The sequence below is a fragment of the Esox lucius genome, chromosome 19 (genome assembly GCF_011004845.1).
Source record: "Esox lucius isolate fEsoLuc1 chromosome 19, fEsoLuc1.pri, whole genome shotgun sequence".
Classification (NCBI taxonomy): domain Eukaryota; kingdom Metazoa; phylum Chordata; class Actinopteri; order Esociformes; family Esocidae; genus Esox; species Esox lucius.
In genome coordinates, this window is record NC_047587.1 from 45436457 (window position 1) to 45508545 (window position 72089).

Sequence of the window (72089 nt, forward strand, 5' to 3'; positions counted from 1 at the left end):
CTGAGGAGGCAGGGAAGGACAGGACCAGGTCAACCAATGCCAGCAAATCAGCAGGAATGCTGATGGCTCCTGTTGACATGGAACCAGGACATCTGCAGTGACTGGACATCAGCACCTTAAGGACAGTCCACTGGTCAGGGATCCTTTCAACATGGATGACGGAGGTCTCCAGGACAGGCTTGAAATTGTCCTCCAGGGTTTCCATTTCAGGGTCACCAAAATCTAGAATAACTGTTTACATTACAACAAGCATCATGCACTTCTCATTTTCAAACTACAAACATATGATCATTAAACTGGATCTAACCTGACTGCACTGTAACACAAAACAAAGTAGCCTGCTGCTGCATCTCTTGACTCTGGCCAGTTGGTGAAGCTGCCCAGCTTGGTGGCACACAGGACCCCTACATGGGAGCCTTGGAACCTGTCAGTCAAACTCTCAACTAGTCTGTCAAGCATTTTGTCCTGTGAGGTGACGAGGGTCTTGCTGTCACCTCTAGTCAGTGAAATTCCTTCATAGCTATTGTGGTCATCACGGTCCCTTCTCGGATGAATGCCTCATATTTTACCATCCTTTCCTTTCCTTCTAAATCCTTTCCTGGACAACGCACTCTCTCCCTATCTTATTGACGTAATCCTCTCTCTTATTGTAGCTTAAATAAATCGATTTTTGTACTTATGTTTGTACCTCTGTTGAGCACAAGGAGCTGTGGGCTTCTGTTGTAGTGATGGTGGACCTCTACAGACAGGTTGCTCAGGTGTGTTAGTGTGTCATGCAGGAAGCCACAGACACCTTGGACATTTTGGGCATCAGCAGATTGAATCTGAAATACATAAAGAACAAAGACATACAAATAGACAATTAATTGCTTTCCAAAAAAAAATATATATATATATGACACATTTCCATTTTTAACATGTTGTTACCAATTGTAACCCTGTTGGTTCTTATTTACAGGACATTACATACTGTTGACTTTTGGAGTACTTAGCATAGCAATCTAGAGCCACAATTTTTTTCAGGTGCTGGACAAGCCATTGGTAACCTCGCAGGAAATGGTCCAGTGCACACAACAGGTGTCCTACCCATTGGGTCGTGCCAATTTTGGTGGGAACCAGTGGTGTGCCCAAAAGCCGTTTGCCCTGTTCAGTGGACTGGTGTGGTATAAGGTGTAGAGACCATACTGTAGATGCCGATGATGTAGGCCCTGTACCCCAGCCAGCTGACCACAACATTCCTGGCTCTGGTCATCACAGCGGCTCCATCTGTTCCCTGAGCGACAAACTTGCTCTCCCACTCATCACACTCCATACATGTCACTGATGGCGTTGCATGTGTGAACGCAAGTTCACGGTGCTGTGTAAGTGGGAAAACCTGCAAAATCGGCAGTGTATCAAATACTTGTTCTCCCCACTGTATAGCCGCAACAGGTATAAACTGCACCAATGCGCAATTTAGAGAGCTGTGAAAACACCTTACAAACTATTTTGACACATATTTCAGCATCATGGACAGAGTCCAGTCATTTTGTTTAAACTTCACTGAAAATAAATGCATTTAATTACATGCCAATTTGTAGTAGGTAATCAAGGAATGCTCAAAAGTGCAAAACAAAATTTATATTTGCGACAAAATAGGCAAAGTTGTTTAAAAGTACTAAGGCCCGACCACGTAGGCCTTATGTTCAATAACATTTTTGAATTCATTCATTACGGTAAAAAACACCTACAATCACAGACATCATTTGTACAGCCTGTTGGACACTTACCTAAAGCAGCTGGGCAATTACACACGGTCAAAAATCATGGAGGAAAGAACAAGTTCACTCATCGACACTCAATTTCACTGATGGGTTTATGAATGAGCTGCCTATTTTATTCATATTGACAAATAAGCCTGAATGAGTAAATGTTGTGCATTCAGTAGAATGCAATGTAAAAATATGCATAAAATGACCATACAGTGCAAAACTGGTTACAAAAGAAAGCCATTTCTTCCAATAACGTTTTTATGAACAGTTTACCAGTTTCCTGCATAGTTGCTGTTTTCACCAGGACTTCAGGAAAGATCTCACTTCGTAGCACTCGAACCAAGGCCTGACGTAAGACTAAGGGTAAGTGCCCGATTGGCTGGAGGACAGGCTTGTTGTCAAGAAAGCTAGCGAAGAGATAACCCTATTTGCCTCTTTGGATAGCAAGTACAAATCAATTTTGCAAATCTAATGCGGAATGTTTGCGTCATAAATCTGTAAACAAACATGAATCAATCCAGTTTGCTATCCACAAATACGATACGTTCGACAAACTCATGTCACACACAAATACCTCTTCACCTGATGAAAATAGTTTGAATATTGTGAATTCCAATTGCGGATCGTGTTATATATTTTCAGATCGTGAAGTATTTGTTTGTGAATTTTAAACGTGTTTGTTTGAAGATTGTGAATTACATTTGTGTACTGCAATTGTAGATTTTTATGTAGTACGAAACAACGCAAAACTAATAGGGACCAATACACAAATATTAATTTGTAAATTGTATTTTATGTTTACACATGAGTAAACTGTGGTCTGCACATTTGAAATACCTTAAAAGCAATTCTATCTCCATATATCTGTATTGGGTGTTCAGACTGTAGCTAGGAGCAAGTCTTGAGTCTAAAAGATAGAAAGTGTTTATACCTAGTCCCGAATCATTGTGATGTCACTAAACCTTTTCAAGTTTTCACTCAGGTTAATTTGTTGAGTCAAATTCAGTAAATCGCATCTGGAACTTTCTTCCAATCCGGTCCATTTTGCTGTGCAAAATGTTTGCCAGTTACAGATAAGACAGGAATTTCATTAATCATCAACTCGCTTACATGTGTAAACTTATAGGTAATGTAACAATATAAAATTCTAATGATTACCATTAATTAATCAGATAATACCCACCCACAGCAAAATAATGAATGACCTGGAACACAAACCAAACCAGAAATCAAACAGTCTTGTCACACAACTTTTAATAGAATATCTTAACTAACTTTGTACAAATTGAAAATAATATTGCGCAGGTAACAAATTGTGAGGAACCCGATAAGGCCATTGCTAGCACACAGTCCAATTAGGTGGGGAGGGCTGACGACATCACCGTGGCTTCAAGAGATCTGTCCTTTCAAAATCAACAATCTGTATTTGAAAAAAGAAAAAAAGAGGGGGGTGTGCAGTAACACACAATTGATGACTAGCGTTACCAAGATGAGCACAGTACCAGCCAGCATCAAGGTGCTGATAAAAGCCTAACAACGTGGGCAAGCTGCAGTCACGTGTTTTGGGGAGACATTCTATAGACACCAGCAGGCATTCTTCAGAGTAATACAGGTTTAGATTCTGTTTGTATGTTACTGGGAAAGATTTACAGAACATATAGGCAGGATATATTTTTTAGCTTTACGTGACAATGGGCATAGTGTATGATTGCTGCATAAACAGCCACAACATTTTCTGGCCCAATTACAAACCTACACCTCCTTTCAAGACTCCCCATTGCCTTCCAACAGGTCTCAGGATTGGGTAAGTGCAATAAGATGTTATACTCATGTTACGCTCTGACCATTTTGTATATCTAACCCTGTTTCTTTGCGAATTGTATTACAAAAAACAAAACCAAGAAACCATGACAAAGTATCAGCAATGTATAAATTATGTAATATCCGTTACAATGTTAAATTTACATGGTCCTGAGAGATGCCAGAAGGGACAAATGGTCATGCAACTCTTACCAAATATAGTAGATTGGCTTACTATCAGAAGTGAGGTGGGTGGGGGGGGGACAGAGCCAGAAAGCACAGCTAAACCGCTGGGTACTTATGCCTTAAACTCTTTTTAGTCCATAAAATAAGTCATTATCTCAACGCAGTTATGTTTATATTAACCAGGCACAGTCAAAGCAGTAGCTAGAAACAAGTTCTCAAAATGCTTCAGACCATGTCACATTAAAAATAAAATTTGGCAGTATACACATTTTGTTAGTCTTGCAAAACCTGTAAAAGCAGTGATAAAAGTTTGTTGGGAATTTGCTCAGTCGATTAGAATGAGCCTTCACCATTGTGGCAGAGGACTGAATTATTTCTGACAACGCACCACTTTGTACAGCTGCATGAGACCAGAATAAATAGTCCAATAACTTGAACATTAAAGAAAAGAAAGTCACACTGATATAACGTGTCTATTAAAAACACAAAAAAAATTACTTGACAGCAACCCCAGTGATTAAGTCAGACGAGTTCAGCAGTTTCCTGGGAAACTAACATCTCCTATTGGCATTATAAAACCCTGAGTAACTGATTTCTGGTTGAAAACTAAAGTTTGGATCCATCCATTCAAGCCATTTTATTCAGATAATTCGGATGTTCTCGGCAGTAGCTCTTAATCCACGCTGCCATGAGTAAATCGTTAAGACCAGATAATTTTTGCATTAGTTATGAATGATGGCAGGAGACAGAAAAAAAAAAAAAGGCATGCATGTATTAAAAACATTGTTGGGTTGCGTTCTATTGCATTTGTGTGAGAGTTCTTAACAGGCAGTCAACAGAAGTGAGAAAACCTGCTGACTGGATGAGAACGGATTTGATGGACAGCAGAATTTTGATGGACAAGCTCCCTTGGTCCGCAGCTACTGCTGTTTACACTCTGCGGGCTGGGGTTCTTCTTTCTGAGTGGTGGAAGAGGAAAAGAGAAAGAAATAAAGATCAATAACAGCTGATGGAAGAATGCAGGGAGAAAGACCGCAGAAGTGGTCAAAGCAGACAGAGCTCAGATAGCTAATCAAATTACTGGGAGCCAACAGTACAGACCAAGCACAGGGAAAGAAAGTTCACAATTAAGTAAAAGATGAGAAGTGTTATCTCAATTGGACTGGTCTTAAATTGGGTCAGTGAGACCTTGGACTACTTGGGAGAGTACAGGAGACAAAGTAGAACTACAAACCTAAGGCGCTAGAAAGATTAAGTCGGATGGAGACACTGACTGGGTTTCATCAGTTTTTCATCGCTTATTCTTCAACTCAATCCCAAATGGCCAACTTAAAAGCAGAATTAAACTTTTCTTCAAAATTAAGACAGTCAAGACAGTCTAACCAGCCAGGAAAATTGTTTCACTTTAAATGTTGATTACAAATGAAGCTAACTTTAATGAGGTTGTGAGAGCATGAGTATAATTATTACTAATAATCTTAAAGCACACATCCTCTATTTTAGATAGCAGTGGACAAAGTTCACTTAAGTTTGTAAGGGCTGTTTAAAAAAAGAAAAATATTGATTACAGTTCACAACATTCTTCTAGGATGGCCATATGGAATTTGGCTAGGAGAATAAACAATGACATAGAAGGCATACAGCAATAGTATGTGTGTGTTGAGAGAATGTGAGAAAGGTGTCTATGGAGGAGCTAGAAGTAAATATGAAATACAAAACTACAGAGGCCATCCCAATATCTCCCTTACCTAGAAATGAATGGGGTGAGAATGATTATGCCTGTAAAAAGGAGGTACAGGGGGAGAGACAACAACAGCGGTCAGGAAACAAAACCTCATATTGAAACAACATACAGACACGACACCATTGACTATTTACATGTTAGGGGACCAGGTTTGTCCTGCATTAGGGCTGCTCCAACAGTGTTCCTAGAGAGCAATGAAACCCTAACCTGACCTGATTCTAAGCATTTGCTAGATGACAAGCTTAAATTCAACTTAGTTACAACTGGGCTTAAGAGAACCTTCAGGATGATAGCTCTCCAAGAACAGGGTTGGGCAGCTCTGTAGTACATGCTGCATTTTATGCTAAATGCTGACATTTCTAGGCAACAGACACTGGCAAAAGATCTACAAAAAAAATTGTGCCCAAAGAGCAGCAGGCCAGTTTCAAACCCATAATGCAGCAGATGTTTGTTGCATTTCAGAAAAGTTTGCTCCGCATTAAAGATGGTCTATGGTCTGTGCACACCTAATAGAAATTCCTTATATCAGAGTTCCTCTTAAGATTAGTGACAAAATCTATTCACTTGTGAAGACCTCTAGGAGTGTTCCTGTAATTTTTGTTATCCTTTCATCCATCATCATGCTTGAGAAACCATTGATGTTCACCTTTTCCTTTTGTTTCATGTAAATAGATATGTATTTTGATGTCCACATAAAGGGTCCGAAATTAACATCCGCCAAGAGCCAAATGCGGGTAGGTGTGTAATGTTACACGTATCCGTACCGTTCGGTACAGGACGTTCGGTTCGGTATGCGTTGTGTTCCCAATGAATATAGTCTAACATTCTAAACTCAAGAATTTCCCCAGGAGACGGAACTTAGCTGAAGTAGCCTAGCACATGAGCGAAGTTTGTTAACTGTAAGAAATGATGTCAGCTAGAGGATGACAGGATGACAAACAGACTATTCCTCCCACGTCTACTACAACAGACTTAGACTAGCTTTCAATAGCTTTCAACCAGGAATCCTAAGCTAACATTAGCAAGGCTAACTATAACATTGAACTCTGAGTTAGCACTTATTTAAGAAAAGGTAATTCTATTTTTCATATTATTATTCAGAAATTCATTCTATGTTGTGGAACCGCTTTCTCACCGATGAGTATTTGCAAAATGCTCTAATTGTTTTTTTACTGAAAAAATCCTACCAAATGCAGCTTTAACTACAGTGGCAATGGGCAAAATGTATAACTTCATAATAAATTGAAATACATTTTATGTTTTGCATATCTTTTTCCACTGTACCGAAACGTGACTTAACATTTCCGGTAAATACCGAACCGTGACTTAAGCGTACCGTTACCCTACTCATAAGTAAATCTTAGAAGGCTATTCACCACACTCGGGTCAATGTTTGTACCCAATGTTTCCCTCTTATTGTAATTAGAGCAGCAGAGAGCGGTGCTGTTAAGTTGTGATGCACCGCAACAAAAAAACGGAACATTTTAATGACATATCTTTTTTTTTTTACAAAGCTTAGTGCATTTTACATTGCGCACAGCATCACAGCATCTATCGCACCAGCATCAGAGCAGAGCAACCACGTCCTGCACCGTCAGAGTATCAAACAGCTAGTGAGGTCAGAGAAAAGTCACTGGTTGTGTCTGTGCATGTGCACGTTTGTGTTGAACAGTCAGTAAGTGGCATTTACATCGATATAAAGGTAGCCATCGTATGAGCGACAACTCAAGGTAAGAAGCTAGCTAGCTGCATTTTCAAAGGAAAAACTATGTGGGGTAAAATATGAATTAAATTACTATTTAAATAATACATTACATATGGTAAAGAATATTATAAGGTGGAGCACATTGAGAAATGGTTAGAGCTTAGGTTAATGCACAGAACCTCTCTCATATAAAGAAAATCATATTTTTTATATTGCATGCATAGGTGAGAACAGTTGGTCGGTTTGGTTGGGAACACAAAAGCAGCACTCCTTCAATACTGACCTTAGGGTCAAAGTCTCCCTCATCATCCTCATCGCCATCCTCCTCCTGAAACAGATTAAAGACTAGCTAAGTATATTACATTTAAAAAAATGTTTTACTAAATATGAATACCCAATCCTAATTACCTCTTCATCTCCCTCTTCTAGTTCTTCCTCCTCAAACTGCAGACAAGAAGACATTTGAGTTTAAATTTAAAGCTACACACAAAATTCCAATGTAACCTATCAATACAGACTTGTAACAAACATAATACAGTAGTTACAACATATTCTAAAAGTTACTTTCTCAATGTGTCTGTGTCACGTACACTTTCGTCATCCTCCAGTGCCTCTCCAGTGAAGTAGAGCACAGCTCGGGGAACTATCCGCTCACGAAAGAAATGGCCAATCTCAAAGTCTGTGGCTAGGTTGAACTCAGAGTCCTCATCCTGGGGAGAAAAATATTTGGTTGGAACTGAACTGTACTTACACCTAGAATAGTGGTGGTCTAGAGTCAGTATCCATTTTCAACAATGAATATATGCTCTGGCAGAATCTGTTCCCTAGATCAGCACTACAACTATGATGCTTTCTGTAAAAAAAACATTTGGAATGGTTAGTCTTGGACTTATGTCCAGGCAACTGGCCTCATAGCAATGTCCATAATGTAGAAATCTATTCAACACTGTAATAAATTTTGTTTGCATTTGGACCAAATATTCAAATGTTATCACTCACCATCTCTCCATCTGGTGAAACTGAAAGAGAATATACAAAATGATTACAAATAATAAACTTCTATTGAAAGGCAAAATGCAGATACCACAATTTTAGATCATCTTTATTGTAGCTCCCTTCACTCTGTGTGATATTGTCTTTGAGATTGAATGAAAACCCCATACACAGATTTGTCTATGCCTTGCTTTTACTTAAGTTGTTCTAGCAAAAAATCCACTAGATTTGAGTTAGAAAATTGTTAGTGGTATGACCCACATACAGAGAGGGAAAAAGTTATTGACAAACATATAAGGATTTTGTACGTTTACCCACTGACAAAGAAATGACCAGTCTATAATTTTAATGGTAGATTCATTTGAACAGTGAGAGACAGTATAAGAAAAAAAAAATCCAGAAAAAAACATGTCAAAAATGTTATAAATTGATTTGCATTTAACTATTTGACCCCTCTGCAAAACATGACTTAGTCCTTGGTGGCAAAACCCTTGTTGGCAATAACAGGTTAGACGTTTCTTGTTGTTGGCCACCAGGTTTGCACACATCTCAGGAGGGATTTTGTCCCACTCCTCTTTGCAGATCTTCTCCAAGTCATTAAGGTTTTGAGGCTGACGTTTGGCAACTCGAAACTTTGGCTCCCTCCACAGATTTTCTATGGGATTAAGGTCTGGAGACTGGCTAGGCCACTCCAGGACCTTAATGTGCTTCTTCTTGAGCCACTCCTTTGTTGCCTTGGCCATGTGTTTTGGGTCATTGTCATGCTGGAATACCCATCCACAACCCATTTTCAATGTCCTGGCTGAGGGAACTAGGTTCCCACCCAAGATTTGACGGTACACGGCCCCATCCATCATCCCTTTGATGCAGTGAAGTTGTCCTGTCCCTTTGGCAGAAAAAAACCCCCAAAGCATAATGTTTCCACCTCCATGTTTGACGGTGGGGATGGTGTTCTTGGGGTGAGTTGAGTTGATGCCAAAGAGCTCGATTTTGGTCTCATCTGACCACAACACTTTCACACAGTTTTTTCAGATTTTCACTGGCAAACTTCAGACAGGCATGTGCTTTCTTGGGCAGGGGGACCTGGGGGTGCTGCAGGATTTCAGTCCTTCACAGCGTAGTGTGTTACCAATTGTTTTCTTGATAACTACGGTCCCAGCAGCCTTGAGATCATTGACAAGATCCTCCCGTGTAGTTCTGGGCTGATTCCTCACCATTCTCATGATCATTGCAACTCCACGAGGTGAGACCTTGCAAGGAGCCCCAGACTGAGGGAGACTGACAGTTCTTTTGGGTTTCTTCCATTTGCGAATAATTGCACCAACTGTTGTCACCTTCTCACCAAGCTGCTTGGCGATGGTCTTGTAGCCCATTCCAGCCTTGTGTAGGTCTACAATCTTGTCCCTGACATCCTTGGACAGCTCTTTGGTCTTGGCCATGGTGAAGAGTTTGGAATCTGATTGATTGATTACTTCTGTGGACAGGTGTCTTTTATACATGTAACAAACTGAGATTAGGAGTGCTCCCTTTAAGAGTGCGCTCCTAATCTCAGCCCATTACCTGTATAAAAGACACCTGGGAGCCAGAAATCTCTCTGATTAAGAGGGATCGAATACTTATTTCACTCATTAAAATGGAAATACATAACATTTTTGACGTGTTTTTCTGGATTACTTTTGTTGTTATTCTGTCTCTCTCTGTTTAAATAAACCTACCATTAAAATTATAGTGATAATTTTATTAGTCAGTAGGGAAAACGAACCAAAGAAAACCAGTAACTGTGGATTGTGTCCAAAGCATACATTGCTCTGTAATGTTTGCTTGCCAGGACAGGATAAGCTTACGAGCTAGTATCAAACATTACTCCACATGCCTCAACCCCGTTTTATTGGCATTGGTGCAATGCTTATTTTGAATCAGCCACAGGCTACAAAAATGGCTACATATTACTAGTCAAAACTTCTCAGTAGCAGCTTGAGTTGTTGCCCTTGCAACAATGAGTTGAAAAAGCTGGTTATTGGTTTAAGGTTTTAACAGGTAGTAGTGTACTTGCCACACAAAAAAACATCCACATTAAACCTAACCTCCAAGACAAATCTCGTTTGAGCATGTCATGGCTCCTGCATTTCTTACATGAAGATTTATAACAAGGCCACATCAGTTGGGTGCAGTCACTTTTTAATCCGTCTTAGGTGCATGTCCTTTCTAGTCTATTCTCTTGCCTTAACATTTCCAAAAGATAAAAGGTGGACATGATACTGCTTCTGTTCACCGTGGAATGTGTTAGGAAATCACTCTGTAGTCGACAGACAACATTACTAAAAATCTATATAATCTGTTTTAATATAAACTGTCAGTTAGATATATAAAAATCCTAGGCCTAATTTAAAGTTCATGTGGGCATTGACCTTATTCTAAGTAACCCTGGATAACTGGGTCTGCTAAATCACAAAACATTAACCTAATACAGAGACCAAACCCATGAAAAAATGTGTTCTAACCACTATGTCTGCAGTACAGTGTACAGATTAGAGGTAAACCAACTGATCGAGACTGGCTGATTCATTAGGGTCAGTTTGCGAATTACAAAATAATCAGCATTTTTTTTGGCATAAGTTCGGGTGTATGGCAACACAGCCTTCTCTTAAAAAAAAACACTAGTGTATTATTCAATTAACTTTATTTGTAAATTTGATTAGCAGGGAAAATGGTTGATCAAAGGATGATTTACAGTAGTCTACATGATTAACGAAATTGACTATTTGATAAAATATAGAAAAGTCTTTTGTTGCTTGTTTTGGAAGATGTGGGCTATAAAAACATGCATTTTATGCATCTTGTTCGATGTTTGTACTTCTGCCAGCAGGTATTGAAGTTCTTATCATACAAAAATCTGCTAAAGAAAATAATACATACTGTAGAATTATTATTTCTAAGAACACTGGCTATAGTATTTTCATTTAATAGGCCCTACAAATGTACTAAATGAAAATTACACAACCCTTAAATTATACAAAGCTGAATCCATTAGAATTGTGTATTCATTTTGATCTCATTTAGTTGATGTACAAGGTAAAATTATCAACCAGTTTGCGACGATCAATGGATATACGCAAGCATTGCCGTACATGGGCCTAAAGCATGGTTGCTTGATAAACGAGTGATTGTAGTGTCTCACTGTCTCAGTTTTTTCTTGGATCCGCTGCTGATGGCGACAGTTGGATGCATGGTGCTGAGGCGGCAAACTCTTGTTTTGCACACATTGTGGCAGCTTTGTCTCTTTTGTTCATGTTTTTTCGCCCTTGGTTTCTCTGCCAGATAAAGTGATGTTAAGAAGTTGTCTGTGGCCATGTCTGCCTTTGATGGTCAAAAGCCCTGTGAGTCTCAAAACCAGTCTCCTAAAGTCGCTCACCCACTGGCCTGGTTTCATCCTTCCCCAGGTATGGGTAGCCATTGAGCATGCACTTTGTGTCAGCAGCTAACCAAAATTCTATCCCAAACTTGTCAGGTTGGTTGGCCATGTACTGGCTGAAATAGCAATGTGTAATACATTTGTTGAATTGTCGAGGATACTGTTTATATTCTGTTTAAATAAAAAGGTGTTGTTTGGTAAAGAATATCTTTGGCTTTTTGTTTCGTGAATAATTATTTAGCGTAATACATTTGTAAAATCTGAATATTCAGTAAAATAATCAGAGAAAACTAGGATGTCTGACAAATTGTTTGTCTTTCTCCCCTAATACAAACATCTATGTGTAATTTGTTGAATTGTCAAGGATTGTTTCAATAACAATATGTTGTATACTCAAGAAAATCGTAGGTAATTATTTAGGGTAGTACATTGGATGATACATGTAACATTAGCCTACACAAGAAGCTGAATGTCCTATTGAAAAACTGTCGAGTAGCCTATATCGTTTGTATTATGTTTCAATAATAGCATAATGAATTTGTTGAATGGTCATGGAAATCTTGTATTTCATTTGTAAGTTCATTCAAATTCGACCAAGGCTCATCCATCTGGGAGTATCACGCATTCATCCATTGACGTCATGCATTCAGTGAGGGGTGATTAGTGCCTGGGTACAATTTGGGTATAAACAATCTGTCTACAGCCCACGCCACAGGACTAAGTCGGAAAACAGGGTCGAATTTTTTATAAACAGATAGTCTAAATAGTTTTCTGTTAGTCAGGTTGGAATTCTAACAGAATAATGTTGTATACGCCCATTTATGAAAAGTCATGGAAGGAGGAGGGTGTAGCTTTCAAAATGGCAGTTTTATTTTAATTACAAACTCAAACGGCCGCTTCGACAATGGCGGTGGAGAACATGGTCCACTCGGACTCAATAATCTCCAGCCTCCCTCGGGATCCAGTCGAAGCTCTGCCGGAGGTGGGAGTTAAAAACTCGGCCAGACGTTCCCAGCAGACCCTTACAGTGTCCAAGACATACAGCCGCAGGTCAGATGAAACAACAAAAAAGTAAATCATCGACCTACGGTGTCCTGGTGCCACGTGCACTGATGGACACCCTTATGCTTGAACATGGTGTTCGTTATGGACAATCTGTGACTAGGCACAGAAGTCCAATAACTGAACACCGCTCAGGTTCAGATCAGGGGGGCCGTTCCTCCCAATCAAGCCCCACCAGGTGTCACTGTCGTTGCCCACATGGGCGTTGAAGTCCCCTAGTAGAACGATAGAGTCCCCAGTCGGAGTACTTTCCAGCACCCCTCCCAGAGACTACAAGAAGGTCAGGTACTCTGCACTGCCGTTCGGCCTGTAGGCACAAACAACAGTGAGAGACCTATCCCCGACCCATAGGCACAGGGAAACGACCCTCTCATTCACCGGGGTAAACTCCAACACATGGCGGCAGAGCTGGGGAGCTATAAGCAAACCCACACCAGCCCGCCGCCTCTCACCATGGGCAACTCCAGAGTGGTGAAGAGTCCATCCTCTCTCAAGGAGTGTGGTTCCAGAGCCCAAGCCTAGACGGAACCTCTCAACCTCACACACAATCTCAGGCTCCTTCCCCGCCAGCGAGGTGACGTTCCACGTCCCTAGAGCTAGTTTCCGTGTCCAGGGATCGGGTTGTCGAGGCCCCCGCCTTCGACTGCTGCCTGATCCTCTCCGCACCGAGCCCTTATGGTCCCTCCTGTAGGTGGTGAGCCCACAGGAAGGCGGCCCCACGTTGCTTGTTCGGGCTGAGCCCGGCCGGGCCCCATGGGGAAAGGCCCGGACACCAGGCGCTCGCATACGAGCCCCAACCCCGGGCCTGGCTCCAGGGTGGGGCCCCGGCTGCGCCATACCGGGCGACGTCACAGTGCTCGAAATGTAACTCATCATTAAAGGTGATGTAATAATAAATTGCTTCATATGATCACTATCCTTAAATAAAATAGTATTTTGCATGATCAGTCATATTTTCAAAATCAATGCCAAACTTTCACAATTTATGTGAGGGTCTCATTCTCATCTTCATCCGCTTATCGGGTCACGGGGGCAGCAGCTCAAACAGGGGACCCCAAACTTCCCTTTCCTAAGCCACATTTGCCAGCTCTGACTGGGGGATCCCGAGGCATTCCCAGGCCAGTGTCGAAATATAATCTCTCCACCTAGTCCTGGGCCTACCCCGAGGTCTCCTCCCAGCTGGACGTGCCTGGAACACCTCCCTAGGGAGATGTCCTGGGGGCATCCTTACCAGATGCCTGAACCACCTCAACTGGCTCCTTTCGCCGCAAACGAACAGCGGCTCTACTCAGAGTTGCTCACGGATGGCTGAGCTTCTCACCCTATCCCTAAGGGAGAAGCCAGCCACCCTTCTGAGAAAACCCATTTCAGCTGCTTATACTCGCGATCTTGTTCTTTCGGTCATGACCCAGCCTTCATGACCATAGGTGAGGGTAGGAACGAAAACTGACCGATACATCGAGAGCTTTTCCTTCTGGCTCAGCTCTCTTTTCGTCACAACGGTGCGGTAAAGCGAATGCAATACCGCCCCCGCTGCTACGATTCTCCGGCCAATCTCCCGCTCCATTGTCCCCTCACTCGCGAACAAGACCCTGAGATACTTGAACTCCTTTACTTGGGATAACGCCTCATTCCCTAACCGGAGTAGGCACTCCATCGGTTTCCTGCTGAGAACCATGGCCTCAGATATAGAGGTGCTAATCCACATCCCAACTGATTCGCACTCGGCTGCGAACCGGTCCAGTGAGTGCTGAAGGTCACAGACCGTTGATGCCATCAGGACCACATCATCCGCAAAAAGCAGCGATGAGATCCCCAGCCCACCAAACTGCAACCCCTCCCCACCCCGACTACGCCTCGATATCCTGTCCATAAAAGTTACAAACAGGATTGGTGACAAAGCGCAGCCCTGGCGGAGGCCAACCCCCACCTGGAACGAGTCCGACTTACTACCGAGAACCCTAACACAGCTCTCACTTTGGACGTACAGGGATTGGATAGCCCTTAGAAGGGACCTCCTCACCCCAGGGAGGTGCTGCGGGAGTATTTTCCGGGGGACCCGGTCATACGCCTTCTCCAAATCCACAAAACACATGTAGACTGGATGGGCATATTCCCAGGCCCCCTCCAGGATCCTTGCAAGAATAAAGAGCTGGTCGGCCAGGACAGAATCTGCATTGTTCCTCTTCAATCTGAGGTTCGACTATCTGCTGAACCCGCCTTTCCAGTACCTTTGAATAAACTTTCCCAGGGAGGCTGAGAAGTGTGATACCCCTGTAATTGGAACACACCCTCTGGTCCCCCTTTATGAACAGGGGAACCAACACCCCGGTCTGCCACTCCTTAGGCACTTGCCCCGACTCCCACACAATGTTGAAGAGGCGTGTCATCCAAGACACCCCCTCCACACCCAAAGCTTTCAACATTTCTGGACGGATCTCGGAGCTTTGCCACTGTGGAGTTGTTTGACTACCTCAGTGATTTCTGCCATGGAGATTGACGATGCTTCCTCATCAGCCTCCAGCTCTGCCTCCACTATAGAGGGCATGTTAGTAGAATTTAGGAGTTCCTCGAAGTGTTCCTTCCATCGCCCAATTACCTCCTCAGTTGAGGTCAACAGTGTTCCATCCTTACCGTACACAGCTTGGATAGTTCCCCGTTTTCCCCTCCTGAGGTAGCGGACGGTTTTCCAGAAGCGCCTTGGTGCCGACCGAAAGTCTTTCTCCATGGCTTCCCCAAACTCTTCCCACACCCGCTGTTTTGCCTCTTTCACAGCAGAGGTCGCAGCCCTTCGGGTCTGTCGGTACACCGCAACCGTCTCCGGAGTCCTCCGGGATAACATATCCCGAAAGGCCTCCTTCAGTCGGACGGCTTCCCTGACCACCGGTGTCCACCAGGGTGTTCGAGGGTTACCGCCCCTTGATGCACTTAAGACCTTGAGACCACAGCTCCACGCAACAGCTTCGGCAATGGAGGCTTTGAACATCGACCACTCCGGTTCAATGCCCTCAACCTCCACAGGGATGCCAGAAAAGCTCCGCTGGAGTAGTGAGTTGAAGATCTTTCGGACAGGGGCCTCCTCCAGACGTTCCCAGTTCACCCGCACTACCCATTTTGGTTTTCCCGGTCTGTCCAGAGTCTTCCCTCACCCCCTGACCCAACTCACCACCAGATGACAATCGGTTCACAGCTCCGCCCCTCTCTTTACCAGAGTGTCCAAAACATGCAGTCTCAGATACGATGACACGATCACAAAATCGATCATCGACTTTCGACCTAGGGTGCTCTGGTACCACGAACACTTATGAGCACATCCTTATGTTCAAGACATGGTGTTCATTATAGACAATCCATGGCTAGCCAGAACTCTAACAACAAACGACCACTCGAGTTCAGATCAGGGAGGCCGTTCCTCCCTATCACACCTCTCCAGGTGTCTCCATCATTGTCCACGTGTGCGTTAAAGTCTCCCAGCAGAATTATGGAGTCCCCTACTGGAGCCCCATACAGGACTCCATTCAGGGTCTCCAAGAAGGCCAAGTACTCCGAACTGCTGTTCAGGGCATATGCACAATCAGAGACCCCCCACCCCCCCATCATGCTTTGGGGATGAAAAGTGGCCTCTTCACCTTGCTCTTTGCCATTTTCTCTCCCTTTCTCCATTTTGCAGTCCCCGCCATCAAATCACATTTACCTCATGTACGCGTGTTGCAACAGCAATAATCATATGTGCGAAACAGTGTCCATTGGGCAGTACGGATTAACCGAAACTTTGATGCAAATAATTGAGTTATTCAAGTTTCACTAGGAATTATTTCAGCCCTATTTCTAACAGATTCCTTTCTCCAATACAAGTCAGATTACCAATGATTACTATTGATAACCCAAAAACTAAGGACTGTTTGTGTAAAATGGCTTCCACTGTGCACTACCAAAACAGGCTGTGAGATAAATTATTTAAATATGCTGCTTTGGTCAAATGCATATTTGTTTATGTACGTATTTGTAAAACATGGATATCTCCATCCTTTCAGCTGTTTGACAGTGCACAAGTCGGATCATGTGTCCTGCAAAAACTATATAGAATCACAACATTGACATGGAATTACAAGCAATACTGATTCACATTTTCTAAAATGCCATGAGATGCATTATTTATTTGCATGTTCTGTTAATATAAAAGGACAAAAAAAAACTATTGTACAGTTGACCTGTCAGACCATTTTGTAAACTATATACAACATGGGAGTAAGGGAACATTAGAATTTCTATCAAAATGCTAATAAAGCTTATATCAATGAAAAAAAGAAAATATATATCATTTGAAATTCAAAAAATCATTTGTAGCCCATATCTAGCCCATCTTCTTCAGAAGCCGTTCAAATGCAGTCAGCAGACTGTTTCAAACAAGGACGTCATTTGACTGCCAGTTGCAGGGTAAAGGACAAGGGTGACAGTCTGCTGTCCTCTGCTGGTTGTGTTAAACAACTGCAAAGGAACAACAGAATGCTAAAGCCTCAGATCAATATAATACATATCAATACACTTTTTTCAGCTGATGAAGGAACCAAAAAATTTTCACAGTTCAGTTACCAGTTAAATGATTCTCTTACTATATACTTTTTTTCTGGGTTCTTGTATTCTGTCCTAATAGGTTGTCAATGGAATGTTTATGGTTAACAGATGTTTCTATAAGGTGGGAATGCAGGGTCAAAAGGGTTGCTTTTAACTAGTTAGGTTGCTTGATCCTTTAGATAACACCTGTGTGCCATAGGAAGAGCCCAGATCAGAAGATGTCACTGATTGATAAGGGGTCTATTCTACAGGACTGGTTTTGTTTTCCTTAGGTCAGTTAACCAACCCCCACTACTTGAGTTTAGGAAATAACCAGAGTGATGGTGGAAAAGGTCTTGCATTTTCTTCCTGAACTCTGCATGCTTCTCTGCTCTTGCAATCACCTCAAGTCTGCAGAGTACTTTTGATATTTGATATTTGTACTGTAATTGTAATACTCTTTATACATTAAATTCATGTGTTACATTAATTCATTGACTATTTGGAAAATATAAAACCCAGATCCACCAATGACATAAGTTAACATTTTCAAGGAAAATGTAATCGCTTCTCTCCATTAACCTATATACAGTGGGGAGAACAAGTATTTGACACACTGCCGATATTGCATTTTTTCCTACTTACAACGCATGTAGGTCTGTAATTTTTATCATAGGTACACTTGAACTGTGAGAGACGGAATCTAAAACAAAAATCCAGAAAATCACATTCTTAAATAATTAATTTGCATTTTATTGCATGACACAAGTATTTGACCACCTACCAACCAGTAAGAATTCCGTCTCTCACAGATCTGTTAGTTTCTTTAAGAAGCCCTCCTGTTCTCCCCTCATTACATGTATTAACTGCACCTGTTTGAACTCCTTACCTGTATAAAAGACACCTGTCCACACATTCAATCAAACAAACCCCAACCTCTCCACAATGGCCAAGACCAATAGCGCTCTGTAAGGACATCAGGGATAAAATTGTAGACCTGCACAAGGCTGGGATGGGCTACAGGACAATAGGCAAGCGGCGTGGTGAGAAGGCAACAACTGTTGGCGCAATTATTCGAAAATGGAAGAATTTCAGGATGACGGTCAATATCCCTCAGTCTACGGCTCCATGCAAGATCCCGCTTCGTGGGGCATCAATGATCATGAGGAAGGTGAGGGATCAGCCAAGAACTACATGGCAGAACCTGGTCAATGACCTGAAGAGAGCTGGGATAACAGTCTCAAAAAAACCATTAGTAACACACTACGCCGTCATGGATTAAAATCCTGCAGCGCACGCAAGGTCCCCTTGCTCAAGCCAGCACATGTCCAGGCCCGTCTGAAGTTCGCCAATGACCATCTGGATGATCCAGAGGAGGAATGGTAGAAGGTCATGTGGTCTGATGAAACAAAAGAGCGCTTTTTGGTCTAAACTCCACTCGCCGTGTTTGGAGGAAGAAGGATGAGTACAACCCCAAGAACACCATCCCAACCGTGAAGCATGGAGGTGGAAACATCATTCTTTGGGGATGATTTTCTGAAAAGGGGACGACTGCACCGTATTTGAAGGGAAGATGGATGGGGCCATGTATCGCGAGATCATGACCAACAACCTCCTTCCCTCAGTAAGAGCACTGAAGATGGGTCGTGGCTGGGTCTCCCAGCATGACAACGACCCGAAACACACAGCCAGGGCAACTAAGGAGTGGCTCCGTAAGAAGCATCTCAAGGTCCTGGAGTGGCCTAGCCAGTCTCCAGACCTGAACCCCATAGAAAATCTTTGGAGGGAGCTAAAAGTCCATATTGCCCAGCTACAGCCACAAAAGCTGACAGATCTTGAGAAGGTCTGTATGGAGGAGTGGGCCAAAATCCCTGCTGCAGTGTGTGCAAACCTGGTCAAGAACTAAAGAAAACGTATGATCTCTGTAATTGCAAACAAAGGTTTCTGTACCAAATATTAAGTTCTGCTTTTCTGATGTATCAAATACTTATGTCATGCAATAAAATGCAAATTCATTACTTAAAAATCATACAATGTGATTGTCTGGATTTTTGTTTTAGATTCCATCACTCACAGTTGAAGAGTACCTATGATAAGAATTACAGACTTCTACATGCTTTGTAAGTGGGGAAAACCTGCAAAATTGGCAGTGTATCAAATACTTGTTCTCCCCACTGTATGTCCATTAATATGGTATTAACATAACATGAGCAATTGGCAATAACATTTTGTAACTGTCCCAGCACAAAACAACTATCCACAAATAATTCTGTAGGGAGATTGAAAAACACTCAGAATTATGTTTTATGCTGGATTGTCCTTTTAAGGTAAATTGCATGATACACCTTACATAGCAAATATATTTTTTTACCAAGGCTTAACATTCCAGACATACAATATAAATACAACAAAAAAAACTGGTGCAGTCATACTTTTACCAAATTCATAAAATTTGCCAAAATATGATTGGTTTTATCTTTTGAGGAGATTATACATGCTTTCATTTAATCTCACCTAGACCACTGTAATGCTTTGTTTACATGCATCAATAATATGTCCCTAGGTAAATTCCAAGTTGTACAGAATTCAGCTGCCAGACTTTTTATAAGGACTAAATCAAGGTCTCATAACCCCAGTATTGGCAGCTCCACATTGGTTACCGGTTAATTTCAGAGTAGATTTAAAAATTCTACTTATCACTTTCAAGGTACTACATGGTCTGACACCTGATTACATTAGTGACATGCTCAACCCATACTGCTTTGTTAGAAGAAATCAGAAGAAAAAGGACTTCTAGCTGTCCTGGAGTCTAAACTGAAAACTAAAAGGAACCGGGCCTTTGCTACACGGGCCCTACCACAGAATGTCAGATGTAACGTCAGTGCATTCTTTTAAATCTTACCCAAATAACACATTTTTAGAACATTGCTTTTATGAATATTTCATCATTGTGATTTTATAATATTTACAAAATTTAGTATTTTTATTAATATTTTTTTTTTTATGTACTTCGATTTTTGTGTGTAAAGCACTAATTGTATTAAAAGCTTGTTCAAGTAGCTAGTTTTTGTGTCTCACCGCTCTCACACTCTGCACGTAACCCCACCCCCACTCACTCACGTTTTCTGGCACAAGATGGATGACACAGCCACAAGTCAAGATTGCAACAAGGAGCTGGTTTGTAAGAAGAGGAAAGATGGCTCAATTATTTGGAGATGGTTTGGATTTAAAAGTCGGATGAGCAACATAGCAATGTGATATATAGAGTTAAATAAACATGTTGCAACAAGGGTTGGAAGCACTACACACCTATTTCACCATTTACAACAGCAACAAAAACTACAGAGCGAAGAATGTATTAAACTTTGTGGAGGTCGTGCTGGTGCAAGCCTGACTGGAAAAGTTCTGCTCCAAAACAAACCTCTTCACAAGCTTTGTTTACTCAGGCTCTGCAAATTGTGATATATAACAGAGGCAGTAGCCTACCACATTGCTAAAGATATGGTCCCCGCTGCAACAGTTGAACAAGCTGGCTTTAAAAAGCTGCTGAAAACAATGGATCAAAGATACCATTTGCCCAGCCATCACTGCTTTGCAAGAGAAGCATTACCAAAAATATACAGTGAAGTCAGACAATTATCAGATCGGCTCGCAAAAGTGACACACTACACACTGACAACAGATGTGGTCTAGCAGAACATGCGAGCCATATATGAGCTTGACTGTACATTTTATTGAAGATTGGGAGATGGAAAGAGCTTGTCTCCAAACAAGCTACTTTCCCCAAGACTAAACCGGAGAGCATATGGCTGAAGCTCTGCAGGATGCCATTACAAGCTGGAAACTCGAAAGGGGACTGGTTGCAATAACAACCGACAACAGGCCCAACGTTATCAAAGAGGCGCAATTGATTAAGTGGCTGATGATGCAGTGCTTTGGTCACAGGCTTCATCTTGCAATTGGTGAGTATGCGGAAAGATCAGCATTTTGATAATATAAAATATAAATATTAGATATATATTAGGGGTGTAACGGTACGCAAAAGTCACGGTTTGGTACGATTTCGGTACAGCGTTAATTTATTATTAAACTTGAATACAGTGGCTAATTGGCCCTAATTCTCTGAACAAAGGAACACAAAGGTTTGGCATGTTGTTTGCGTTCGCTGTATATACAGCTCCGGGAAAAAATTAAGAGACCATTGCACCTTTTTCTTTCCTTTCCAAAAAAGTTGAAAAGGATAGTTTTGAGTGAGGAGCAGAAGCGTTCAATTTGCAGTGGTCTCTTAAATTTTAACCCTTCTGTTTCTCACTCAAAACCTTCCTTTTCAAATTTTTTGGTAATGTCAAAGTGTATGCTTGTTTAGATAGCAAAAGAACATCTTTTTATCAGTACATAGGAAGTCATGTTCATTCAAAGTGTGACAGGAAGTAGCCAATGGGTTTACAGTAATTCTGTTTGTAAGATCAAGTATCGAGCCTGTAACATCATGAACAAAATACTTTCTAATGCTGCAATATATAATTGAATTACTCTCTCCCTTCACAAACGGGTACGCAAACATTATTTCAACCACTATACGAAACAGCTGATTTCTAACAGAAAGGAAAGAAAAAGGTGCAGTGGTCTCTTATTTTTTCCGGAGGTGTATATTTATGAGGATGCATCCCATATGCAAGGCTACTTCACTTGCTTAGTTACGGCGCCAAGATCAGTCTCCGGCGGGGAAGTCAGTCTAGAATTTTTGTTCCGCACAGAAAAAAGAAACATGAGTGTTTAAAAATAGATAATATTAATTTGGATCACAATGCATACCGAACCAAACATCCGGTAACAAACGGTACTGTACATGTACCGTTACACCCCTAATACAAACATAACGTTTGAAGAGGATCTGTTTTAAGTGATGTCAGCATGTATTCAAGTTTTTAATCATCTGTTAAATAAATACACTCACCTAAAGGATTATTAGGAATACCATACTAATACTGCGTTTGACCCCCTTTCGACCTTCAGAACTGCCTTAATTCTATGTGGCATTGATTCAACAAGGTGAAAGCATTTTTCAGAAATGTTGGCCCATATTGATAGGATAGCATCTTGCAGTTGATGGAGATTTGTGGGATGCACATCCAGGGCACGAAGCTCCCGTTCCACCACATCCCAAAGATGCTCTATTGGGTTGAGATCTGGTGACTGTGGGGGCCATTCCAGTACAGTGAACTCATTGTCATGTTCAAGAAACCAATTTCAAATGATTCAAGCTTTGTGACATGGTGCATTATCCTGCTGGAAGTAGCCATCAGAGGATGGGTACATGGTGGTCATAAAGGGATGGACATGGTCAGAAACAATGCTCAATTCTGACTCTACCATCTGAATGTCTCAACAGAAATCGAGACTCATCAGACCAGGCAACATTCTTCCAGTCTTCAACTGTCCAATTTTGGTGAGCTCGTGCAAATTGTAGCCTCTTTTTCCTATAGTGGAGATGAGTGGTACCCGGTGGGGACTTCTGTCGGCCCATTCTCCTCTGACCTCTAGCATCAACAAGGCATTTTCGCCCACACCATTCTTTGTAAACCCTAGAAATGGTTGTGTGTGAAAATCCCAGTAACTGAGCAGATTGTGAAATACTCAGACCGGCCCGTCTGTCACCAACAACCATGCCACGCTCAAAATTGCTTAAATCACCTTTCTTTCCAATTCTGACATTCAGTTTGGAGTTCAGGAGATTGTCTTGACCAGGACCACACCCCTAAATGCATTGAAGCAACTGCCATGTGATTGGTTGATTAGATAATTTAAACGATGCAATATGACATTTTCTTAACATCACTGAGTTAACCACCACTCAGCTACACAAAGTACATTTGTGTCCCAGCCACCAGCACACCTTCTGAGAGGGTTTTCAGTTGCAGTGGTAACATTGTTACCTGCCACGGCATCTCTCAAGCCAGATTCTGTTAATTGTTCCTTGCACAAAACCTGTGAGAGAACTACAGGGCTACACACAAGGAAAGGTTATGTTGTTTGTCGAAGTGTTCAGATCAGTTGAAAACTAAACTAAACTTTCTCAGCACTAGTAGTCAAGTTGATGTAATATTTACATATTGTTATTTGCACAAAAATATAGTTTGTAAAACAGGAAAGGAAAACCTGTATTTTGCACTCAGTTTGTAATTGTTAAATAATGGAAGAGGTATTCTCAGAGATTTATTTAATATATATAAGGATTTTCTTATTAGCAGGAAAGCATAACCTGTATGTTTACTTTTTCCAATTAATCTGTTATTGTGTTAATAACTGAAGGAGTTGTCAGAAATGTGACTGTTTTATATATTTACGTAATTTTTATTTACATTTTGATAATTTGGACAGCTGTGTGTATTCTCAAGCAGGAAGAGGAACTGTGTATTTGCACTTTATTTTGATCAATATCTAATAAAAAAAAGATGTTTGTGATATCTTACAAGTAGTTTGCTTACTAGCATGTAACCCACATAAAGAATATCGAGATATGTCATGCGCCACCATTCAGCCAAAAATATTGAGATATGACTTTTGGTCCATATCGCACAGCCCTAGCAAAGGGTACTACATTTTTTGGTGTAGCCTGACTCCTTAAACTCTTCTGCTGCATACTTTACAGTCACAATTAAAGACGTGTGGACAAGGGGAATGAGAGGCTGAGAAAAAAAGCTACTTTAGTAACAGTGGTGTAGCATCTGACCAGAACAAGGAGTCTGGGTAGTTGACCAGAACAAGGAGTCTAAATGTAAAATTAGGGCGCTCACCTTTGACAGGGTTGAAGAAGTTGAAGAAGGAGTCATTGGGCACCTGCTTGGTGACAGTGCGGACGGTGCCACGTCCTTTGTGCTTCTGTTTCTTCTTAATGGTCTTCACAGTCACATCCTTCCCCTTGTGCCAATCAACCTGACATCTAGGAGAGAGCAGGGAGAGAACAAGACAAAATCATTGCATTTCACTTACTCACGACTGGTAATACATGGCCCGATTTTTTATTCCAGATTTTGGGGTGAAAAAGATCAAATGTTGAATCTCTACTGAAAAAGCTTTTAAGTTCATTATAAAGCTAAATCTGCATCCAATAAAATGGCAGTGTGTATTGATAATTTTCACAGTACTATGACCCTACGCAGGGAGGGTTGGGAAGTATAAAGTCGATTGGGTAGAAAGCTGTCTATGGTGGAAGAGAATGGCTGGCTGTGGGTCTTCTGTTCAGGTTATTTACTTTTGAAGTGTTTGTTTCTGATTTTTTATTTTTATTCTACTGCATTAGTGTTTTCTTTCGAAAATGTCTTTTGTGAACTCCAATTTCAATCCCCCCCTGCGGGTCACCAGGACTCGAAAGGTCAATACTCTAAATTGTTCCGGAAATAAAACTATTATTATGATTTACTTCAGGTGGCATGGTGACTAAACTTCAGAACCTATTTCAAATAATACATTGTGTTCCATCTTCTTGAAATAAATGTTTCCCTTAGACAAAGATGTGTGCTTCAAGCTTTGTTTAGTCTTACCATGCATCTTGAAGTACGGAGTACCATTTCTGTTGCTGACACTTACCCTTCACAGTCGATAATCTCCGGACCCTCGAAGGAGAAGGGATCATCTGCGTCTGGCTCCGACTTCATCTTGTAGACTTTAGTGAGCACGGCATTGTTGAAGAACCCATTGGGCTCAAAGTGGAACTCTAATGTGAAACTCTCGTGTGCCAGGGGACAGACAGAGGAATGACCACATTACCCAGTAAATCACAAACCAGCACAGTGTTCGGCCATTTAATAGCAAGTCATTTTATATCAGATACTGAATCAGCTGATTGTACAAAAAAAACAAATCTAATGAATAATGCAATTTACATTGAAAAAGACCAGGAACTCAATAGACTATGTCCAGAAGTCAAAGGATTTAATAATTAAGGCTTATCTGGAGAAAAATGTCTAGATCAATTGTCTAATTGATTTAATTGTAATATTTACCATAGGTTGTCCTGGTTCAGAGAACTTGACTTGAATATCCAGCAGGTGCTTCAGAATGGGCTCATCATGTTCCTAATGCGACAAACAGAACAAGGTTATCACTAGGGGTGAGAACAAACAGTCCAACGGTCGACACTTCAACAAGGATGGAATTTATCTAATTTTCAAAATACACAAAAAAAATCTGTACTACTCATTGACTCACTTGGCGGCAGTAAGGACGGGTTATTCCTTATAGATTAAAGTACAGGTACAGGAAATGATCACAGCTAGCGAAAGCATATCAGTGTATCCCAGCAACATCTGTACCGGTTAAAAGTTTTTTTGCAGCTGCAGGCCTGCTCAACAGACCACGTAAGCCTATCCATCGACTCCTAGAGCATGTGGACATGCACATTTTTCTTAACAAGAATAAAATGATAATAACATGGACAGTGCCTAATTATGCTTTACATTTTTAAGGTCTTGCATCTATGGATGCACCAGCCAGCCAGGTTTAGCTTGGTTATTTTCAAAATTCTATATAATTTATTCCTATTAAGCTTTCTTCCAAGGATTTTTCTTTTCCCCACTGGAACTTGAACACATCGGTAGGTTTGTATGATTTAATTTAACGCAAACTAATGTAACTCTGTTAGTCTATATATTAAGTGTGGTTTCGTTTGCAAAGTACGGTTTTAAGGGATTGTATATGAAAAAAGTGCGGGCTAGATGGTCTAATACATTTTGTATTTTGTTGTTATGGCCAGAAAACACTGGCAAAGACATTAGCTTAATGCTAGGCAATTCATAAATCTCTGTGCAAATTCATGGGAGACAGTGCACATTGTTTTGACAAGGTTTATAGATCATTTGTAATTGTAATGAATGGAAAAGCTTGTAACAATAATTTAAACTAATGCATAGGCCTGTCATGTCGTGATTTATATCATTTGCTGCTATTATAGCATTTCAGAATAGAAATGTCCCCTAAATAAACATATCTAGCCTAATTGTTGATAAAAAACGTTATTGAGGTTAACTAGATTTATTTTTTTACTTTGAATTTAATGCATAGCATACAACAATTTACATTCCTTTTTTTTAATTTAGTACCTCACTTTTTGGCACAAATGGGTGGGGTTGACTATTCAAGGACAAAAGCTGAGGAATTATCGATGGTGAAAATATTTGTCATGCACATCCCTAGTTGTCACCATTATGACATTTTAGCTGATTAATTGTTGCACAAATAATTGAAATTAACAATGTAATTGTTTATATTGTAAATTGCATGCAACTATTATGAAGTAAGACAAATTATATTGTAAGCCTAAAAATTCACAATGAATATAAAACGGACCCGGAAATGGTTCTTCAGATTTGAGGTGTTTGCGCTTTTGACCAACACCTTCGTGGTGCATATCCAGCAATTTGCCCAAAATGTTTTGGTCACACCTCTTTCATTTAGCTTAAAACCAAAATGCGTCCAGTGCGGTGCAGCTGTGTTTGGCTTTGGAACTACCACTAAATCTATGTTGTTAATGATTGCTCTTCAAAAAACACAAACAAAGAAATGACAGTTATATTTTCCTGCGCATTGCGATGTTTCACCTCTTACTCTGATGCAAATATTATAGCCTAGTTATAATATATAGGTAATCGCCTTCCTTGGAGCAAAACATGTTTCAACACTCAGTTAATTCAGTTAAAAATGTACAAGGAAGAATCATTTTATTTCCAAACGTTAATACAGATGTCGCTTATCTAATTACAGCATTTTCTTACTGCGGTAGGAACAAGTAGATTGCGTCAGAATGCAGTAGATTACGTCAAGCTGTGATTGCACCATAAAACATCGAATCCTGAAAGGCTTTCCGGAGGCATCCGAAACAGATGTCCAAGCAACCTCAGCTGACCCCTCTCGATGTGGAGGAGCAGCAGCTCTACTCTGAGCTCCTCCCGGGTGACCGAGCTTCTCACCCTATCTCTAAGGGATCGCCCAGCCACCCTGCGGAGAAAGCTCATTTCGGCCGCCTGTATCCGGAATCTTGTCCTTTCGGTCATGACCCAAAGCTCATGACCATAGGTGAGAGTAGGAACGTAGATTGACCGGTAAATCGAGAGCTTTGCCTTGCGGCTCAGCTCTGTCTTCACCACGACAGACCGATACATCGACTGCATTACTGCAGAAGCTGCACCAATCCGTCTATCAATCTCCCGTTCCATCCTTCCCTCACTCGTGAACAAGACCCCTAGATACTTAAACTCCTCCACTTGAGGCAGGCACTCTCCACCAACCTGAAGTGGGCAAGCCACCCTTTTCCAACTGAGGACCATGGCCTCGGATTTGGAGGTACTGATTTTCATCCCCACCGCTTCACACTCGGCTGCAAACCGTCCCAGTGCATGCTGAAGATCCTGGTTTGAATGGGCCAACACGACAACATCATCCGCAAAGAGCAGAGACGAAATTGTGTAGTCACCAAACCTGACACCCTCCAGCCCCTGGCTGCGCCTAGAAATTCGGTCCATAAAAATTACAAACAGAACCGGCGACAAAGGGCAGCCCTGTCGGAGTCCAACATGCACTGAGAACAAGTCTGACTTACTGCCGGCAAAGCGGACCAAGCTCCCGCGTCGGTCATTCGACCACCACGCAATTTTGCACAGGCGTGTCAACCAAGACAGCCCCACAACATCCAGAGAGGTACTCCGGGTGGATCTCATCCACCCCCGGTGCCTTGCCACAGAGGAGTTTCTTGACTACCTCTGTGACTTCAGCCCGGGTGATGGACGAGTCTACCTCTGAGCCCTCAGCCTCTGCTTCCTCAATGGAAGACGTGACGGCAGGATTGAGGAGATCCTTGAAGTACTCCTTCTACCGCCCGACGACATCCCCAGTTGAGGTCAGCAGCTGCCCACCTCTACTGTAAACAGCGTTGGTAGGGCACCGATTCCCTCTCCTGAGGCGCCGGACGGTTTGCCAGAATCTGAGGACAGCCGATAGTCCTTCTCCATGGCCTCACCGAACTCCTCCAAGGCCCGAGTTTTTGCCTCCACAACCACCCGGGCTGCAGTCCGCTTGGCCTGCCGGTAACCGTCAGTTGCCTCAGGAGTCCCACAAGCCAACCAGGCCTGATAGGACTCCTTCAGCTTGACGGCATCCCTTACTTCCGGTGTCCACCACCGGGTTCGGGGATTGCCCCCTCGACAGGCACCGGAGACCTTACGGCCACAGCTCCGAGCGGCCGCTTCGACAATGGCGGTGGAGAACATGGTCCACTCGGACTCAATATCTCCAGCCTCCCTCGGGATCCAGTCGAAGCTCTGCCGGTGGTAGGAGTTAAAGATCTCTCTGATAGGAGACTCCCGAGTCTGTCCAGCTCCCTCCCCCGCCATCGGATCCAACTCACCACCAGGTGGTGATCAGTTAACAGCGCCGCCCCTCTCTTCACCAGAGTGTCCAAGACATACGGCCGCAGGTCAGATGAAACAACAACAAAGTCGATCATCGACCTGCGGCCTAGGGTGTCCTGGTGCCACGTGCACTGATGGACACCCTTATGCTTGAACATGGTGTTCGTTATGGACAATCTGTGACTAGCACAGAAGTCCAATAACTGAACACCGCTCGGGTTCAGATCAGGGGGGCCGTTCCTCCCAATCAAGTCCCACCAGGTGTCACTGTCGTTGCCCACATGGGTGTTGAAGTCCCCCAGTAAAACGATAGAGTCCCCAGTCGGAGCACTTTCCAGCACCCCTCCCAGAGACTCCAAGATAGGAGCAGGTGATGCAACTTATGAATTATAGGCCTACCTGAAGGGGAAGAAGGGACAAACCCGGTCGTGTTCCTCAGGACCTGGCTGCCCAAACTACTCAACGTCGGATTCAAGGATCATCAGGTAAAGATTGAAAGCGTACATCGTGTCCCTTCGCGCCCTCCCGCATCAGGAGAAAGAACGAGGGCGTTGATGCTAAAACTGTATAATTTTCAAGACAAGGTGCGCATCCTACAAGCAGTGAGAGTTGCGAGGCAGCTGACCTTTAAACGCCATAACATATCTATCTTTGAAGACTTCTCTGTGGCTATAGTGAGAAAAAGACAAGTCTTTGGAAATGTGAAGAAACGACTACACGAACGAGGAATTCGCTTCGCTATGATGTATCCAGAGACTCTTCGAGTACAGCACAACGGCGGCAACAAGTTCTTCAAACAGCTGACAGAGGTTGAGTCTTTTCTGGACGGTCTGCCTGAACCATCAACCACAACTATCTCAACCCCAAATCGCCCCGAAGAGGCTGAATGATACGGTATTAGTTTGCTCATGTGCTCTATAACTTATCGTCACTTCTGAGTTTCTTTTTTCACTCTTTTTATATTTCAAGGAGTGCAACTGGACTTAAAATATTGAGACTTAAGCAGTAGCCCACTTGTAATAACTTTTTGTTCAGAGTTTGAGGGGGGGCATACGGTTAAAGGGAAAATAAAAGGAGAATATAACGACGGTATGATTAAAATATTGAACCAATAAGTATATAGAAGGTTTGCTGTCTCAGCGGCTTGATTATCATTATATCAAAGCTCTTTCATCTCGCTGTGTTCCTTTTGAATACCTTGCACTTTTTTTGTTTGTTCCATCTAAGCTTCGGTCATGTAATGTTTCCAAGGAGACAGGGTCGATCACTATTGTTCTCAAAGGTGAAACTGACCAGCGTCAGACTTCCCTTGTCTTTTTGTAAAAATGTCTGTAAGTTGGTAAATGTGAATAGTTATGTTCGACATGCAGGGCAACACAACTTAACCTTTTTTTTTTCTTTTTTCTCTCACATATCGTATATGCTACCACTGTCTATTCATCTTCTATGGATATACCTTTCCTGTGTTTCAGAATTGAGCAGACTAGGTGCACTTCAAAATGTGGTAGGCCATCTCACATATTGGTGCAGATGGTATATTAAACTATCCCATGGCTATGTCAACAAATAAAACAATATTAAAACGTATGTAGTTGGAATGTAAAGGGTGTTAAAAAAAGAAAAAAAAGAAGAAAAAATCATATTGCATTTCTGCAGGAGACACACCTAACTGACAGTGAGCATGTCAAATTGAGGAGACACTGGATAGGACAAGTGTATAGTTTGTCAATCACCAGTAAAAGTAGGGGAGTTGTCATACTTGTAAATAAATGTATACCACTATCAGATATTAATACATATTCCGATAAATCAGGACGATATATATCTTGCTTAAAGAAACACTAGCTGGACAACCCATTACCCTTATGAATGTCTATATCCCCCCTATTCAATCCAACAAATTAATTACACAGGTTTTTCCAAATTTGCTGAATGGCAATGTGAACATAGTATAATTACTGGTGATTTTAATTGTACACTGCTACCAAAACTTGACAAAACGCTATCATCTACTGATAAGCCCTCAAACAGATCACAAGCTCTGAATGAGATGTGTGAAGAAATTGGTCTGGTAGATGTTTGGCATGCTCGGCACCCCAGAGATAGAGACTAGACATTCTTTTCTGGTGTCCATAAAACTGCAAGCATAAGAGACTACTTTTTCTCTCCCAAAACTTCACTTCACTCGAAGCAATTCCTACAAATAAAGCTGAAAAATCTGTGTTCTTCGCTAGACAGAGAATGTATGAATTTGCCAATAAACCTAACAAATATCTAGCTAATTTATTGCGGAGCCGATCCCAAGCCCAGGTCATATCCAGTATCAGAGACAAAGGCAAGCGCCATCACAATACTTAAGTAATTACAATCTTTAGGGCATTTTATAAAAAGGCATTATTCATCCCAATCAGGTTTTTTTTCTGGTGATAATATGGATAAATTCCTTGCAAACCTTAATTTACATGAATCAACTGAGGAGCAAAGACAGATGTTGAACAAACCAATTGAAATTAGTGAAATTTTGAATTGTATTAACAGCCTTCCCAAAGGAAATGCCCCAGGGCCCAATGGGTTTACGGTGGAATTCTTTTCAGAAATGTAAAATCGAGCTAGGGAGCCTAATGCATGAAATGATACAGTATTGATTTGATTCTGATAGGCTTCCTGACTCCATGACAGAAGCCAACATGTGTTTTTCAAAAAAAGTGCAAATGCCCTGAGGAGTGTGGTACTTATCGCCCTATTTCTCTGCTTAATGTAGACACAAAAATTGTGGCAAAGATACTAGCCACTTGGCTTGAGTCAAATCTTCCTAAAATAATTAATCCTGATCAGACAGGCTTTGTCAAAGGCAGATCCTCAGCCCATAATATTAGAAGGCTTTTTAATATAATTCAATATTCAAATCAGTATGCAAATTCTGGATTAGTTATCTCATTAGATGCTGAGAAAGCATTCGATAGGGTCAAATGGCCATATTTATTTTCAGTACTCTAAGTTTAAATTGGGTGAAGCATTTCTTAAATGGGTTAGGATATTGTACTCTTCCCCCACAGCGAGAGTCATTACTAATGGCCTTGAATCCCCTGAGTTTATTTTAGCACGTGGTACCAGGCAAGGATGCTCAATGTTGCCACTGCTATTCACACTGGCTATTGAACCGCTGGCTGCGGTCATTAGAGATAATCCAACCATTGGAGGACTTAGACTGGGAGAGAAAACGTATAAAATCTTGCTGTACGCGGATGACATCTTAATTTACCTCCACATCTTATTGATACAATTTCTAATTTTGGCTCATTCTCTGGGTATAAAATAAATCTTTCAAAATCAGAAGCAATGCCATTAAGTAAATCACATTCCCACAACCCTACAGTCTCTCACCCATTTAAATGGTCTCCTGCAGGCTTTGTATATTTGGGTGTAAAGATTACACCAAAGCTGGAAAGTCTATATAAAACAATTTTGTCCCTATTTAAACTAAAATCAGATCAGACCTAGATAGATGGTGTAATCTTCCTCTCTCTCTATTGGGTCGTGTCCACCCGGTCAAAATTAATATTTTACCCCGCCTTCTTTACCCACTTGCTACCAGTACTTATTCCTAACAAAGCACTTAAACAGTTCCGTGGCTCCATTATTTATTTTATCTGGCGAAAAAAAAGACCTAGACTGAGACATAGCTTCATAACACTTTCGAGTAGGTGTGGAGGCCTAGCGGCCCCCGACATCAAGCTATATCAGCTTGCTGCCCAACTTCGTTTTATACTGGAATGGCATTTGAATGATCCAAACTCAACTTGGATCAGTGCAGAATCCACAACCCTCGGGCCAATCCCTCTATGAAATGTACTATATTTGTCACTCAAAAAACAGAGAACTTTAACTAAAGATCATTTCATTCTTAAAAATACAATTAAAATGTGGAGATTAGTACACAAAACAGAAGGGTTTGATTCCCGCCTTTCACTACTTACACCCTAGCGCTGGGAATGCAGAACCTGGCATGGAAGGACTGAATAACTACCCAATGGTGATGTACTATATTGATATGCTTATTCTTTTTATTTTCTCTTATTTTTTTTTTAATATTTCTTTTTTATTATTATTATTTTTATGTACTTTAATGTGTACTTTGTAGAAAAATCAAATGTAACCACCTGGGCATTTTGTGTTAGCTCAAATGTGGCAAGTGAGTTTAAACCCTGGCAATGTCAAAAGCTTGAATACATTTTTTTTATTCTGAACGATAGTGGCACAGAATGTTTACATGGTTACTAACTTTATAGCTCCTAAATAGATAATCTGCTAACATGACAGGTTAAAATAACACTGCAATAATTACACAGTGTCTTTTTATAAAGAAACACCAATAGCCTACACAGAAATAAACACTACATTTGTTTAAACACATGAATTATCTTAAGAGATAATATACAAAGAACAGCTATTTGTGCTTAGATCATGGTTTTGAAGTTGAGTATGGTAGACGAACGCATCTTATGACGATTTGCGAACTGACTTTAAGGCCGGCATTAGGCTATACTGTATACTCTCCTAATTGGTCAGACAACCTTTCAACTTCAATGTGTTTGTATTTCAGGTCATATGATTAGAATATAAAAAAAACTTTAAAGATTCATGTTTAATAGGCTATAAAAATGTATTCAATTAAAATACATCACTCGTAAATATTTCAGAATAAATCCAAGTGTTGTTCTTATTTTGATGAAGTTCACTGGAGGTGCTAAAGGGGTGCTATCTTGATGCATGGGGGTGCTGACATGAATGGCTTATGAGAGCTTATGCGAGCTGGCCAGCTTTCATAAAACTCAATGCCAAGACTGTTGCTACTTCTATAAGAGAAAATGAAACAAGATTTCATAATCTCAAACAGATAATGCAGTTAAACGACTTAAAGGGTTTGGAGAGCCCGCATTCCATTAGTAGAATTGTGAATTACTGTTTTATATCTAGATCACTATTTTTCTCTGGTTTTACTATTCATAGGTATGTGTTTGAGTAAAATGAACCTTTGTTTTATTCTATAAACTACTAACAACATTACTCCCAAATTCCAAATAAAAACATCGTAATTTAGAGTATTTATTTGTAGAAAATAACTGGTCAAAATAACAAAAAAAGATGCATTGTTTACAGACTTCACAAAATGCAAAGAAAAAAAATTCATAATCCTTTTTCAACTACAAAATACTAATATTTTAACTTAGGAAGAGTTCAGAAATCAATATTCGGTGTTATAACTCTGATCTTTAATCACAGCTTTCATGTGTCTTGGCATGCTCTCCACCAGTCCGTCAAAACACTGTTGAGTGACTTTATGCCACTCCTGGCACAAAAATTCAAGTAGCTCAGCTTTGTATGATGGCTTGTGATCATCCATCTTCATCTTGATCACATTCCAGAGGTTTTCAATGGGGTTCAGGTCTGGAGATTGGGCTGGCCGTGACTGGGTCCCGAAGCCAGTCATAATGTTTGCTAGGACGAGATACGGCCTTTAAAGACTTGGCATCATTACTTTTGCTCTAGATGGCTAGATCAAACCCAAAACCAATTGGATTTCAGCAGAAATTCCCATGACTGATCAAAATAGAAATTTCTTTGCAACAGACTTAACATAAGCAGGGTTGAATATTCACGATGGCCTGCTGGCCCAGGGGCCAATAAGACCTAACGTCAGGCCAATAGAAAAACACAGTCAGTGGCCCGTATAGGCCAGTGTTACATTTCCCCATTTAAATTCATAGAATTGTATTAAAACGTTTGCTTATCATATAAGTCACTTCTCCCGCTTCGATTTTCACTTGTTCTCGTATAAAAATGCGTCTGTGGCACAGTACCAGTGTTGTCTTGTTGACCAATAATATTCAAAGCCTCATCTATTTTTACCAATCATAGTTCAGTGTATTCTAGAGCAGGACCCACAGATGGTATTGTACGAGGCAAAGCAAATGCGATCATTTTTGTTTACATGGAAAGAACAGGTTCACAAGGGACACGTACTGCTGTTCATGTGTGTTCCCGACAAAAGCCGATAAGACGAGAGCATTTATTAAGGGAACAAACTACCACCTAAAACCTGCTTTTAAGTCACTGCCAAACAGGCTGTTCACAACACTGCAGCTTTAGTGATGAACATCTGCCTTCTCCGAATGACATAGTCCATGATTACAGAAAGATAAACCAGATGGACATGGATTGTTGACTATGCCTGCCAAAGCACTTGCTAGCAGTGACACACAAGGCAGTCAACCAACTAGTACAAGTACTGTATTATGCCATATTCATATTACCGTAAATATATTAACTATTATATTTATGCCTTTGTCACATCAAATACCAAGCATCTTCATGAAAAGATCATGATATTTATAGTAGCTAATATTTTGATAGCCATTTATAAAAAAATGCGCGTCATATTTACGTAAACAGTAATTGCTTGTATCAGCTCTCATGTCTCATATCACATATATATATTTTTTTTTTTGTATTCAGTTCAAGCCAGTAAAAATAGTCTGGGCCAGTAAATTTCAGATCAACAGGCCTTGTTTGGAACATAAAATTGCCATATAATTCAGTTTCGAATTACAGCACAGAAGTGTTCTGAAAATTGCGAGGATATCATATCGTATTGTGATATTTACACAAAACATTATTGGCAACATTCTTACAGGCTAGACCTCACCTGGAAAATTACATGGCAAAGTAAGACTGTCTACCTGCAGCATGTCACTAAGCATGTCCACACTCTTAAAGATGGTGAGCCAGAACTCAGGAACGCCTTTAGGGTCTTCTTTGGGGGCAGCATCCTCTTTCTTTTCCTCAACAGCAGCCTTATTCTTCAGCTCCTCCTAGAAGCACAGAATGTTAACATCGGTTACAATACATATTTTACGGAGAGAACAGCCCTCAAATTTTACTTTGGGCAAGATTTATTTCAATAAAGAATGCATGGCAACATTTGTTTAGTACAGTTTTGTGCCACAAACCAAATCCAAAATGGTTTGCCCGTTATAGCTTTGCGGTCAAGACCATGTGAGGCACTGGAGTAGAATCACAAGGGCACTTTGATGGAAGAACAATCAGAGTTCTAAGTTACCGCTAAAAGGTCCTCCTCCTCCCTGTCGCTGGGCCATTCACAGTCCTCGTCGGTGGGTTCCACTGCGCCAACCACCACATCTCGTCTCTGTGGAATCACAAGATGTCACTATCAGCTAACACTCAGTAGGGCTCATCAGGGATCCAAAATTAAATCTGTATACCAAAAACTATTTCTAGCTACCCAATCAAACGAAAAGACAAAGATCGACTGATGTAATCAATATTATTGGACCGATATGACCATTTCTAGTCCATCAGCTATTGTTCACGTTCTACTGATCTCTTTGATAGTCCCTCTGCACAGATGCCTAATCTAATATTTGCATGTAAACAGTATTTGCCGGAATATGCTTAGTTAACACCTTGTTATACTGTATCACTTTATGGCCAAAAAGTATAATTGGGACATCTGTAAGCACATGTATTCTGGCCTGGAACTGTTAGTTATTGAATATAATGTATCGCGTTCGTTCACTCGTCACATGTGATTTCTCTGGCCCAACAGTGCATTATTCGACAAAATGTGAGTGAATGTGTCTTACTGTCGTGATAATCAACATGACAAACTGGCACATGAAGAGACTTAGAGCATCCATTAAAAATTATGTTGGCAATAGACAATTAGTGTATATACACAATCTCCAAAGATTTTAAACAGCGATGTTGTCTGTGTAATTCAGTTAAAGCTGCGTGCTATAAGATTCTCAGTAATGTTTTATGATTCACAATTTCTCCTTAGTTTATATATGGTAAAAGTTCATTATGGAAATACATGCTGGAATCAAAGTTTTTTTTATATATCTAATTAATCTGTCTTACTACAGTGGGGAGAACAAGTAGCAGAACTTAATATTTGGTTCAGAAAACTTTGTTTGTAATTACAGAGATCATACATTTGGTTCAGGTCTGGAGACTGGCTAGGCCACTCCTGGACCTTGAGATGCTTCTTACGGAGCCACTCCTTAGTTGCCCTGGCTGTGTGTTTCTTCAATGCTCTTACTGAGGGAAGGAGGTTGTTGGCCAAGATGTCGCGATACATGGCCCCATCCATCCTCCCCTCAATACGGTGCAATCATCCTGTCCCCTTTGCAGAAAAGCATCCCCAAAGAAAGATGTTTCCACCTCCATGCTTCATGATTGGGATGGTGTTCTTGGGGTTGTACTCATCCTTCTTCCTCCAAACACAGCAAGTGGAGTTAAGACCAAAAAGCTCAAATTTTGTCTCATCATACCATATGACCTTCTCCCATTCCTCCTCTGGAACATCCAGATGGTCATTGGCAAACTTCAGACGGGCCTGGACATACACTGGCTTGAGCAGGGGGCACTTGCGTGCGCTGCAGGATTTTAATCCATAACGGCGTAGGGTGTTACTAATGGTTTTCTTTGAGACTGTGGTCCCAGCTCTCTTCAGGTCATTGACCAGGTCCTGCCGTGTAGTTCTGGGCTGATCCCTCACCTTCCTCATGTTCATTGATGCCCCACGAGGTGAGATCTTGCATGGAGCCCCAGACTGAGGGAGATTGACCGTCATCTTGAACTTCTTCCATTTTCTAATAATTGCGCCAACAGTTGTTGCCTTCTCACCAAGCTGATGCCTTTTGTCCTGTAGCCCATCCCAGCCTTGTGCAGGTCTACAATTTTATCCCTGATGTTCTTACACAGCTCTCTGGACTTGGCCATTGTGGAGAGGTTGGAGTCTGTTTGATTGAGTGTGTGGACAGGTTTATTTTATACAGGTAATGAGTTCAAACAGGTGCAGTTAATACAAGTAATGAGTGGAGAACAGGATGGTCTGCGAGAGCCGGAATTCTTACTGGTTGGTAGGTGATCAAATTCTTACATCATGCAATAAAATGCAAATTAATTATTAAAAAAATCATACAATGAGATTTTCTGGATTTTTGTTTTAGATTCCGTCTCTCACAGTTGAAGTGTATCTATGATAAAAACTACAGACCTCTACATGCTTTGTAAGTAGGAAAACCTGCAAAATTGGCAGTGTATGAAATACTTGTTCTCCCCACTGTAATTGAAGTGTAAAGTAAATAAATCTTAGCAAGCCAGCTAACCATCTCTGCCTACCCTGAGTTTAAGCAATAGTCTCACAAAATCTCAGTCAAAAGACAGACTTTCAGCAGCTATTAGGTGTAGTGGTGCAATTACCATACCTTGTCAAAGAGGGGCTGGTAAAGGGCAGCGTACTTCCTCTCCAGTTCATGAACTTCTTCATAGAACTTGGCTTCGATATGGGCACACTGCTCCTGCAGCCTCTTCAAGGCGTGGACTCGCCGCTTGACCGCTTTGGGGAGCAAGCTAGGTGTAATTGGGGACATGCATTAAAACATGTGCACAACCACAAGCATAATTAACTATCCAAATGGGGACAACAAAGATACATAAAAATATGAAGAAAAAAAACATTGCCGGAACACGTAAGCGGAGCTGGCTAAGAAAACCGACCGACCCACTGAGTGAGTGAGTGACTGAGTGAGTAATGCCGTGGCGTAGTGGTTAAAGACAGTGCCTCTCATGTGGAAGGCCTATGTTCCAATCTATTGAGAGCAACTACATTCATTATTTTTGGTAGATTCCACGATTCTCTTGTCTTTTCACTTGATAAAGTTATTTATTGTGGCCTTTATTGATAGTTAGTTTGAATGTCATTAACGAATGAAAGAAAAAAGTATGTTGTTTTGCCATAAAAGAAAAAATTACGTTCTTATGCCATGAAATGAAATAGCTTTGGCAGACTCGCTAGCAAATGCAAAATTCCTATGACCATTCCAGTGAGTTAGTAGATACCGGTAAAGCTTATTACTGTCTAATACTTTGTTAAAATGGCCAGTAGCAAACTCAATACATAGCCGCTATTTGTGGGGGAGGTAAACTTAAGACATTTTTGTCAGTTTAACTTTATCACTGTCATTCATGAATGTCCAATTAAATATTCAAATGGCCAATGGCAAAAGAGTACTTGTTCCGGATAGAGACAAGAGGCTATACTGACACCCGTCCAATGTACAGCTTCGTGGTATAGTGGTTAACGACACAGATGGCAACACTTTCTATTGCAGGCCAGCTGAACTAGGCTTGCCTGTTTTTTGTTTTTTTTACTTCTAGTCAATTCTGCATGATGGTCACCTGAGCATGAAAAACTTATTTCCAATAAAGTGAAAGTGAGATTTATTTTGCATATTTTTCAATCCATAACAGAAAATGTCACATCCATTAAGGTCAAATTTTATACCTTCATAATTGCTCTGTTTTTATGCAGCCAAGCCTTTCTCTGAAAGTGGCATTGAATATTTTACACTAAGAACCTAAGTCATAGACTTTTGTCCTTGTTTCTGCTGCCTGTCCATTTGTTAACATAATGGGACTAATTTCAATATAATTGTCTATACTTCCTCTGTAGTATTCTATAAACCTATATTTAAATGTCCATTTATCCTTGCTAAGTAATTTGAGACAATTACTATCTGATCGTGTGCAAAAAAAGTCACATCCATAAAGCAGGAATTGCCCTAACCAACCTTTTTATGGCTAGACTTAACCTTACTCTTAACCCCTAACCTTAATTTTAGCTCTAAACCTAACACTTAAAAAAACTTGACAATTGAGGCTTTCAAATCTATATTTTTCATCTCATAAAGGCTCCAAAAGCACCCAAATATGCAATTTTACAAGCTGCAAAGCTCTTTGTATCATAATGCAGGTCTGTAGATGGTGTAAAAACAACAGTCATTCATAACTATATTGGCGACACTATACTACATTAAAAAACTTAGTGAGAGGGTAGGGATTTTTTATGCGTATAATTTTTTTCTTAGGTGACCCACCCAAGAAGAAAATAAGGAAAATACATTGAATTCTATCCATTACTTTGGTAGGAATAAAAATTCATGCATTTTTTAAAGGAAGATGGTCCTAAGGAGTAAAGTTGGATTACCAATCCAAACTCGTACTTTAGATCTTGGGCTGAAGTATCTGGTAGTGACCAGTTACTAGCACTTTAGTAAGGTACTCATTTCTGTACTGACAGTGAAACAGGAAAGCTATTTGAAGCTAGAGAAATCACCCACAATGAAGACTGTACTGTGCAAATTAGTAACGTTGTCTATAAGTTTTCGAAGTTAGCTAAGAAGATGCAGCCACAGTGCCATTTGTAAATAGTTGTCAGTTATTGGATTTTGCACTACTTTTTAGTTTGGTGAAGAATTTGACTGGTAGCTAGATAATGGGTTCATATTTTGGAGGTGAAACCATGGAATAAGGCAAAACAACAATTCTTCACCACTCAGAGTAAGGGGCCAGGAATGGAAGCTACAATAGCAAACTGACCACAAAGCCTAAATAATTCACAGACAAAACGTCTTTAAAAAAAAGGTTAAATATACAGTTATCCCAATTTACGATTATTCAGATTATGGAATTTCAGTACTAATAGCAATTTTCCATTGCTATTAGTACTGACAATATCTATCGTCCCATCCTAAACTATTGTTCAAATGAATGGAATCAGCCATGTTGGAAATCTGAAGGCAGTGTTGGCTCACCTCTCCATGTTGTGAATGCTGTCTGGTCTTTCCATCTGTCCTCCTATGGTCTGCAAACCAGGGTCTCCCTTACCTGTCAATCAACCCACAGCACACACTGACTGACAACTGAACAGGGATGAAACGGTTACTGGTTTCACAATAAATCATGGTAAAATTCCAGACGGATAGTATGACTGTTTCAAATTCTATCATTAAAACTATATGATTACCGCAGTTTGAAAAAAGTAAGGTATAGTGTCCAGCATCAATCAAAGATCACAACAGTCGAAACGCAGGCAATGTGAGTTGTGTGAAAACATGGTGGAAGGCATTGACAGCACTCAGGAGAGTTTTCAGCCTTCTAAGAGGATAATCTGAAGTGGTGTCATATGTTGGGTGTTACAAAAGTCCTGAGGGACACTTAATTGGAGATAGCAACCCTGTCTGCAGTACATGCAAAAACAAAAATTGCTTAAAAGAAAACTGGCACTAGGGAAACTTTCACCTCTCATTGCCAGACGGATCCATCTTTAATGGTAATGTTATTTAATGTTTATGCAATCAAAATGTGCATTGTGCTGCTAATTCTATTAGCAGTTTGTTGGTTTTCAATATAAAACTTGGTAAAATAATTTAAGTGCATGTACCAGTAACTTTTCAAAGGTTTTTGCAGTATTTTCACAATACCTCGAAAACACAGCAGTTATAGTTTTTGTCATTGTAACCGCGATGACATTTTCATATGGTTTCATCTGTGCAAATTAATTCTGATACTTGGTTTACTATGGGAATCAGGCTGGCAATATTTTTTTTAGGGAATCTAGACAAGCACGGAATTCAACAAAATAAAAATCTAATTCTAGTTTAGTACCACAATAGAAATCATCAATTTCACTTAGCCAATTTTAAAGACTTGGATCTCTGAAGAACTGGTCACTCACTGCATAGTTGTGAAAAACATCAAATTGACTTTCAATTGAATCAACACTACCGGCAGAGTTTATGTTTATGATTTCATTGCGTGTGCACAGGGGCTCGCATTCCAGGCAAAAATAATAATTGGCACGCATTGAAGACATGGGTGCATGATTCCAGATACCAAACACTGGTTGCCTGCATTCTCTATCGTTATATCCAAGGTGCAAGCGGGTTTAGGGTCAGGTTAAATGACATTGCTAGACTGAACATATTTTGCAAGCTAGGCCATGTTACGCCCCTCAAAGTAAGCTACATTTCAGCTGCTAGCCTGCGCACATCCATTATACAAACAGTGTCAAGTGATTGATCTAACCAATGCTACGCAATCTGATGGTACAGCAGCATTTTCTATATTTGCGGATTTAGGGTCAGAATTGCATTTTATCCACTTAGCCTGGTGGTTGCGGTATTGGATATTAAAAATGGAATAACAACAAAAAAGTTATCATAGAATTTGTAAACAAATCCAACAGATTTGGATGTAAAAAGTAAAACTGATTTCATAGGTCACCAAATCATTACTTCATTATATCCTCTCCAATTCCCAATACCAATCTATCACTTGACCAAAACACACAGGTGATAGTACAATCAATGCTTCTTTGAAGCCAAAAAGTATACTTCTCCAAAACCCACAGGAACTGGATTCACCAACCACGCCCCCTTTTAACAGATCAGCAAGATTTCAGGTATCTGGGAGAACCCCATTTCCAAATTTCCATTAGCCATAAAAATATATTGCCAGCTGTGATGTGAGCAGGTTTTTTTTATTATTATTTTTTTAAATCAGCTCCCCACAGTGAAAAGCATTTAAAACCTCTTGCCATGAAAAATTTAATAATGTAGCGTTTAACTACAACCTTGTTTCCGAGAAAGATGGGACGCTGTGTAAAATGCAATGATGTGCAAATCATTTAAACCCTATATTCAGTTGAAAATATTAAGACAACATATCAAATGATGAAAAATGTTATTGCTTGAAAAATATGCCCACTTAAAATTTGATACCGGCAAGACGTTTCAAAAAAGTTGAGACAGAGGCAACAGAAGACAGGAAAAGCAGTTTACTGCTAAAAAAAAATACATGTGGTTGAATATAACAACTAATTAGATCAATTGACAACAGGTAAGAAGATTGGGTATTAAGGTAATTTCCCATTTATAAACTGTGGCTTACACATGGATTTTGAAAACATTTGCAACCAGCTAATACACAACTTTATAATTTTCTAACCGTTTTCACCGGCAAACTTTTTCAAAGGTTGCTTGACATCGTAAGTTTCAGAAACAGATGTAGCAAATATGATACAATTGGCATTACAGGGTTTTCAAAAACATTGTATTCTTTAATAAATACATTTTGATAGCGCCCCATACAATTGCAAAGACTTTGAGGATCTCATCATCTATAGTATATAATATCATTACAAGAATCAGAAATCTGAGAAATCTCTGTAAGGGACAAGGCCGAAAACAAGTATTGGATGGCCATGACCTTCGGGCCCACAGGTGGCACTGCATTAAAAACAGACATGTCACTGTAGTGGAAATCACTGCATTGGCTCAGGAACATTGCCGAAAACCACTGTCTGTGAACACAGCACAAATGCAAGTTAAAAATCTACCAGGCAAAGACAAAACCATATATAAACAAAATCCAGATCCTCCACCGCCTTCTCTGGGCCCAAGCTTATTTAAGACGGACTAAGGCATTGGAAGTGAAAAAAAAAAAAATGTCCTGTGGTCTGACAAATCAAATTATTAAGTTATTTTTTGGGAATCGTGGACGCCGAGTCCTCCAGACTAAAGAGGGGAGGGACAATCCGGCTTCTTATCAGCGCACAATGCAAAAGCCAGCCTCTGTGATGATATCAGGGTGCATTAGTGCATTAGGCATGGGTGACTTGAACAGCTGTGAAGGCACCATTTATCCTGAACAATAGATAAAGGTTATGTAGAAACATCTGCTGCCATCCAGAAAGTCTTATTTTACGGAGGGCAACGTAATCCTTTTTTGCCACTGTGAGGACAAGACAATGCCAAACCACATTCTGCACGTATTACAACAGCATGGCTCCGTAATAAGAGTCCAAGTGTTAAACTGGCCTGCCTGCAGACCAGACCCGTTACCCATTGAAAACATTTGGCACATTATAAAATGAAAAGAAACAACAAAGGAGACCCTAAACTGTTGAATACATTTCACTTTCAAAACTACAGCAATTGGTCTCCTCGGTTCCCAAACGCTTTCAGAATATTGTTAAAAGGTGATACAACACAGTGGTAAACATGCCCCTGTCCCAAGTTTTTTTTAAATGTGTTGCTGGCATCAAAAATCTAAATGGGCATGAATCTTTCGAAAAATATTAAGTTTCAACATTCAATATATTGTCTTTGGTACTTTGGTCTTGGCACTATTTTAAATTAAATTAACAGATTAGCACATCACTTAGGGGTCCGACGGTACACCTGACACATGGTATGGTAGATATTGCGGTTCAAGGGTCACGGTACGGTACGTTTTCGGTACAGATTAAAAACAATACATAAAAATAAAATAAAAATCACACTTATTAAAAGATCAGTTTTTAGTTTAATTGGCTAATTTAATTAGCAAATTTAATTGGCAAAAGACTGGCAAAAAGTGATAGCAACAACATACTGCCAAACTGGAGATTTAAATGAAGCTGGAGGACTCTCCAATATTGATTCATCACCGCAACTCGCCATTGTAGATCTAGATGTTTTCTGCATTAGGCTCACTAAGTGGGAAAAGTTACAACATATGTCTAGATTAATTACGACATGCGCAATGACTTATTTAATCAGAATAACTACACTGAACAAAATTATAAACGCAACACTTGTTTTTGTCCCCATTTATCATGAGCTGAACTCAAAGATCGAAGAATTTCTCTATGTACACAAAAGGCCTATTTCTCTCAAATATTGTTCACAAATCTGTCTAAATATGGGTTAGTGAGCACTTCTCCTTAGCCGAGATAATCCAACCACCTCACAGGTGTGGCATATCAAGATGCTGATTAGACATGATTATTGCACAGGTATGCCTTAGGCTGGCCACAATAAATGCCCACTCTAAAATGTGCAGTTCCACCACAGCAAAAGGAGGAAGGAAAGGAAAAACAATAATTTAACACAAGCAGAGCAGAGCATGCACACTACTTGTGTCATTGCTGACATCCCCGTCTTCCGCTCTACCAATCAGAGTTCTATATTCTATACTTACGCTGCCAGAGGTGACAACCATCAAGTTTCACTTAATGTTTCCATGACGTGGTATCAGTATATTTCTAAGAGAATGAGTACGTGAGCCCAGTATCGGTATTGGTGCAATCCCTAGTTTTCTGCTAGCCTAGACACTGGCAGTCATAAACATCAATACATGAGCAAGACTTGACATACAGTGGAAATAAAAAGTCTACACACCCCGTTAGAATGCCAGGTTTTTGTGATGTTAAAGAATGAGAAAGATAAATGTCAGAACTTTTTCCACTTTTAATGTGACCTATAATGTGAACAATTCAATTGAAAAACTAACTGAAATCTTCAAGGGGGAAAAATGAAAAATAAAAACCTTACACTAACCTGGTTGCATAAGTGTGCACACCCTCTTATAACTGGGGGTGTGTTCAGAATTAATCAATCACATTCAAACTCATGTTAAATAGAAGTCATTACACACCTGCCATCATTTAAAGTGATTATTCACAAATAAAGTTCAGCTGTTCTAGTAGGATTTTCCTGACATTTTGCATCTCAGAGCAAAATCCATGATCCGCAGAAAGCTTCCAAAGCATCAGAGGGATCTCATTGTTGAAAGATATCAGTCAGGAGAAGGGTACAAGAATTTCCAAAGCATTAGATATTCCATGGAACACAGTGAAGACAGTAATCACCAAGTGGAGAAAATATGGCATAAGAGACATTACCAAGAACTGGACGTCCCCCCAAAACTGATGAAAAGACGAGAAGAAAACTGGTCAGGGAAGCTTCCAAGAGGTCTACAGCAACATTAAAGGAACTGCAGGACTTTCTGGCAAGTACTGACTGTGTGCTGCGTGACAATCTCCCGTATTCTTCATTTGAAGGGGATATGGAGTAGGGAGGCAGGACGGAAGCCTATTCTTACATCCAAGCCCAGCTGAAGTTTGCAAAAACCAACATCAAGTCCCCCAAAAGCACACAGGAAAATGTGTTATGGTCTGATGAAACCAAGGTTGTACTTTTTGGCCATAACTCCAAAAGGTATGATTGGCACAAAAACAACATTGCACATCACCCAAAGAACACCATACCCACAGTGAAGCATGGTGGTAGCAGCAGCATCACACTTTGGGGCTGTTTTCTTCAGCTGGAACCAGGGCCTTAGTCAGGGTGGAGGGAATTATGAACAGTTCCAAAAACCAGGCGATTTTGCACAAAACCTTAAGGCATCCATTAGAAAGCTGAAGAGGAAGTTCACCTTTCAGCACAACAACGACCCAAAGTACACATCCAAATCCACAAAAGCATGGCTTCACCAGAAGATTAACATTTTGGAATGGCCCAGCCAGAGCCCAGACCTGAATCCAATTGAACACCTGTGCGGTGATCTCCTGTGCCCAGCCCTCTTCAGATGTCCTCGTAATCTGATATATTTGGAGCACTTTTGCAAAGAAAAGTGGGCAAATATTGCCACGTCAAGATGTGCCATGGTAATAGACTCCTACCCAAAAATAATGAGTGCTGTAATAAAATCAAAAGGTGCTTCAACAAAGTATTAGTTTAAGCGTGTGCACACTTACGCAACCAGGTTATTGTGAGTTTTTTATTTTTCCCCCCTCAAAGCTTTTAGTTTATTTTTCAATAGAATTTTTCACGTTATAGGTGGAAAAAGTTCTGACCTGGCATTTTAACAGGGGCGTGTAGATAACCACTTAATACCCACTGTAGATATTCTAGCTTTAGGTCATCACATCACAAAGAAATCACCTACAGAAAATGAAACGTGAAAGCAGGGCCTGGAATTAACACCCACCAAGCGCCAAATGTGGGTAGATCTTACGTTTGGCAAATAAATCTCAGAAGGCTATCCCCCACACTGATGGGTAAATGTTTGTACCCTATGTTTCCCTCTTATTGTAGTCAGAAAAGCAGAGAGTGGCGCTGCTAAGTTGTGATGCACTGCAACAGAAAAACAGAATATTTTTATGACATGTGGTGTTTGTTTTTTTACCAAGTTGGCACATTTTCCATTGCGCATAGGTGACTATCACACGAACATCAGAACCAAGCAACAACATCCTGCACGTTCAGAATATCAAACTAACTATTGAGGTCAAAGAAAAGTAACTGGCATGTAAACATATGCGTTGAAATGTCAGTAAGTGGCTGTCGATGGAGTTACTTTGTCAATAAGAACAACCAAAACACAAACAAAATAATATTGAAAGCAAAACCAACTAAAAAGTCGAGATCAAAAAAGTATACATTGCAAATACAAATCGATTGAAAATTAATGCAAACATTCCTTTGAGGGGAAATTTTTTTTTTTGATAATGCGATTGTGGTAAAACTATTTTCACCCATACTTACATCATGCAATAAAATGCAAATGAATAATTTAAAATCATACAATGTAATTTTCTGGATTTTTTATTTTTATTTTTTTAGATTCTTTCTCTCTCAGTTGGAGTGTATCTATGATAAAAATTACAGACCTCTACATGCTTTGTAAGCAGGAAAACCTTCAAAATCGGCATTGTATCAAATACTTGTTCTCCCCACTCTATGTGATAAATAGTTTCATATAATCACTATCCTTAAAAGTTTTTTTGCATGATTAGTCATTTTCAAAATCAATGCAAAAACCTCAATTTCTGCCAGGGTATGCAAACGTATGAGCACAACTGTATTCATAATGTTTTCATAATGAGTCTCTTTTTCTCGGGAAAATAATGTTTTGAATGTTAATTCCATGATGTGCTGATGAGAAATGCTTAATTTACTGCATATTCAAGCATTTCATTATTTTAACTTAATATTCAACATTAAAATATATGGCATGCATTGTATTACAATGTTGTGAGAAGCGCAAGTTACATATTTCATAAACATTCAGGGCACATATGTGAATATATGTTGAGGAATCCTCTACATATACAGTACAGGCCAAAAGTTTGGACACCTTCTCATTCAACGCGTTTTCTTTATTTTCATTCAGGGTACCCCCAGGATCTTCCAAATAAAATTCAAGGCTTTTTAAGACCTTTTTAATGCCATTTCAAATTAAATTCAATGCCAACTTCGAACCCATTCCGACAGACATATGAAGGGAAAATGTCAAATCTGTATAAATGTTGATCCCTAGAAAATAATTATGTACAAGTAGGCATCTTGAATTAAATAAAACATTTTATTTAAATGATCAGATATATGTACATGTATACGCAACAGCATAACACACATTTGATTTACAATTAACAAATAGATTTGATCTTGATGTTGAACACTACAGCCTTCGCAGGTCTGCTGCCTTGGTTGCAATTTTTTCGCCCAGGCTCTCAAGTTCTGTCAACTTCTGCTTGTGGCTTCTTCTCAATGCGTTCACTTGGTCGTGTTACTTCATATATTATTTCTTATTTACATCATATATTATTTATAAATAAATAATAACTCAACCATTTTTTTAAACTCAGAATAAAAACTTACTTTGAAATGTTTGAGCAGGTCCACCGCCGTTGCATGGCCTATAAACTGCGAGCCGAAGTATCGTGACTGGACATGGTTATCCACCCAGTAGCGAATATGAAGGTCCAACTGCTTACTTTTCATCATCTTATTGAGACTCTCGTCAAACATGACCACAAACCCGTTGGCTATATTGACCTTGTCAGTCAGTTCTTTAGTTATAAAGAGAGCCAATCCGAATTTAGTAATATATGAAGTTTTGTTGCTTCCACACGAGAATGTAGCTGCGATCTCGGAGTCAGAAAACATGGTTTTAAAAATCTCTGTAATGTTCTCATTCGATGTGTAAGAGTGGTGCTCAGAGATTGTTTTAAGGACCCATATCACCTCTGCCTGTAGAGTTGGTGTCGAGCCGCAGTAAGATATGATGTTCTTTGGCTGTGGCGGCAATGCGTTTGATGTTGAAATGTCTTCATTATTGATAGCCAGAGCTGTTTCATTAACCGAAGAGGTCTGTGGTGCACAGAACTGCACAATTGGTGGTTGGCGCTGGCGAGCAGTACTACACGCAATGGCCCTCATTTATCAAAAGTGCGTACACCAAATTTCCAGCGTACACCTGGCGTACACCCAAAACCACGGTGACTTTGAGATTTATCAATATGGACGTTGGCGTATGGCACTCTCAAATCCTACGCCAGCTCAGGAGGTGGTGTACGCACCTTTTGAGTTAGTGCGGAAATGCGCATGTTGAGTTATATGTTCTCATCATTTATATTATGTTGTTTAATTATGATACTGACTGTTGTATAGCCAAAATTGTGCAAGAGTTAATTGTGCGCATGTGTGAAGAGACGGGACTTTTATTTTGACCTGTCTCAAGCAAAAAATTGGTCGCCGTATACTCAGCCCCTGCTGCTGTTCCCTCGTGCACAGATGTTATGCCAGTGCATTGAGATGTAAACTGAAAATAAAACAGTATTAACAGTTATATTTGGAGTGATCTTTGGTGGATGGATGACAACAACCTATTGCACATGGACATGGCGGAGAGAAATGAAACCTTAACAGCGCAGAAAAGAAAATCCTAACGCACTGACAAACTAAAAGATGTGATATATTATGACCTACTGTAAAAAAACAACAACAACATAATTACAAACTTCAGTGTTTATTTTTGTGCAACATGGACTTCAAGATTTCATTTGTGTGACTTTACCAAAGCATTTGACTTATGTATTCCTTCAGATGCGAGCCTGTGCGCTTTACATGACGTTTCAGGGTTAGGCCCAGCAGTTGCGCATGGACTGGGTTCAGTAATAAAAGGCTTTGAATTACCAAAAAATAATTCAGACTGACAAAATAATAAAAATGACATTCTTCTTTTAGACAATAATAGAAATAATAATAATAACGACATTCTTCTTCTAAATAACAATAAACGTCATTGATAAATATCATGAAATAATAAGACGAATATTACAAATTGTCATGCAGTTATTAATGTGAATGAATGGTACTCCACATCACATCATCTTTTATTCCGCTTTTTAAACTGCCAAATGAAACAATTTTATTTCTTTCTACCTCCCTGGTGATCGTCTCAATCTCCACGTCAGAGAAGTTTCTCTTTTTTGCCGTCTTCCGTGTGTCCATGGCGTAAAATGAGGGCGTGGGGGAAGCGGAGACTTGAATATATAGGGGCGTGTTATTCTAATGACGATCGTTTTCAGCCGCGGCATTTATCAAGGGAAGGTATTGCGTACACCTGGATTTTAAAGGTACGCACAGTTTCATAAATCAGGCGATGAGAGGAGTGTAAGCAAAATCTTACGCCAACATATACGCCCGTTTCTACGCAAGAATGATAAATGAGGGCCAATGTGTTTGGCAGCCTTCATATGGGACTCCAGGGCCGTAACACCCATCGTCGCTAGTTTAAAAGATTTCCGGCACCAAGAGCAATATGCCTCGAAGTCATTTCCTGGCACAGGCTTGACCCACACGTAATTTGAATTCCTTGGCCACAGCGGATTAAACCGACACTTTCCCATTTTGGCCGACAAACTAGGCTAGCTACTCTCTTGTTATCCGTTACCTCACTCGCCTCGTAACGATAGTGACGGGAGCGCGCATGCTTTCGCACTATCAACATTACGCTGCATAAATTCTTATTTAGCCTAAGTTGATTTTGTTACAGTATGAACTTAATACTAGGAAAGGCAAAAAAAAATAAGACCTTTGTAACGAAATTCAAGACTTTGTATACAAAATTCAAGGCTTTTAAGGCCTTAATTTGAGATTCTGAAATTTAAGACTTTTTCAATGCTTTTAAGACCCGCGGGTACCCTGTTCATTACTATGGTAGATTACATTGTAGATTCACACTGAAGGCATCAAAACTATGAATGAACACATGGAATTATGTACTTAACAATAAAGTGTGAAATAACTGAAAACATGTCTTATATTTTAGATTCCTCAAAGTAGCCACCCTTTGCTTTTTTGACAGCGCTGCAAACCCTTGGTGTTCTCTCACTGAGCTTCATGAGGCAGTCACCTGAAATGGTTTTCACCTCACAGGTGTGCCTTGTCAGGGTTAATTAGTGGAATTTTTTCCCCTATTAATGGGGTTGGGACCATCAGTTGTGTTGTGCAGAAGTCAGGTTGATTAACAGTTGTCCAATAGGGCTGTCGGCTGTGTAAATCATATTATGGCAAGAAACAATCAGCTAAGTAAAGGGAAACGAGTGGCCATCATTACTTTAACAAATGAAGGTCAGTCAGTCTGGAAAATTGCGAAAACTTTGAATGTGTCCCCAAGTGCAGTCACAAAAACCATCAAGCGCTACAACAAAACTGGCTCACGAGGACCGCCACAGGAAAGGAAGACCAAGAGTCACCTCTGCTAATGAGGATAAGTTCATCTGAGTCACCAGTCTCAGAAATTGCAGGTTAACAGTACCACAGATTAGAGACCAGCTGAATGCCTCACAGAGTTCTAGCAGCAGACATCTCTAGAACAACTGTTAAGAGGAGACTGTGCGAATCAGGCCTTCATGGTCAAGTAACTGCTAGGAAACAACTGCTAAAGAGAGGCAACATGCAGAAGAGATTTGTTTGGGCCAAGAAACACAAGGAATAGACATTAGACCAGTGGAAATCTGTGCTCTGGTCTGATGAGTCCAAATTTGAGATCTTTGGTTCCAACCGCTGTGTCTTTGCGCGACGCAAAAAAGGTGAACAGATGGATTCTACATGCCTGGTTCCCACTGTGAAGCATGGAGGAGGTGGTGTGATTGTGCTTTGCTGGTGACACTATTGGGGATTTACTCAAAATTGAAGGCATACTGAACCAGCATGGCTACCACAGCATCCTGCAGCAACATGCCATCCCATCTGGTTTGCGTTTAGTTGGACCATCATTTATTTTTCAACAGGACAATGACCCCAAACACACCTCCAGGCTGTGTAAGGGCTATTTGACCAAGAAGAAGAGTGATGGAGTGCTGCGCCAGATGACCTGGCCTCCACAGTCACTGGACCTGAACCCAATCGAGATGGTTTGGGGTGAGCTGGACCGCAGAGTGAAGGCAAAAGGGCCAACAAGTGCTAAGCATCTCTGGGAACTCCTTCAAGACAGTTGGAAAACCATTTCAGGTGACTACCTCTTGAAGCTCATCAAGAGAACGCCAAGAGTATGCAAAGCAGTAATCAGAGCAAAGGGTGGCTACTTTGAAGAAACTAGAATATAAGACATGTTTTCAGTTATTTCACACCTTTTTGTTAAATACATAATTCCATGTGTTCATTCATAATTTTAATACCTTCAGTGAGAATCTACAATGTAAATAGTCATGAAAATAAAGGAAACGCATTGAACGAGAAGGTGTGTCCAAACTTTCGGCCTGTACTGTATGTTTTGCTTGAGTTTTCCGTGTGGGTAGGTGCCATGAAAACGAGATTATCATTGTTATTCACTTCACCAGTCAGTGGTCGTAATGTTATGGCTGATCGGTATATCACATTCGGCTTTAACAACTATGCTAGACATAGAGGTGGTTGAAAGAGCACAACCAATTTCGCCTTTTCTACTCCAAAGCGTGTTCCTGTATCCTCCTAATGTATACCAAAAAAAAAAGTTTAAGCAGTGACAAGAAGGACTTCCTATTATATTGCAAAATTAATGCAAGGAAATGTACAAATGCAGTTTGTTTTGGGAAAAGGGTGAATAATTAGGATACAACTCATTCTAGTAATTACTCATTAATATTACTTAATAGACAAAATCCACAATTATGCTGGCATCTCCACTTCCTACCTATCCAAGTATTAGTAGGCTTAACTAATAGTGAATATCTAAGCGAGTTGTATTATCTGTTATAGATTAACGCAGTGAGGATGAAATATATGTGGTATGTAAACATTACTTCCACTGCTGTCCATCATCACTCCAGTAGTTTTACAGTTCCAACTGTTTCGTAACAGTTTCCTGGTGTCCTACATGTTATAAGGTGGGCTGCTTGGCTACATACTAACTATGGAACCTTATATCCGAAATGAGCAATTATGAAAAATGATTAGGCAAATATACCAGGGGTACGTTATTTAGTCAACATACTGTTATGCTTATTCCACGACCACCCACTCAAGCAAAGTACCATACACAATAGCCTGCCTACCTATTAATGTAGCAAGCCTACAACGTAAACAAATTGGAACTGTTGATGTTGCCCAGCCTGGTTGTCCAATGGAAATACATTTCCTCTCTTAAACCTGCCCCCTGTGAAATGTGTGTCAAAAACCATGAAGAAAAATAAATCAAGCGCAAACCAAGGTAACATAACCAAAGATTTTTTTTAAAGTTTGTTTTTAGTTGTTTTTCTTTCAATATTAATTATTTAGTTTGCAATACTAAAACTTTTATTTTAATAAGAGCAAACAAAAGTAACTCCATAGCGCATTGAAATAAAAGGTAACCATCGTCTGAGCAACAACCCAAGGTAAAAAGCTAGCTAGCTAACTTTCACAACTGGATAGCTACAATGGATTAGCGTCATGCAGGCAGCAGAGATTCAGCAGCAGCAATAAGACAATTAAATGTTTTGTATTTTGTCTTCAAAATAAAAGTCAGTTGTGAAACATTACACATTTGGCAGCAACAATAAAGCTTCAGATTTTAATGTTTTGCCTTCAAAATAAAAGCCTACAATGTGTTGTGTGTATTGTTAACATTTTCAAAGGAAAAACTATGTGGGGTAAAATAAATTAAACATTACTATTTAAATAAAACATTATATAATGTTAAGAATATTATAAGGTGGAGCACATTGAGAAATGGTTAGAGCTTAAGTTAATGTAGAAAAACTTTCTAATATGAAGAAAATCTGATTTCTGATGTTATTGTTGTTAATTAGCTTTCGCTATTTAGTTTTGGAGAGGAATTGTGTAATAAATCTGGGAGGCGATTCATTAACAGTTTTAAAGAATGATTAATTGAGGGGGAGTACTTAGGTTAGTTATGTAAAATAAGTATTGTCAACTAAGGTTAAGTTGACAAGAAAGACAGACTGATGTAAAGGGATGACGTAATTGCAATACAAAAATAAATAGTATCACAAAAAATTTACATTGTGAGAATTTGAGGTTTGGAGATGCTGGCTACAGTATGATGCTGAGGCCAACAACATAGGTTTGTATTGTATATTTAGTGAGGGGGGGGGGGGTCAGGGTCAATCTATCCCAGGATATTCACACTATTGTATTTCCAGCATCGCAAAGTCAAAAGTGCTAAATATTTAGTTATTTGAAATTTAAATAAATGTCAAGACATAATTGCTAACTCTTAGATTCCGAATAGTGCGTTTTTGGAGGAGCGTGGCTATTTCAGTGTGGTTAGCATGTGATGTTTGTCCCCTTTCATTGTCATCTTTGCCATGACCTGTCATTTGGCAAGCCAGTCACACAAAACATACCTTTGCCTTCAGGTTTCTTGGCCTCCATCGTAGTGTAACAGCTCAATCCTCTGTAGCAAAAAAGATACAGGGTCAATCTGGGAATCAAATGGGGGTCTTAGGAGACATGCTTGGACCCAACATAACTGCAAAGAAATGACAATGTTCCACCACCAAGCTAAATTTGCAAATGCATCAAGAGCCATAAGTCACTCGATGTACACAATTTTGCCATTTTGAATTGTAATTTTCTTACTGTTTTAACAGAAAATGAGAGAAGAAAATGTCTGCTTACTGTATGTTACAGGTAGGCCTATAAGAAGTATACTCAAATTCATTGACGTTTGTCTCTTAAGAGAGAGCAAATGTTAAATCAAGTAGCAGCTAAATAAATGTGAGTTACTCATTTAAATGTACTATTGATTACAACAGAGCAAGCTAATCAATTCCATGAGAGCACACTTGACAAAATGTTGTGTGCAGGTATTTTTAATTAAAACTGGAAGGGGGAGGAGCCATTTTTCCCCAAAGCAAAATTTGTTTGGGGAAGTTGGCAACATTATGAGAATTAGGCTTTTAGCGCTGTGGTTTGAGCGCTGAGCCTTTAACCAACGCTCGATCACATCCCCAAGCGAACACGGTTCTAAACCTGTCATTCTTCGTGTCCACGGTATGTTCCCTAACCCCGGACCCCACTGTCCAAGGTGTAGCAGGATATGCAGTTATATTTCAAATTAATAACAATAGGTCAAAAACAATGAATGACCACAAACGTGCTATGATTTACTGATTTAGATAGTATAGCGGGGGATAGTTTAGCTACTTGAAACTAGGTAAGTTGATTGTCAGTAGCTATACAGCAGCTAAACAAGACTGTCAGTTGACAACTAACTTAGCGAATTCTCTTCTTTTTGGCAGGATATCAAATGTCTACAAAAAAAGTTAACGGCTTCAGGCGAAAAATCACGTTCAAACTCGCTTAACAGAAGAACAAGAATACGGAGCAGCTCAGTGACGCAGATCGTTATGCTTTGGCATTTAACTGGCATGCTAGTTAGCTACATAAATAAAAACTGACATGCTAAATTATACTACCGACGTACCGAGATAGCGACACGATTATATACACGTTAACTGAAGCATGTCACTCGTATAACAAAAAAACAATCGGGGAAACAACAATGACAGGAACCATTAGCTGACTATACCTGTTAGCGTAGCGCATTCTAACATTCACCCACAATAACACAGGCAACACGGGGCGGTAGCTACTGCTAGCTAACTAACTACAATAATTTGATAGCTAACATTAGCGTGCTAACTATGATACTGTTCTATGTATGCTGCCGCCTTCATCAGTCAAATTCAAGGCCAACAAAAACCCGGCATCAAGATGTCAATAACCACTTATCGGTACACGTACAAAAAACTATTAAATTACGGATATAATTGGTAGTGTATTACAAAAAATTATAGATAAGCTTGTTCCTCCTCCTGCCCTCCCTCAACAAGCCACATGTGGGCTTCACTTCTATCCAGCATTTGGTCCTAACTAACGAGCTAACGTTAGCTTACAAGCTAATGTCAAAAACAGTGGCTAATACTAGTAACACGTCAGTCATCCTTCTATAATTTCACTATTCTAAACCGCAAGTTGAAGCACAAACTATGTAGCAAAAATCTAGTCAGCATAGACACGTAGCAATATAACTAGTTATCCCTTAGCTAACTAAAAAAATAACAGCATGATTTAGCTTCTTACCACAGAGCGGCTTTCCAGTGTTCTCACGCGTCTTCACCCGGACGAGACAGCGACGTACTTAGTATTAACCCTGAATCTCATTGGACAGATAGTTGTCTCTGTAAGCAATTGAGAGGAGGGGCCAGTTTGAGAAGTATCTTTGTACCACCTATCATGCTGTCTGTCCTGGCTGTCATGAGACAGCTGTATTGGGATAAATTTTTATTTGACATTTAAATAAAGATTGATTACACTATGGGGAAGATACCAAAATCAGTAGGGTCTCCCTGGAGGTCAGCCAGGCTTGTCAATATTTGGCCATAATTACTGTTTTTTCTAATAGTACTAGGTTTAGATAGCTGGCCAGAATAAACACAAAAAAATCAGAAAACAGCAAATTAGTCAGGAAATTAACTAACATGACACCATGCTTATAGTCTACTATTCATGTAACATGACAAACTGGTGTATTCTACTATTCTATTTAATTAATTATATTGCCTATTCCTGAAGCCGGTCATGCTGTCCAGCTACATTGTCTAAACTTGTAGTAATAAAAGAGGTGTCCGTGAAGTCAAGAAAGCCATTATAAGGCTGAGAAATCAGAAACAAATCTAACAAAAACATAGCTAAACATTTGGCTTACCGAAAACAACAGTATGAAATGTCATTACAAAAAAGGAGGGAAACACTGGTGAGCTCAGTAATGTTTCACTACAGGCTGAGAAAGACCTCTAGAGTGGATTATCGATAATTGCTCACCATATAGATGCCAATAAAATGTCTGACATATCAGAACCAATCTCCAGGAGGTGGGTGAGGATTTGTCATGTACTACCATCCGCAGAAGACTGTACCAGTAGGACTACAGAAGGTACAGGGTGGCCCTAATAACATGACACTGAAATTAAAATTATACTGCACAGTGCATATCACTCTCAAAAACAGGCTGGCCAGGTTACAGTTTGTTGAAGTTGATAAAGGTGCCTGCACATTTCTTAAAAAGGGTATTGTTAACAGATGAAACCTAACTACATACAGTGGGTATAAAAGTCACTTCCCCTTTTCAAAATGTTCACCTTTTGGACATGCAGCCTCAAATGAAAAAAACTAAATATGACATTTTATGACTTTATTTACACACAGTAACCCACAATATCCAACTGAAAATATATATATATAAAAAAGTCAGAAAATGTATTAAAATTCAAACAATAAAATACTCTATTTGGATAAGTGAACACCCCACTGTGTTAGTATTTGGAGCAACCATCTTTTGCTTGAATTACAGCAATGAGTGTCTTTGAATACAGTACACCTCTACTAACTTTACAAACCTAGACTGTAATAATAATGTAATATTTGGCCATTCTTTCAGTCAAATTGAAATATGCATGCTTCAAGTCATTCCACAGGTTCTCGATGAGATTTAGTTCAGGGCTATGACTAGGCCACTCAATGACATTTTACTTCTTGTCCTTCAGCCACAGTTGATTTGGCGGTGTGCTGTGGATCATTATCATGTTGGAATGTGAACCATCTTCACATTTTCATGTTCCTGGCAGAGGGCTGCAGGTTCTCCACAAGAATATATTTTGCACTGTCCATTTCCCCTTCTGTCCTGACAACTGCTCCAATCCCCGCTGAAGAAAAACACCCCACAACTAGATGCTGCCACCGTCATACTTTACTGTAGGAATGGTGTTCTTTGTGTGGAAGAATGTATTGGGTTTTCACCAGACATATCGTCAGTACAAACCAACTCTTAGTTCTTGTGTTATAACTAATTGTTTTAACTAATAGGCTAAGTAATATGACATATGCTGGAAGTTTATGTTCAAGCACCTTATAAATTAAAAAAAGAGACTGCATCACTTGTCTTACAGAGTGAGGCCCATCTCACCTTTTCATAACATTTTCATAGTTTTAAAGCTATCCCCAGATGTAAATTGACCCAATGGTAGACAGCATCTAATGGTATAAGTGTAGAAGCTGTGATTTGCATATAGATTGTATCCCTATATTCCAAGAGATACATTTTCAACTCAAAAGACAAATAATCTCAATTTCTATTAAGGAGTCCTTTTATTTTACTAGAACATTATTGTGTGTTTTAAAATACAAATTGACATCAGGAGTCAACATTAATAAGAGGAAACTTGTGGTCTATCCAGGGTGGGAAATTGAAGATTAATCACATTTGACTTCACTGCCTACAGAATACCTCTCCTTGAACTGCCACCTTAACGTGGTGGAGGGGTTTGAGTACCCAAGTGACCCTAGGAGCTATGTTGTCTGGGGCTATATGCCCCTGGTAGGGTCTCCCAAGGCAAACAGGTCCTAGGCGACGGGTCAGACTAAGAGCGGTTCAAAAACCCCTTAATGAAGAAGAAAATTGTGTGTCCTGTGACGTCGCCTGGCATGGCGCAGCCGGGGCCCCACCCTGGAGCCAGGCCCGGGGTTGGGGCTCGTTCGCGAGCGCCTGGTGGCCGGGCCTTTCCCCATGGGGCCCGGCCGGGCCAAGCCTGAACGAGCGACATGGGGCCGCCCTCCCGTGGGCTCACCACCCACAGGAGGGACCATAAGGGGCCGGTGCAGAGAGGATCGGGCGGCAGTCGAAGGCGGGGGCCTAGACAACCCGATCCCCGGACACGGAAACTAGCTCTAGGGACGTGGAATGTCACCTCGCTGGCGGGGAAGGAGCCTGAGATGGTGCGTGAGGTTGAGAGGTTCCGACTAGAGGTAGTCGGGATCACCTCTACGCACGGCTTGGGCTCTGGAACCACACTCCTTGAGAGAGGATGGACTCTTCACCACTCTGGAGTTGCCCATGGTGAGAGGCGGCGGGCTGGTGTGGGTTTGCTTATAGCTCCCCAGCTCTGCCGCCATGTGTTGGAGTTTACCCCGGTGAACGAGAGGGTCGTTTCCCTGCGCCTACGGGTCGGGGATAGGTCTCTCACTGTTGTTTGTGCCTACGGGCCGAACGGCAGTGCAGAGTACCCGACCTTCTTGGAGTCTCTGGGAGGGGTGCTGGAAAGTGCTCCGACTGGGGACTCTATCGTTCTACTGGGGGACTTCAACGCCCACGTGGGCAACGACAGTGACACCTGGAGGGGCGTTATTGGGAGGAACGGCCCCCCTGATCTGAACCCGAGCGGTGTTCAGTTATTGGACTTCTGTGCTAGTCACAGTTTGTCCATAACGAACACCATGTTCAAGCATAAGGGTGTCCATCAGTGCACGTGGCACCAGGACACCCTAGGCCGCAGGTCGATGATAGACTTTGTTGTCGTTTCATCTGACTTGCGGCCACATGTCTTGGACACTCGGGTGAAGAGAGGGGCGGAGCTGTCAACTGATCACCACCTGGTTGTGAGTTGGATCCGATGGCGGGGGAGGAAGCTGGACAGACTCGGCAGGCCCAAGCGTACTGTAAGGGTCTGCTGGGAACGTCTGGCCGAGTCTCCTGTCAGAGAGATCTTTAACTCCCACCTCCGGCAGAGCTTTGACTGGATCCCGAGGGAGGCTGGAGATATTGAGTCCGAGTGGACCATGTTCTCCACCGCCATTGTCGAAGCGGCCGCTCGGAGCTGTGGCCGTAAGGTCTCCGGTGCCTGTCGAGGCGGCAATCCCCGAACCCGGTGGTGGACACCGGAAGTAAGGGATGCTGTCAAGCTGAAGAAGGAGTCCTATCAGGCCTGGTTGGCTTGTGGGACTCCAGAGGCAGCTGACGGGTACCGACAGGCCAAGCGGACTGCAGCCCGGGTGGTTGTGGAGGCAAAAACTCGGGCCTGGGAGGAGTTCGGTGAGGCCATGGAGAAGGACTATCGGCTGGCCTCGAAGAGATTCTGGCAAACCATCCGGCACCTCAGGAGAGGGAAACAGTGCCCTACCAACGCTGTTTACAGTAGAGGTGGGCAGCTGTTGACCTCAACTGGGGATGTCGTCGGGCGGTGGAAGGAGTACTCCCGCCGTCACGTCTTCCATTGAGGAAGCAGAGGATGAGGGCTCAGAGGTGGACTCGTCCATCACCCGGGCTGAAGTCACCGAGGTGGTTAAGAAACTCCTCGGTGGCAAGGCACCGGGGGTGGATGAGATCCGCCCTGAGTACCTCAAGTCTCTGGATGTTGTGGGGCTGTCTTGGTTGACACGCCTGTGCAACATCGCGTGGCAGTCGGGGACAGTGCCTCTGGGATGGCAGACCGGGGTGGTGGTCCCTCTTTATAAGAAGGGGGACCGGAGGGTGTGTTCCAACTATAGGGGGATCACACTTCTCAGCCTCCCCGGGAAAGTCTATGCCAGGGTTCTGGAGAGGAGAATACGGCCGATAGTAGAACCTCGGATTCAGGAGGAACAGTGTGGTTTTCGTCCAGGCCGTGGAACACTGGACCAACTCTATACCCTCTACGGGGTGATGGAGGGTTCATGGGAGTTTGCCCAACCAGTCCACATGTGTTTTGTGGATTTGGAGAAGGCATTCGACTGTGTCCCTCGAGGCATCCTGTGGAGAGTGCTTCGGGAATATGGGGTCCTGGGTCCTTTGCTAAGGGCTGTCAGGTCCCTGTACGACCGAAGCAGGAGCTTGGTCCGCATTGCCGGCAGTAAGTCAGACTTGTTCCCTGTGCATGTTGGACTCCGGCAGGGCTGCCCTTTGTCACCGGTTCTGTTCGTAATTTTTATGGACAGAATTTCTAGGCGCAGCCAGGGGCCGGAGGGTGTCAGGTTTGGGGACCACACGATTTCGTCTCTGCTCTTTGCGGATGATGTTGTCGTGTTGGCCACTTCAAGCCAGGACCTTCAGCATGCACTTGGACGGTTTGCAGCCGAGTGTGAAGCGGTGGGGATGAAAATCAGTACCTCCAAATCCGAGGCCATGGTCCTCAGTCGGAAAAGGGTGGCTTGCCCACTTCAGGTTGGTGGAGAGTGCCTGCCTCAAGTGGAGGAGTTTAAGTATCTAGGGGTCCTGTTCACGAGTGAGGGAAGGATGGAACGGGAGATTGACAGACGGATCGGTGCAGCTTCTGCAGTAATGCGGTCGATGTATCGGTCTGTCGTGGTGAAGAAAGAGCTGAGCCGCAAGGCGAAGCTCTCGATTTACCGGTCAATCTACCTTCCTACTCTCACCTATGGTCATGAGCTTTGGGTCATGACCGAAAGGACAAGATCCCGGATACAGGCGGCCGAAATGAGCTTTCTCCGCAGGGTGGCTGGGCGATCCCTTAGAGATAGGGTGAGAAGCTCGGTCACCCGGGAGGAGCTCAGAGTAGAGCCGCTGCTCCTCCACATCGAGAGGGGTCAGCTGAGGTGGCTTGGGCATCTGTTTCGGATGCCTCCGCAACGCCTTCCTGGGAAGGTGTTCCGGTCCCGTCCCACCGGGAAGAGACCCCGGGGAAGACCTAGGACACGCTGGAGGGACTATGTCTCCCGGCTGGCCTGGGAACGCCTCGGTGTCCCCCCGGAAGAGCTGGAGGAAGTGTCTGGGGAGAGGGAAGTCTGGGCATCCCTGCTTAGACTGCTGCCCCCGCGACCCGGCCCCGGATAAGCGGAAGATGATGCGATGCGATGCGATGCGATGCCTACAGAATATAATGCATTTTGTTTAATTTGCATTCAACACGAATTTAAGATGTAAAGGGACTTCTCTAATGCTTGGTAGTCATACTGTAAGTAAGCAAATGCTTGTTTCATATTGTGCAGTGGAACACCAGTGCTCTGCTGTTTTTGACTTGTTGCACAAGGATTGGTTATTCAGATATCTTATATTTGCTTGCTTGGTCTTGTCAGAAATCAGCCATTCATATAGTGGTTGAAATAATGATCGTGTACCCAGTCGTCAAGAGAGAGAGTAATTCAGTATTTATTGCAGCATTTGATAGTCTTGTTCATGATGTTACATACATGATACTCGATTTCCACAAAAACCCAATGCCAAATGGTCAATTTAAACATTGCACTTTCCTGAGGTTGGCAGAGCGTGACCTACTGAGAGATAATCTAAACACAGATGTTTATGTAGGCACATTACCTTTCAATGAAACATTCCTTCATAATACATTTAGAACACCACATTATTACACAGATTCCCCCTCCCCCTATCACACATGTAAGAAAAAAATATTACATGTTTGATAAAGCATTAAAAGTACAATTATACAATATATTACAAATTACTAAAACAAAACAACAACAAAAAGAGTATCAGACCAATAGGGTCTTATTGTTCCTCAAATGAAAATGTATATAAACAAGGCAATGGACACACACCACTCTGACACATAACTTAATAATGTCGTCAGTCCCTCCCCCACCACAGATTATAATGGTCGATGGAGATATTGACATCACAGGCTACTCTCAGTGTTAACGGTGTTCAGCAGAAAATCAGACCAAAACATGACATAATGATTAAAACATTTCCATAAAGTCTATTGATCAATCAAAATCCCCCTTTTCCGTATCATGACCTATGTTACAGATTCTTCTATGATCCAGATTCTTCATTCTGTTACAATATCATACAAAACACTCAGGCATATCCTGTTGTACCAGTGAAAATGTTTACCTTTAAATTGGGAAATATTCTACCTTTCATAGGGAACAGTTCTATTTACACCAAGGTAGCCATCATAATGTAGATCATTAGGCAACATCACAAGAAACATCGGAGTCCAATATTGGGACTGTCATCGTACAGAGTTTCCCACCTGTCTTGCAAGAAACAAACCTTTATACATATGAAATCACCATATCAGTTCATTTAGGAAAATCGTTTATCGTAAGTAATGAAGTTAGTTTTCAATCAAATTTTCTGTAGTTCTTGTCTTGAGTTTTCTCTGTCCTGTATCAGTGATGTAAAGTTATTCCAGTCAGTGTGATATGGACCCAGCAAATTGCCTGGTATTCCTAACAAGTGTGTAGTGGATTGAGCTTCCAACACTTCACTACTTCCAACCCTTCACTAATTCAAGATAAACACCACAACAGTGTCTTCCACTGTGTTGGGACTATGTGACCTTTCCAGTCAACTGGCCCGTGGTACTCTGACCTGTAGTATGTGGAGCCCTTTAGGACTCAGTTGGATTCTCCTCTCATCTTGCTGTCGATGATTCATCTAGAAATGGAGTGTGAAGCCAAGTGATCTGACCCTGGCATTGTTCTGCTTTGTGAGTGGTCAGGAAGATTTAGAACTGGTTCATCTAATGTGGTTGTGATACTCCTTCTAGATCATGTTACTTGTACTCACACTCAGTTGTCCATATCCAGTCTGTAACGTGATGTATTAGCAGAAAAGGGTTTGTGATGTCCTGAATGATTAGTGTGGTTCAACAGTCCGTTGGACTATCATACAGAGTATTGTTCTGTCAACTCCCAACAACAAAGACAATAGATCAATTGCAATAGATGCAATTTTCTTTTCCATCTAGAACTGGCTTGGTTGATGTTTGATTGCTTTTTCTATATTTATGCCCAACAGCAACTAGCAGGATCACAACGAATACTGTATATACATCAAAAAACAAAGTGAGAATGTTAAAAACACAAACATTCACAAACAGAATCAAAGACTCAATGTGCAACACGGTCATTTTGCAAAGTAATTATAAACCATATAACCTATTGACAAATTCATCTTACAAAGCTAAACAGCTCTCAAATTTCACTTTACCTCAGTACATTCCCACAGGTCTGCAAAATGTATTATTTCCTGTAGTTAATTGGCAAATGCCAAATTAAAGAATCAGTTTGCCCCCTAGGGGATAAGCTGCTCAACTAAATTGTCGGGTAGAAAAACTCCAGCCCCTACTGCAACCACCAGGGCAACTGTATTAGCATAGCAACAGCACCCAAATTTAGAATTTTCACAGGGAATGGCCAAACTACCTCATGACAAACATAATATCTTGATTACCCTCCTAATTTCTTAGAAAAATCTCTAATTTTATCTAATTTTATTCCAAATAGTCATTCAAACCCTAAATCACAACTTTTATGCATATCTTGACCACCACGTCTGTAGTTCTATTGACATTAGGTTTGTTCTATCATCAACAATAGGGAATGACTTTAGGTCTCTACCCTCACTTCAGTTGGTTTCAAAACCATAAATGTCAACGTTATAGCTAATGAAAGGAAAATGTGTTTCACTTTCATTTAGCGTTCGATTATCCCAAAACTGAAAATGCTCATGTAAGGGAAAGTACCACAGATGAGACCAGTCTGACTCAAATTTAACCCTTAGTAATAGGCTTCCCTGATTTAATAGGAAACAATGATAGGGGCTATACTAGAAGGGTCTTCCCCCTTCCTGGAGCCATTGGCTTTACCCATGTAAGGTGAGCCATTAAATAAAGGTCAAATGCATTGTTTCATGTATATGAAATGTAATGTTCCACACATAAAAAATCTGACATGGTCCTCAGACTGTCTGTAGTAAGATATGTTATTCTTTCAACTAGCTGATATCTTTCATTAACTGAAGGTTCAAATTTATTGTCCTATCCATCTAGTATTGTTGCGGTTTGTAAAAATGTGCTTGTCATATCTAAACAGCAACTCAACATTAATAAGGTGGAAATTAAGAAAACTCAAAAGAAAGGTTATGTTGACAGAAAACATATGAAGGATGTCACTAAAATCAAGGCTATCAGGTTAGACCATAAACACTTTTACTCCAATCTACCTTATCCAATCCACCCTTTGTTCATTTGTCAATTTACCATTTTAGAATTTAAACTCCATCAACGAGTATCAGGAGTAATAATTGGTTAAACAAGCAAAGAAAAACTATTATTTAACCAAACTAAATTTAGCATCTAAATATGTCTAATTTTATGTGGGGAATGAACTTGCTTTGGCTGTTTTACCCTCTATATAGGCTATGACTATATTGGATTCAAATTCAGTCCTCATGGGGTATAGCGTGTCTTTAAGGTTAAACACTGGGAAAATGAGAGAGAAAACACTATTTTAACCTTTTGTAAGAAAAAACATGAGATTATATTTTACCAGATATATAAATCATCATTGTACAAATTTCTAATTCAACACTCATTTAGATTTCCCCACGTGTACTAGCTAACAGCTCTGCACGTGGCAGCAAATTATCATGCGTTGGGCCTGGTAAAGGCCTAACCACATTGTTGTGGTTAGGCCTTACTGGAGGCCTCACGTAATTAAAGTAAATGTGTTCTGCTCAAAATTACATCAAACATGACGAAAGCCCAACAAAACAGGCTTTCTTGAATTCCTATGAAAACAAGTTTGAGCATGACAAATCAAAACAGGCCATTTCTTGACTGCCTATTAAAACATGCTATTTACCATCAAATTGCTTTTCAAGATGGTTTCCTTGATAAGTTCCAGCTTTCTTGAATGTGTAGGTACGATACATTTTTGGAAATCAACATTTAGAACTCTGATTAAATGATTAGGAAAGCTTGTGTCAGTTCCTTGTATTGTCCATGATTCCGAGGTTCCATGAAAGAGACTCCATATTGTGACTGCTGTCATTCAGCCAGATGGACAAACAAAACACATCTTTATCCATTTTGATTGTCTCCTTTGTCTCCATTCCCGCTTTACAACTCTTGTCCTCTCTCAGCCATCTTGACTTTCTTTTGTCTTTGCTCTTCATATGTATCACACTCTCCATCAGTCCTCCATTCACAACTTCCTCTGAATACATTTTGTTTAGCCGGAAAACTTAATTTTTCTTTCTCCATTTCGATATCAGTTGTCGTTGGTACAGTAATGATCCTTTTTTGTTCCTGTTGGTGTCCATTTCGTGCCATCATATTAATGTATCCAAATGTATTATTTTACTTGCAATGCTTTTCTCAAATGTATCCACTCCTTGAGAGTTGCACAATATTATTTGTGGCCTAGTCAGGGAGTAATTAGGTCTTCTCTCAAATGTATCCACCCCTAGAGAGTTGCATGATATTAGTCGTGACCTAGTCAGGGAGTAACTAAGTCTTATTCGTACGAATAACAATGATTCTACCCACCGGTCAACTATAGCTGACTTTCCGATAAGATTTTCCATACAGTCGTGGCAACATGTTGTTAGAAATCAGCAGTTTGTATAGTACTGAAATAATGATTGCGTACCCGGTCGTCAAGGGAGAGAGTAATAAAAAAAAATCTTGCAGCATTTGATAGTTTATTGTTCATGATGTTACAGACTCGATACTCGTTCTTACAAACTTGATCTCACTTATAAAGCTAGTGGTAATATACATTGAAGGGCATGTCTACCTTGGACAGATCACATTTCCACAAGAATCCAATGTCAAATGGTCAATGTAAACATTCCACTTTCTTGAGGTTGGCAGAGCATGACCTACTGAGAGATAATTTAAACACAGATGTTTCTGTTGTTCTCATTATCTAAGCACATTAACTTTCAATTAAACATACCTTATTTAACACATTTAGGATGCAACATTATTACACAGATTCCAAGTCTCAGGTGGGTGTCAGCATGACAGAAAGTGTTAATCTTAGGCAATAAATTTAGGTACTTGTCACCACATGTCTGGACTAGATATTTCCAGGCACATGTCATTTCACGTCTGGACTACTGCAACTCACTGTTGGTAGGGCTCTGCTAATAGGCTAGGATAGCAGAGATCCTGCCCTTTTTCAGAAAACATCTGAAACCCTACCTTCACTGTTGCTTGCACAAACTAATGCTTCACGTATGTATAATTTTTATTGTCTTCCTTGAAGCTAAATCATAAAGTAAGATGTACTTATTACCACTCAGTTGCATGGTTGGGCCAGGCTAGCTTTCAATGTATGCACTAATTGCAAGATGTTTTGGATGACAGCATCTGCTAAATGAATAAAACATAGATTTTAGATTGTTGGTCAGATCCTTGTGTGTCAACAGCTCTCAATTTATACTGTTATACAAGCTGTACACTCACTACTTTACATTGTAGCAAAGTGTAATTTCTTCATTGTTGTCACATGAAAAGATATAATCAAGTATTTGCAAAAATGTGAGGGGTGTACTCACTTTTGTGAGATACTGTAAATAGGATCCCCAATTAGAGGCAACGTGTGTTATAATTGCTTCCTAATGTTCGAATAGGGTTAAAAATTAGTTCAGATTTGCGGTCAAATCACAATGCTCCCAGCTCTGTGCACATATACAGCATACTGCTGGAGACAAGGATTCAATACCTGTATCAAACTCTCACCTCTGTATCTCCACTTCACCTGTCTCACTCTAATTCCTACTGTCAATAAAAGCATTGGAATAACAATATAAGTAAGGAGTGTGACTATCCTAAATGGTCTTGATACTAGCTCATGCATGTTTTAAGCACAACAAAATAGGTACAAAATGTATCCAATGCGTAAATAAAACAATCTAAATCAATCTGGATAATGTTTTCCAATTGCTCTCTCACACTCTCCCTTTTTATTGGTTCATCACACTAAATGGCCGAATCATGCCATTCTATCACCACCAAACAGAGACATTGTGCAACAAAGATGATTAAGCGAATGAGAATTTACAGACAGTGGGTTTGTGCATGTGTGCCATCCAATTCCATGTGTACAGAAGTTGTAATTTCATTAACAATAACTGCAATAAAAAAAGGTTTTTGGTCAATCTTCTCAAATCTTATTTTTTATTTATATTAGTATTTAGAATAAGGACAAAACATAATTAGGTGTATCATGGGCATCATTAGGCCTGGGTGTCCAGGGCTATAGCCCTGAATCTCAGGGTTATTAAGAGACCACTGCAAATTGAACGCTTCTGTTCCTCACTCAAGACTTTCCTTTTCAACTTTTTTGGAAAGGAAAGAAAAAGGTGCAGTGGTCTCTTAATTTTTTCTGGTGCTTATATACATACATATATACACACACACACACACACACACACACACACATATATATATATATATATATAGATATACACACACACACACACACACACACACACACACACAGGTGCTGGTCGTTAAATTTGAATATCATCAAAAAGTTGATTTATTTCAGTAATTCCATTCAAAAAGTGAAACTGGTATAATGTATACATTCATTCCACACAGACTGATATATTTCAAGTGTTTATTTCTTTTAATTTTAACTGACAACTAATGAAAACCCCAAATTCAGTATCTCAGAAATGTTTTATATTGTGAAAAGGTTCAATATTGAAGACACCTGGTGCCACACTAATCAGCTGAACTCTCAAGGTCCCACAGTCTGGAGGAAGAGAGGAGAGGCACAGAATCCACGTTGCTTGAAGTCCAGTGTAAAGTTTCCACAGTCAGTGATGCTTTGGGGTGCCATGTCATCTGCTGGTGTTGGTCCACTGTGTTTTCTGAGGTCCAAGGTCAACGCAGCCATCTACCAGGAAGTTTTAGAGCACTTCTGACCAACTTTATGGAGATTCAGATTTCATTTTCCAAAAGGACTTGGCACCTGCACACAGTGCCAAAGCTACCAGTACCTGGTTTAAGGACCATGGTATCCCTGTTCCTAATTGGCCAGCAAACTCGCCTGACCTTAACCCTAGAAAAAATCTATGGGGTATTGTGAAGAGGAAGATGCGATACGCCAGACCCAACAATGCAGAAGAGCTGAAGGCCACTATCAGAGCAACCTGGGCTCTCATAACACCTGATCAGTGCCACAGACTGATGGACTCCATGCCATGCCGCATTGCTGCAGTAAATCATGCAAAAGGAGCCCCAACTAAGTATTGAGTGCTGTACATGCTCATATTTTTCATGTTCATACTTTTCAGTTGGCCAACATTTCTAAAAATATTTTTTTTGTATTGGTCTTAAGTAATATTCTAATTTTCTGAGATAATGAATTTGGGATTTTCATTATTTGTCAGTTATAATCATCACAATTAAAAGAAATATACATTTGAAATATATCAGTCTGTGTGTAATGAATGAATATAATATACAAGTTTCACTTTTTGAATGGAATTACTGAAATGAATCAACTTTTTGATGACATTCAAATTTTATGACCAGCACCTGTGTGTGTATATATATATATATATATGATATCCTTGATTAAAAAACGCAAATGTTTTGTGACCTCTGTGTGTCATTTAATTACCAGATATAATTTGCACTAGTATGTAGAACGTGTGCATTTTGTGTGTGCCCGGCCGAGAGAGAGTGCACCGGATACAGGGCTGTTTGTTGTTGGCATCTGATTCTGGCAGCACATTTTTGGGAATCAGTATTCTAAGAGCAATATGAGAAGTGCAGCTGAAGGGTCCAGGTAACGTTTGTTCATTCGTTTGTTTGTTTGGACAACGAAATAATGAGTAAACGACTCCTTTTTTAGTTTCTTCGCTTCTTCAGAAAAACCCAAAAACAATTTTTTAAGTTCATTTTTTGTTTCCTCATTCATGCACGAAAGTCAGAAAAAACACCTGATTGTAACACTTGTCGTGGTGTAGTGTTGGAGGAACCAGGCGCAGGCAGAGATCACGTTCGTTGGTTTATTAAAACAACAAACAACAAACCGAACACGAACGGAAAACAATAACTACTCTACTGAATGAAAATAAAAGTGCGCAACAATGCGTCTTAACAACTAACATACAAACAGTAGCACAAACAACACTCACCAGCATACAGACAGCAACAGCAACAATGATCCACAATGTGGGGAGCAGAGGGGAAACATATATACACATACAAACGAGCTAGATTGGGACCTGGTGTGGAAGATGGGAAACATGTGACAGTCCGGGATGTGTTCGTGAGAATATGGGAACTTGTGGAAATATGGCACGGTGGCGCTGCTGCTCACCGCACCATGACAGTACCCCCCCCCCAAAGGCCCGGCCACCGGACGGGCCAAGACGAACCCCAGCCCAAGGGAGGGGGGGCGGGGCAGCACAGTACCCCCATCGGCACAAACCCGCCGAGGGGGCGGAACAGCCGAGACTAACCAGGGTGGCGGAGCCGTCGGGACAGGCCGGGGAGGCAGAACCGGCCGAAGATCAGGAGCCGGCGGAGGGTCAGGGGCCGGGAGAGCCGACGGAGGGCCGGTGGCCGGCGGAGGGTCAGAGGCCGGGAGAGCCGACGGAGGGTCGGTGGCCGGCGGAGGGTCAGGGGCCGGGAGAGCCGACGGAGGGTCGGTGGCCGGCGGAGGGTAAGGGGCCTGGAGAGCCGACGGAGGGCCGGTGGCCGGCGGAGGGTCAGAGGCCGGGAGAGCCGACGGAGGGCCGGTGGCCGGCGGAGGGTCAGAGGCCGGGAGAGCCGACGGAGGGTCGGTGGCCGGCGGAGGGTCAGAGGCCGGGAGAGCCGACGGAGGGTCGGTGGCCGACGGAGGGTCAGAGGCCGGGAGAGCCGACGGAGGGTCGGTGGCCGACGGAGGGTCAGAGGCCGGGAGAGCCGACGGAGGGTCGGAAGCCGGAAGAGCCGAAGGAGGGTCGGTAGCCGGAAGAGCCGAAGACGGGTCGGTAGCCGGAAGAGCCGAAGGAGGGTCGGTAGCCGGAAGAGCCGAAGGAGGGTCGGTAGCCGGAAGAGCCGAAGGAGGGTCGGTAGCCGGAAGAGCCGAAGGAGGGTCGGTAGCCGGAAGAGCCGAAGGAGGGTCGGTAGCCGGAAGAGCCGAAGGAGGGTCGGTAGCCGGAAGAGCCGAAGGAGTCGCCGGGGCGGCCGGGACAGGAGAGGGCGGTGGCAGCCAAACCCCGGCAAGCTCAGGCGGTGCAGGCCACTCCTCCTCGGCCTCAGGCGGTGCAGGCCACTCCTCCTCGGCCTCAGGCGGTGCAGGCCACTCCTCCTCGGCCTCAGGCGGTGCAGGCCACTCCTCCTCGGCCTCAGGCGGTGCAGGCCACTCCTCCTCGGCCTCAGGTGGTGCAGGCTGCTGCCACTGGCAGGAAGGAGGCGCTGGCTGCTGCTCCAATGCAGCAGGGGGCGCTGACTGCCGCTGCTGGCAGGTAGGAGGCGCTGGCTGCTGCTCCAATGCAGCAGGGGGCGCTGACTGCCGCTGCTGGCAGGTAGGAGGCGCTGGCTGCTGCTCCAAAGCAGCAGGGGGCGCTGACTGCCGCTGCTGGCAGGTAGGAGGCGCTGGCTGCTGCTCCAAAGCAGCAGTGGGCAATCGGCGCCGTGGCGCAGGGACAGGGGCGGCGGAAGGCCGCGGAGCAGGAAGCGGTGTGCGCCTAATTGCCAGCCTACAGCCTGGCCAGCCTGCACGGGGTCGAGGAGGCACCGGACATAGAGGGGGCGCCATCGGGACTTCCCCCGGGCACCCACTCAGCCCCCCCCTAAAATTTTCCTGGGGGGACCTCGGACCAAGCGTTGGGCACCTCGCCCTCTTCTTCCTCCGGCCTCGCCTGCGTCCTGTCCTTCCTGCCTCCTGCATGTCCTGCAGGAGACCCTTCACCAGCTCCCCTTGCTCTTTGGTGAGGGGCTTGACCACTCCATACTGGTCCATGCCCCACAGCGGCACCCCGAACCCGTCTTGGGGCAACCCCCAGCACTGCTCCCCAAGGGGATCCTCCTCCACTCTCTCATAGACCGCTTCGTCATCATCTGAGGAGAGGGAGTCAGACCCCCAATCGCCCCTCCAGGTATATACCCTCTCTGGAGGGACTGCCTGCTGGTTCCAGGTTTGGTGGATCATTCTGTAACACTTGTCGTGGTGTAGTGTTGGAGGAACCAGGCGCAGGCAGAGATCACGTTCGTTGGTTTATTAAAACAACAAACAACAAACCGAACACGAACGGAAAACAATAACTACTCTACTGAATGAAAATAAAAGTGCGCAACAATGCGTCTTAACAACTAACATACAAACAGTAGCACAAACAACACTCACCAGCATACAGACAGCAACAGCAACAATGATCCACAATGTGGGGAGCAGAGGGGAAACATATATACACATACAAACGAGCTAGATTGGGACCTGGTGTGGAAGATGGGAAACATGTGACAGTCCGGGATGTGTTCGTGAGAATATGGGAACTTGTGGAAATATGGCACGGTGGCGCTGCTGCTCACCGCACCATGACACTGATATTTAGATTTTCCCCTGTTGGTGGTGGTAAATTTGGAATGCCTTTCATTGGCTAAATACAGAGGGTAGGCATTCATTGTTTTTCAAATTAAGAGTTTACCTCAGGACCTGCGTGAAGTTTATCCCCCACCCAACGAAAAATAGGCTCAAACGTTTTGTGCTTCGTTTGTGCTGGCCGTTAACATTTTCGTTTGTGCTGCTTCGGTATAATATATATTAGACATTTAACTATTGGTGATGACGTGATGACGCACAAACTATTCATCCTATTTAGAGTGAATTTGACCTATAAAATATTCTTTATTTTATCCCTCCATGAACTGCCACCTTAACGTGGTGGAGGGGTTTGAGTACCCAAGTGACCCTAGGAGCTATGTTGTCTGGGGCTATATGCCCCTGGTAGGGTCTCCCAAGGAAAACAGGTCCTA

At 41.4% G+C, this 72089-nt stretch overlaps 1 protein-coding gene across 6 annotated transcripts; it reads right to left on the reverse strand.

The window, feature by feature from the left end:
- Nucleotides 1-2987: 2987 nt before the first annotated feature.
- On the reverse strand, nt 2988-55763 carry nap1l4a (nucleosome assembly protein 1-like 4a). 6 transcript variants are annotated; one of them, XR_004574787.1, is made up of 16 exons: nt 55663-55763; nt 53922-53971; nt 40294-40366; nt 37906-38050; nt 35733-35819; nt 35353-35484; nt 25214-25285; nt 24798-24937; nt 24005-24150; nt 8186-8205; nt 7777-7896; nt 7595-7630; nt 7470-7514; nt 5486-5516; nt 4972-5065; nt 2988-4696 (listed from the first exon to the last, which is right to left on the reverse strand). XR_004574787.1 is itself a non-coding variant. In XM_010865224.4 (15 exons), exons 2-14 carry the CDS (start codon nt 53947-53949, stop codon nt 5511-5513), a joined length of 1050 nt encoding a protein of 349 aa, XP_010863526.1. In that variant the 5' UTR covers nt 53950-53971; nt 55663-55763; the 3' UTR covers nt 2988-4696; nt 5486-5510. The 6 variants fall into 6 exon arrangements, 3 of the variants coding, with proteins under 3 accessions (XP_010863526.1, XP_010863524.1, XP_010863525.1); XR_002195624.2 differs by lacking the exons at nt 4972-5065; nt 5486-5516 and having other exon boundaries at nt 2988-3171; nt 4597-4696; XR_827431.4 differs by lacking the exons at nt 4972-5065; nt 5486-5516 and having other exon boundaries at nt 2988-3171; nt 4589-4696.
- Between the last annotated feature and the right edge of the window lie 16326 nt (nt 55764-72089).

Bases quoted from the DNA above. Each gene is read 5' to 3' on its own strand.
- nap1l4a (XM_010865222.4), bottom strand. From the start codon at position 53,949: ATGGAGGCCAAGAAACCTGAAGGCAAAG. The intron at 8,206-24,004 runs GTGAGCGCCCTA...ATTCTCTTTCAG, and splicing joins CTTCTTCAACCCTGTCAAAG to TTTCACCAGATGGAGAGATG. The intron at 4,697-7,469 runs GTCAGTATTGAA...TCCACCACTCAG, and splicing joins AGGGAGACTTTGACCCTAAG to AAAGAAGAACCCCAGCCCGC.